A 72,089-nucleotide genomic window follows, 5' to 3' on the forward strand; every position below is an offset into this window, starting at 1 on the left:
GTGTCATCACTGTAACCGACAATCTTTGTGCCTACGTCACCATATGCTCCATTCTCCTTAGGATACATGTCTATGCTGCTGTGTTATGCATGTGCTACCCATGATGGGATGATGTCTGGAGTCTCTCACATATATGTGCATGGGGAACTGTTGCTGTAATTGTACATCCACAATAGGGGTCCATTTCTTGTGGTGCCACAAACAGGAGTGTTTCACCATCATATGTCGTCTGACACATACCTCCATGCCTCATAGCATGTCATTCGTCATGTAAAACTGCAGTGGCAATGAGGGACATGACAGGTAGGACCAGAGTGTGGATCCACTTTATGTTCGTATGTACCTTTGATGTGGCTTCATGTTGAAAAGTGCACTGCAACCGTGTAATGATTGAAGATTGTACCCTGACTGTTGGAATGCATCATGGAGTGACTTTCAGTGATGTTTGCATCACATGTTTTTGGGGACAGGGATTCATCCACAGACAGATGGTATGCTTGTCATGTCTGAGATATGGGTAGTGATGTAGCTTTTTATTGGACAACACTTTGGGGTCTATTTATTGGTGATTGCAAGTTCTGTGACCCTTCGACCTGCACGGTACAGTTGTTCACTACAAACACACTCAGATGCTAACATTGTAGGAGGTGTCAGACATTGGTGGTGACTATCCTGGGCATTACAGAATCATTGTTGTGTGTATTCTGGCGACATCTCTCAATAAGATTTTGAACATGACTTAATTGTTTTTCCTTAAAATGCCACAGCTGAGGCATGTATGAGTGACATTGCTATTACCCCCTTGTCTCATTTTGTACAGGTGTCACTTGTGGAGCTGTACATTGGTGTGATGTGTCATGGGACTTTAAATTTCACCTACTCCAGGTTTTTACAGATTTGTACCTGTGTCAGCTGCATTTCCTTTGCTACCTCTGATATTGTTGGTATATCACGTCAGTGCAGAATAGATGTGTGCATGAGCTTGTGTCTATGTATTTGGTAGAGTACCTTTCAATGGCATCCAATTGTTGGCTACTAGTTTACTGGGGTCTGCTGCATGTGGCACAGGTTTGAGGATGGAGTGGTAACTTGGTAACTTAGTTGTTGTATGGCTGGTAACTTAGTTGTGGTATGGCTAGTGTGGTTGCTAGACATCCATGCAATTGTAGTTATCTAAGATCCTGAGTTTCTCATGTTTCACTTTTGTAATTCCAGATGGCATGCATGGTTATGTAATGACACATGGCTGTGCTACTAAGGTGGCACTTTTTCTGTGGGGCAACTTCACACAATGGAATGGTTTGTCGCTCAGAGTTCTAATTGAAGCATTTTCATGTCCATATTGTGACCCTATTTCTATTTCTTTTGACAGCATCAGCACAGGCGAAGGAGAAGAGGCATAGCCAAGTGAGGAAGGAAAGGCCATGGGACCTTGATCAAGATATAGCTGACACAGAGGGACCCAGTGGCCTGGGGGCGAGGGGAGTGCTACGGGGGATACTGGATCAGCCTCTAGATCCTTGGATTCCTCCTCCAGGCACCTCTCCCTAGTGGTGGTGGACCCATCAGGGAACCCCCCCCCAGCACCATCCATGTTCTATCACTGCCATTTCTGTTGCTCCCCACTCAGTTGGCCGTGCTCTCACATCCAAGATGATGGGTGTTGCCTTTGCCACAGGCACCTCCGCTTCAGCCCCTTTAAACCTTGCTGCACTCAATGAGGAGGCTATTGACCTCCTGAGAATCATCTCTTTGTGTCAGTCCTCTATCATGAATGACATCCATCGACTGGCGACCCAACTCCAGCAGACAAACACATTCCTGCAGGGCATTCACTGTGCAATGGCTGGTCTACAGGGATCTTTTCAGGCTTTGGCCTCCACACTTTCAGCAGCAAGTCACCCCTTGTCTTCTGTCCCCCCTCTGCCTCCTTCTTCCCAGCCCAAATCCCCCCTACCCTGACCTATCCAAAGCACACAGATTCCCATGAATTCTCCTCAACAGACACATGGAGCACTAACAAACAGAAGCATCACAAGACACACCAGCATGCACACAAACAACATTTCCTTTGTGACCTAGACCTATCCCCTGTTCGCCCCTCTCCATACCACACCCAAAAGGGCCTATCTCCTGGCCAAGGCCATCCCTTCCACCTCCAAGGCCTTCCCTGCCCCACTGCAAGCACCCATACCCCTCCGCCACCAAGAAGAAGCCCGCCCCTCTCCAAAAGGAGCCCCCCGCCCAAGCCCAAACCCAAACTCCCCCTCCAAAACCCAATCCTCCCCACTCCCCAACCCCCAGATAATCCCTGAGGTGCCTGCCTGCCTCCTTGATGTCCCTTACTGTGGAGTTCACATGGCAGTTAGGAGTCAAGATTGGGCACAACACAGTGCCATTATTTGGACAACATATAGATTAGACTATGGCCTTGGACTTACAGCCTTTTGTTTAATAAACCCAACCAGTTGTTGGTTTATTGGGAACACCTTAGTCCTGCTATTCATGTCCTAGCTTTCTGTTGTTCCTGAGTGACCTTGGTTGTGTGTCTGTAGTTGTGTGTGTTTGTCCCTACTTGCTGCTCCATGTGATGTGTTTTTCAGAATGTGAGTTTGTGTGAAAAGCTGTTGTCCCCCAAGAGAAGGATATCTGTTTTGTGATGGGTATGTGTATATGCAATCTTAGTGACATGGCATTGTGTGGTGTTTGTCATGGTAAATATTTATTTTTGTGTTGTGCAATGCGGGCATGTATGGTGTTTGACTTGTCCCACTGATATGGCTTTTGTATACATATGATGTGTGTCTTCTTGGGTTTTGTTAGTGCAGACTTGGTGTGTGTTCCTTTGTGTTAGGTTGCTTTGCATTTAAGTGTGCATATACCCATTTAGGTGTGTGTTCATTACAGCTAGTTTGTGTAGAGGTATGTCCCATGGTGTAGGAGTTGTATGTGCTTTGTAGAATGCTCACACATGGTATAGCTGTGCATTGGCAATTGGCTTTTGGCATTGTTTGTACCTTGGATCCATGTAGGGACATTTCCTGTGCGCATGTTGTTTAAGGGCCCTGTTCAACATTATGGGGGTCATTCCGACTCCCGCCCGCCGCGGTCACCGCGCGGCCGGCGGAGCCGCCAGAATACCGTTCCGCGGTCGAAAGACCGCGGCGGTAATTCTGACTTTCCCGCTGGGCTGGCGGGCGGCCGCCTTCAGGCCGCCCGCCAGCCCAGCGGGAAAGAGGCTTCCACGATGAAGCCGGCTCGGAATCGAGCCGGCGGAGTGGAAGCTGTGCGACGGGTGCAGTTGCACCCGTCGCGTATTTCACTCTCTGCACAGCAGACAGTGAAATACATTTAGGGGCCCTCTTACGGGGGCCCCGCGACCCCCCCTACCGCCATCCGGTTCCCAGCGGGAGAACCGCTGGGAACTGGATGGCGGTAGGGGGGGTCGGAATCCCCTCGGCGGCACAGCTAGCTGCGCCGCCTTGGAGGATTCCAATGGGCGGCGGTACACTGGCGGGAGACCGCCAGTGTTGCCGGTCCGACCGCGGCTTTACCGCCGCGGTCAGAATGCCCATTGGAGCACCGCCGGCTTGTCGGCGGTGCTCCCGCGGTCCACCAACCCGGCGGTCATTGACCGCCGCGGTTGGAATGAGGGCCTATATGTGCCCTAGTGCAGCCTCCTTCCATATATGCTCCTGATGCTCCCATCCCAACTGTGCAGGTATTGTTGTTTGGTGCTCTTTGACTCTTTTGTATATTTGTCTCTCTGTGTTTTGTGCATGCCATTTTGCTTCTATTGTGCTGTGTGTGAATGATGTGTGTGTCCAATGCAGGGTTGTTTCATGGTGGTGTTGTATGTGCTCCATGCCACATCAATGTATATGTGTGTTTTATGTGTGACAGTTCCTGGCCAGTGTTGGGTGTGAGTGAGTAAGTTGTACTTGTAGGTGTGCAGTATTTGTGTTGTTGTTGCTGTGTGTCAGAATGTTGTGTCGTCTTCAGTGTCCCTGTACCTGAGCTGTGTGACCATGTGTATTTGTGTAGTGTTGCAGTGCAGTGTGTGTGTGTGTGCTGACCAAAGTGTGGGCATTGTGAGTGTCAGTATTGATGTATGTTTGTCGGTGTGTGTTGTGTGGCGCATGTAGCAGGTGCCCGTGGAGTCCACCCCCTATGTTGTGATTCCCAGTGCTACGTGTTGTTTTTATTGCTTAATAATACAGGGAGGTGTGTGTGTACTTAAGGTTGCTGTAGTCCACAGCGGCATTGACTTAGTTGACTTTGGATGAGCAGCGGCATGACGTTTGCGAAGGGCTCCATGGCTGCTCTGGACATGTGAGGCTGCCTGCAGGTGAGTGTCTCCCTTTATACTGTCCGTGCCTGCCAGCTTGTACATGGTGGTTGGAACGCCATGGTCAAATTGGCGGTGTGCAACCTCGTAATGAGTCTGGCAGAAACACAGACTCTGCCGGATTGTTTGTGCTTCCAGGTGACAGTGTCGGTCTGTACTGCCTGGCAGTGGTGGCGAGCCATTGGTGGTCTTATGTTTCTAAAAGCACCAATCTCATAATAAGGCAGTCCGCTCCTCCAGACCATTGACGGTTGGACAACCACTGTCAACATGGCAACCGCCAAACTCAGAATCAGCCCCTAAGTACATCTTGAAAAAACAGTCATTCACTGGTTTATTAAGTTCTCCCTTGAATAGATTAATTATAGGATTAAACAGAAAATCATTTGCACCTTCCCCAAGACTTGACATTGTACAAGACTCAATTAACTGCAGAATAAATGCAGGATACACCTTTCAGGTACTTCCACAAGCAACTGGCCCAGACATTCAAAGCTGATGTGAGATAACATAAGTTTCTGCAAACTACACTAGACCACAGTAAACACATTTTGCAAGGTAAAAGCAATGCATGCCAGGCCATTTAACCTAACTGCAAATTGCTAATAAATTAAAACATCTTCAGGACAGAACAGTGAGTGCAAAATATCGATGTTGAAAGTCCACAAAAAGAAATAAAACACAACCCAACATTTTTTAACACAGATACAACTAACAAGGGGCCATTTGTCTTGGTTAAATGTCAATTTTCCACCATGTCAAGGTTGATTCAAAACACATACTAACAGATAAACAAGATAATGTATTCTTCGGATGCCCATAATCTGTCAGACATTCCTCAAATATGTCAGAAATTCCAATCTTTGATTAGATTCAATACATAGGGACTGTGACTTCACCAATTAGTGAGGAGGAAAACTTCACCAAAGTTGCAGACGACGCTCACAGATCCAAATGAGCACGGCACCAGATTCCAGTCTGACCGAAGAGCTTCAAGCAAGGCTCCTGAAGCTGTGCAAAGCATTCCATTCTGCCTTCAAAACTGGTGCCAGGATTGTGTTCTCTCATAGACACAATCTCCTAGCTCTTGACCTTGTGCTCAAAATAGCCGACAAGCTATTCCAAAAAGACAACAAATCCTGTTGTCTAGGTATGGGCACCACCTCCGAAACTCAGACTTATTATTTATTCGTCTGTTACAACTAGTGTACCACTGAAAGATGGAACACTGAAGGTGTAAGGGCTACAAATTGTGATGTTATAAATTGTTCCTGTTTTCACCATTACTGAAAAGCTTAGCTCCTTTTTACTAACTTCTATGGTATTACCAATATTATGTGCTGTACATTCCAGCATTTTAAAATAACTATTTTAACATAAATAAGTTGAAGTACATATTCTATTTCAAGTGATCTTGAGTTTGTAAATCATTAGTGAATTATTGTTTTGATTACCACTGCTCCATATTAGTACCCCAAAAGCATTGACACCACCTCATTTATAAACTAGCTGGGGTTCTGAGGGATTACAATAACCTTTCTTTCACATTCAGTGATGGTGCACTGGACTAAGCTCACTCATGCCACCTGTGGGTGTGAAAACAAACCTTGTATAGTACAGCCAGAGAATCAGTTTACAGAACAACATTGTTTTTAGTCCAACACCAATAAGCAGGTGACGTGGCAGTGTTTGGATACTTTCTCATAGAGAGCCCTTCCTATATATTTTGCCAATGTGTTTAGTAGAGTCCTGCTGCTTAGAGAGCCCTGTAGAAATAAGCTGTACTGCGAGTAGGGAGTTGGCTATGACTCCTGTCCATTATTTGGTGGGGGAGGACACCCAAACTCCTGAAGAGTATGCTTTCACACATCTGTTTACAGGAAAAAACTGAAGTGTTGTTCAAGGACCTTTCGTCGCAGCGTTCTGTTATGCTATATTATGCACATTTTCATAGTGTGCTATCGCCCTTAAGGGTATCCTGGCACTTTTCAGATATGTGAGGCTAGTCTCAATGGGACTTATCGAAAAGCTAGGCGTTCCTTCATTATCATGTAGCTGGCAATGTCCTGAGATCTACAGGACGACTCTCAGAGACAGAAGTGCAATGCCGGGTCATCTGGAAATTTAATGCAATTAGAAATTGGAGACAATTGCAAATATAAAAGGATGAAATATTAAAGCTTCAAAGTGTTCGTGTGAAAAAATAAATTCTAGAAGACTAACATGAACGTTTGCGTATGGTCAGAGTCAGATTTAATTGTAAGGTTAGCTTCTTGTAAGTTTCAGCTTTATTGCCATGCCAGGGTGAATTGTTGGATTTATGTTTGTGTTGGGGTCAGGGCCAGGACTTGCCCAGAGATACATTTAGCGTTTGTGTTTGCTTTAGAATTGCGTGTCGGGTCAGAGTTAGAAACATAAGAGTAGTTAGTGTTAAGCGTATAACATAGGGGTCAGCGTTTGAATCAGGGTGGTTAAAACTAGGCATTTGTATTCTTCCTCAGCGAACTTGCTGTATGCCAGTGGCCACTGTGTACACAGTACCTGTGTAAATGCAGGAGGTCTCTTAAACGTGCAGATAGAGCCCTAGCTTACCGAATAAGTGCCCTTCTATCATTCTTTCTATGAAAATGTGAAATACCAGAATATAAATATTTCAACTTGCCATTCTTGCAGTATTTCTGCATCGCCCCGGGTTGTTCTGAGAGTGAATCATGAACATGTTCGGAGCTCCGAGCACCGCTTATACATGAATATTTGTTTACTACGATTTTCCACGTTATAGTTTAATCATCATTTTAAATGACATGTCAACAAGAGCTGTGCGATGATGTGGCTGTTGAAGAAACAGAATAATGTCACTGATTACCAAAGCACAACACTTTAATTTTGCAATTTAAATCTCTTTAGTATGCACAAAGCATTTTAGCTGATTGTGAACATAAGAGGGAGGGCTGATTGCCATAGGGCAACAACCACTTTCAGTTTTCAGTTTTATTTTTATTCAAGGCTTAGAAAATTAGGGGAGTTCAATCCCTCCACCTCTGCTTTTACGTTTTGATTGGCGAATAGTCCCCCCATGACGTGTATGATGTCGGTATGTAAGCAATGGCGAGTTAAAATGTATCCCTAAATTTTAATTTTAAATTACAGAGTCATAGCAGAATCGAAATATCGAAAGCTGTATTGTTATTTTACTAATATTTGCTCTGGCTAATAGTTTATCAATTTATTGTTGAATTATTATGAACCATGGACTTGAAAGACTGTCATTAAAGCCCTGCAGGCCTTTGTAGAAAACACTTAAATAGTCACACCCACTTGGTGACTGATTCATACTGCATTTTAAAGTGTTTGACTTGAAAGTGTCAGGGACAATAGGGACATTTATAACTGAGCCTAGCTAACCCTCAATTGAGTTAGACCTGTTGTACAAAGGAATAGAAATCTAGTTTGGATATGGTTACTAGCAACAGAAATGATATTTAATGATGCAGGAAAAGCAATTCAAACTAGTGTCCAGGCATCGTCCTAACGTATGTTTTGCTTCAGGTTATCTGGACACCAGGGAGGGCTAAAACCGTTTTTAATATATATATATATAATTGTATTCAAAGTGGTGCTACACCCACCCCCCTTTTGCTCTTGGACATGACCTAGAGATTAAAACATTAGGAATCACACCAAGTTATAATGATTGTTACAAGGTTATTCAAATAGTGGACAAGCATTACAAACCATTCACCATCTTAGATGTTGTTTTACAGTTCGTCAATTCAAAGCGCTTCCAACTCGAATCATCATAAACAATATTTCTAACTGCATTTATTTAGGTTCTGCTTTGAACAACTGCACCTGATGGCTAAACTTTATTATAAATCACCCTGAGTGATAAGGTATCATGCAAATGTATCCTCATAGTGGCACTGCAATACAAAACACTCAGCACCGTAGGTGACATGCTGCAATTCACCAGGTTTCGGGGGAATTCAAAGCTCCCAAAAGTCTCAGACTTACTTCAGATTGAAAAGTCGAAATTTGAGTATTGGTCACCATACCACAGAACTTGAGAGTTGCATTTTTCATCACTGGTGTCAGCTGGGTAGGAACTGTGCAGAATTGTTAGCAGATGACTGAGGCCCTCATTCTGACCTTGGCGGGCGGCGGAGGCCGCCCGCCAAAGTCCCGCCGTCAGGTTACCGTTCCGCGGTCGAAAGACCGCGGCGGTAATTCTGACTTTCCCGCTGGGCTGGCGGGCGGTCGCCTTCAGACCGCCAGCCAGCCCAGCGGGAAAGAGGCTTCCACGAGGAAGCCGGCTCGGAATCGAGCCGGCGGAGTGGAAGCTGTGCGACGGGTGCAGTTGCACCCGTCGCGTATTTCACTGTCTGCACAGCAGACAGTGAAATACATGTAGGGGCCCTCTTACGGGGGCCCCTGCAATGCCCATGCCAGTGGCATGGGCACTGCAGGGGCCCCCAGGGGCCCCGCGACCCCCCCTACCGCCATCCGGATCTCGGCGGTCCGACCGCCGGGATCTGGATGGCGGTAGGGGGGGTCGGAATCCCCGCGGCGGTGCAGCAAGCTGCGCCGCCGCGGAGGATTCAATGGGGCCGCGGTACACTGGCGGGACTCCGCCAGTGGTGCCGGTCCGACCGCGGCTTTACCGCCGCGGTCGGAATCCCCATTGGAGCACCGCCGGCCTGTCGGCGGTGCTCCCGCGGTCCTCCGCCCTGGCGGTCAAAGACCGCCAGGGTCAGAATGACCACCTGAGTCTCCTGCACTGGCAGTTTTGAATCGCGGGTGGAACATTCACCTTTGTCTTCATTTCTTCTGTTTTTCTCTGTTTGTTGCAGGACCAGGCACGCTCGGTGCTATGCACCTTGAGGGACCACAGCAGCAGTCCAATCGCACCTTTTGTGAGTGGCATCAGCATCATTGGTGGCGTTGGGATTGATTTAGTTGGTGTTGCAGGTGCCATTTTGAGTCCTTCCTCCTGCATTCCTGATTCACTGGGCCTCATCGCTTGTTGCCATTTGTTTTCTGGTGCCTTGCTAGCAGAGTGGTTTTTCTTTCTGAGGGGGAAAAGCAGCATTGGTGGGCATTACCAGTATTGGCACTGATTTCATTCGTGTTGCTGATGTCATTTTATTCCTTCCCCCTGTGTTCCTCGCTCACAAGGCCACCTATCACTTGTTGGCAGTTGTTTTCTGGTGCCTGCTAGCAGTGTGTTTTGCAGTCATTGAGAATTTATTTTGTGCTGATGTTGTTATAGGGATGTTGTCTGCAGGGATTGATCAGCAAGGCAGAAAGTGGGCTATAGGGTGCTAAGCGATCCAGGACCGAGGTGCTGTTAGAGGCAGTGGTGCTCAGAATGGATGATATGGATCAGAACATTACATTGTTAAAGTCACAGCCACCTGAGGTGCCCAGGGAGCAGGCAGAGGGGCCAAGGAGTTCAGGAGTGTCTCCAAGGAAGGCCTTTTACCCAGTCCTGAAGAGCGCTTGTGAGCAGGGGAGGCATAAGGGAAATCTGCTGGGGTCCGGCTATAAGTATTCAGGACATTCATGGGAACCAGGACCCTATCCATTTGTCAGTAGTGCTGTGGGTCTAACCTCAGCCCAGGATGCTCCAATTCAAGCAATGATGCAGCCCATTACCATGAATGCACGTCCCGTCCCTGGGGGTCGCGGTTGGAGTCTCAGCTACAGGTGGTGCTGGCCAGGTGCTGTACAGGGTACTACCGCTTGTCACTGATATGACGGAGACTGCTGGTCTTGTGCAGAATTTGGGATCAAGTATGGCTATAGGGGTTACCTCTGTAGGGGAATATATACAACAGTACTTGGTGGCTAATTTAATATCTGTGTTGCAGTGGCTCTCTGAGGTAGGCATGCTGTCTGCCCCTCTGGTGGGGGTGCCTTGGTGGGGATTGGTGAGAGTGTTGTTATGGAGGAAGCACAATGCCTGGTTTCTCACCTGGATACTGCAAAGCAAGCGGTGGTCATGGAGTACAGGGGAGCATGTTGAGAGCAGGCCCAATGGGGGTGGAGTAGAGAGAGCCACCCCCACTACCTCTTCAGCCCCAGTAGAGAGTCAGGCCTAGCAAGTGGATTGTTTCCTGCTCAGCCATTGAGTCAAGCGCTGGCTGTGTTGAGTACAGCATTGAGTAGCGCCATTTCAATGGGAGCGGCAGCTACAGTGGCGTCTGGCCCTGGCCAGAGGATGGCGAATACAGGTACTGGTCCCTCTTTATCCCCTATGGGTTTGGGTGATATTTGCTCTGAGCATGAGCTGTTGGGTTTCCATGTGTCAATGGAGTGAAAGAAAAAATATAGACAGGGGCTTACATGGACATTTTTGATCTGCTTGTTGATAAGTCTGAGAAAGAGGAATGGGCCATTGGGCTCACAAGAAAAAGGTTGATGGGACTTTGGTTAATTTGGTTAGGGGTTTCTCCATCCATCAGGCAATTTTGGCAGGGTGTTTCAATGATCTGGGGGCGCAGCTGGCTTGTTATTAGAACATAATTGTGGGGGCAAATAATGAATATGATGGTACAGGCTTGAAGGATTATGATAAGAGGGTTAGGCGGATTAAAGCCAATAGGCCGACCATTGGTTAGGACCAGATTGATATAATCACCTGGCTCTGATATTTGAATCGATCACAAGGTACTACAAGTCAGCCCTTTCGGGCAGCATCAGTGCCCACCATTGGGCTGGTAAGGAGCAAAAGAAAGGGGCTTGGTGGGATTTTAATCAGCGCACCTGCACCCAACCTCCTAGGACCTGGAGATTAAAACAGTGCTGTTTGTTCTGTGTTCATGCCTCACACCCAAATCTAAGTATTCTAAAAAATCCAAAAATAAGAGAAACAAGAAACAGGAATGACAATTCAGAATATGTCAAAGCTCCCTACATAGTTAACTTAATGGCAATGGTCCCTTGGCTCAATACTTACACTAATCAGGTGGCTGCTCAGAGATTGTATGAGGGTTTTAAGGAGGGCTTTCTGATCTTGGCAGTAAGCTATGTGGATTCTCCTTAAAGTAAGAACCAGGAGTCTCTCAGATCCAACCCGGATGTGGGAAGGCCAAAGATCCTAAAGGAGTTGAGTTTGCGCCGCATGGCAGGTCCCTTTGAACTAGTCCCTATGGATGGCTTTGTTTGTTTCCCCCTGGGAGTGGTTCCTAAGAAAAAACCAGGGCAGTTCAGATTAATCCATAACCTGTTGGCTTCTAAGTTCATTTCTGTAAATTAAGCTATTGATGTGGCGTTATTATCCATCAGGTATGCGGCCCTAGATCAAGCAATCCAGATGCTGCAGGAGCTGGGGTCAGGGTCTGTGATGGCTAAATCTGATATTGAGTCTGCTTTCCGGTTGGAAGACTTCCGTCTTCTGGGTTTCCAGTTTCGAAGGGTCCTACTACTTTGATAAATGTATGCTGGTGGGTTGTTCGGTGTCCTTTTCCTATTCTGAGAAATTTAGCACATTTCTTCAATGGGTTTTAGGCGGAAATCTGGACATCAGTGGGTGCTTCACTACCTTGATGATTTTCTGCCTCTTGGCCCACCTGACTCTGAGTGGTGCACTGAAGCTTTGGGGCTCTTTCAGAGAGTAACTGGGGAGTTTGGGAATCCCACTGGCATAGGGCAAGGCGGTAGGCCCAGCCAACATGATTGAATTGTATTCTGTGGCAGGGGTGTCCAGGCTTTTGGTAGGGAAAGTTGACACTTTCTCCCAAGCCTTGCAGGCACGCTTGAGAGCTAAGAAGGTCACACTCCATCAGCTGCAAGGGCTAGTGGGGCAATTTAATTTTCCTCTGTCGATCATTCGCTTGGGATGCCCCTTTTCCCTTTCTATTGCCTAGGTCATGTCTGAACTGAAGGTAAAACATCAACATACCAGGCTGTCCAGTGAGGCTAAGCAGGATATGAGGATTTGGGAGTTGTTTCTGCTTGACTTTAATTGAACAGTCATGTGGCCCAGTCAGCCTAGGCCCAATGGGGAGCTGGGCCTCTTTACAGATGCAGAGGGCAGTGAGGGGGTTGGAATCATCTTTGGGGCTGCATGGTGTGCGCAGCACTGGTCCAAGGATTGGGTGCAGTCTGGGCTGGTGGCCAATTTTGGCTTTCTAGAGCTGCTCCCGATCCTTGTGGCTTTGCAGGGTGGCCTAAGTAATTTCAAAACCAGGCAATGGTTTTCTGTTCGGACAACATATCAGTGGCAGAGTGTACCAACCAGCAAGCTGCAAAATTCAGAATGATTCTGAGGGTTCTGAAGGAAATTGTGCTCCTGTGTCTGTGGTTGAATGTCCTTTTTACAGCTAAACATGTACCTGGTGTTTTGAACAATGCCACTGATGCTCTGTCCGATTTTAAGATGCAGGTTTTAAGGTTCTAACATTCAGGAGTGGAAGAATTCTCAATGTCCTTCCCGGAGCATCCGTGGCTGATTGGTGCACAAGATTACCAGATCTCATGGCAGTCCGTTTAGCTCCCAGGACTAGGATGGCCTATGAAGGGGCTTTTAATGCTTATTCAGAATCCTGTGGGTGTTTGGGATAGCTGATTGGTCTGCTACACCGTCACTCATGGCATTCTTGGAGGCGCTTAGGGGTGAGAGACGGTTGGTTGCTTGTGCTAGGCGCCATGCTGCAACAATTTCCTTCTTTGTGCAACTGCTTGGACTCCCTGATGATACTAAATCTTTCCTGGTAAAGAGGGCCTTGAAGGGTTAACAGCAGCCTAAGGGGACCAGACCAAATTCTAGGCACCCCATTGATACAACCAAGCTAGCCATCATCCTGGGGTATCTTGGAGGTATATGAAGCTCCCCAGGGGAGGTCATCCTTTTCACAGAGGCATTTACCCTGGCCTTTTTTATGTGGCCCTCAGGCTGAGTGAGTTGATAGCAAGGAGCAAGAGGGATACTGAGGTGGGGGCTACAGCTGGTTGACATCTAGTGGTTGGACAGGCGTGGGGCTAGGCAATTAACATTCCTCTTTCTTAGGTTGATCAAATAGGGAGGAGTGATCATGTACTGTTGCATAGGGCCCCTGGAGTGCTGCCCTGTTCACATCTTTGAGGGCTTCATGACTCATTGGCCCCTGAGGGGCCTGTGCTATCCCACACAGACGGAACCCCACTGATAAGGTACCAAATCTCTAAAATACAGAAGCACACTCTGTCTGCAGCGGGTTTTGACTCGTCTAAGTTCGGAACTCATTCCTTCCTAATTGGGGCAGCCAGGGAAGCCTTGGCAATGGGGCTCTCAAGTGCAGCTGTGCGGAGGATTGGCAGGTTTGACTGTTATAAACGTTATGTGATACTTTACATACTTTAAGTGCTCTGCCTAATTCCTTTTTGTCTTCTCCCGCTCTTTCTTTTAGGTGTTTGGTGTGGGGAGTGGAGTGACTGGTCGGAAGTCCTGAGGGTTCTGGTGCACGCAGGAGCTGAAGGGATCACAGATGTTTGGATCATCAGGAACTCTTATGTGCGGTGAGCTGATGAGCTATGTGCAAAAAGTGTCTTTGCGAACCGCTCATTGCAGGTGGGGTACCACCTTGCCTTCTACAGTTGAGGAGGTCTCCAGCTCCCACAGTTGAGGCAGTCACTGAACACAATGCTGCCACCGACGTACATGCCTCTGCGTATCATCATTCTGCACCTAGGTGGTATTGACTTGGTTCACGTTGAGTGGAGGCAGCTGTTTGAACTGGTGGTTTCAGAAGTCAGTTGGTTGGAAAAGAGATTTCTGAATGCAGTGCTCGCTTGGTCAAGTATCATCCCCCGGTTGCAGTGGAGGGATGGCAAATCAGTCAGTGCTCTGAATAAACTGGTGAGACGGATAAATAATAAGATTGCCAAGCTATTCGGGCCACCCATGTTGGCCATTATTCCACATGGTTACATAAAAGGGGAACATTTCTTCTAGCGGAATGGGGTGCACCTGTCACAGGCTGGCAATCACACATTTTTTGAGAACTTCTTGGCTTGGTTGGTGCACCATCCACAGTAGGGGAGAAACTGTGTGGGGTGGGGGGTAGATAGTAGGTTTACTATGCTGGCCTTTCGTGGAGTGAGAACAAGATTGGTGGGGCAATTCGGCTTACCTTTCTTACTTGAGCAGGACACCAATGTCACTGGGCCCACTGAGGGGTGCTGGCAGGGAATCAAATGCAGCATCCCAGGGTGCGGGGGTTGCCAGCACTCACTAGCATGTTGTACTTGGGGCCAAACACTTGCACATGTGCAGTCGGTATGAGGCTATCTCTGGCCCTTGGGAGGAAGTCTGAGATGTTCAGGGGGTGTCTGAGGCACGTATCCTGACAGGCAGGTGGCTCCCTGCACAAAGTGTGAACCCAGAAGGGTTGCAGGGTGGGGCTTTCTCATATAGATGGACCTACCCCTGGGTCACTTATACAGAATTTAGATAGTGTTAGGAAACCAGAAATATTAGCGTCTCTTAAGGATAGACACCTACGTATGTAAATTAAGCTGTAATTTTTATGGAGTTAATGTGTATAAATGTTTTATGTGAGGATTGATTTTTAATTATTGTTTGTTTGTAAAAATAAAATATGACTGTGGGCTTATTACCCCTAACCTAAGAATTGTGTCTTAGTGACTAAAATGTGTGATGTGACCTGTAGGAGGAATACTCTGGGTTGGCGTGAGGCTTCTGTGGTACCTGGCCATATTGTTAGCAGATGCCTGGCTAATGATTGATCAAGGAGGCCATGCTGAAAGCAATTCATTTCAGTTAGTTGTTGTGGCTGATATTACTTAGAGGGAATGATAACTTGTTTTGAGTCTTACTAGTCACTGCACATTTTGGCAGAGTCGAGCTTGAAACCACAATTAGCCCTTGCACAAATGTTCAACCAAGACTCAACAATGCAGAGGCTGTGAATAGAATTGGGTCAGGGGGACATTCATCATTCTGTCATGCAGCCACCCCCCCCTTAAAAGTAACCACCTCAGCCTGCAGCTCTCCCTGAAAATGCAGAGATGCAAAACGACCATTCGGCCATGAAATGTGTCTTTAGTGCAGGACACAGCTGTCCAAATAGTGTTGATTTGTGTTTTTTTCATGTGAAAGGCGGTAAAAGGTGTATGCTTTTCATTGAGAATTCTGCACTAATAGTAGACAGCGGGTTGTAAAAATGGTAAGATCAACAATGTTTTTTTTGGTGTCTGTCACCCTATGCTGATTTTTTTTTTTCCTTTTTCTACATTATCGAGTTTGTAACATAGTACCAAACGTTAAGTACCAAAACATAAAGAATAAAGGTAGGGCTGGAAACCCTGCAAAGGAATGTGTAAAATCCAATTAGTAAGATTTTGTTTAACAATTTTGGAGACTAACAGTTTCAAATTTCTATAGCAATTTAGAAAATTACACATGAAAGATATTTGTTAAAGTAAAGAAGTTTCAGCAGGTTTATAATTGCCTTGTGATATCTCTGCATTTGTTTATTTAATTGCATTTATTGATCTTAATTGCACTATTTTTTTCTGAATAACCAACATCACGGCGATAGTAATCTATGCTTGCCATTTTATACATTCAATATTATTTAACGGAACTTTGTACTTTTTTCAATAGCAAGTCATGTTAATTTAAAGTCATTTTCTTTTAATCCATTCCCTTGCTACTTGGTGGAGTGGTTTCATTAAGTGATATTATTTTAAAAATCACTTATCTATAACGCAAATACCACAAATGGAGTTGATTTAATAATTCAGGGGACACATTACGCGCCCGTTTCACAAATAACGCTGGAGATCTCAGAAAGGAATCCTGTTTTAAATGTTCCACTGCTCTTGAAATTCATATATCACCTTTCTAGGTATAAGTTGTGAAAACAAATACCAAGCAAACAATTTTAAAAACCCAACTGGAAACTCTTTCAGAGCAAATGTCCCTAGTGTAACAGTACTTTCATTCATAGTTACACTCCACAGAGAGGATTGTTTTTCTTATTAAGTAATGTATTTTTTACATCCCCATGAGAGACAGGAGTGGCAAGGATCCTTTGCAACGCCTAATGCATACCTACATCTACTTTCTATTTGTATACAAATCGATGTCCAGTTTGTATAAGAAAGTACAGAATACCTAGAAGTGTGCACAGACTTCTGTATGTACACCATGCTGTTGCTTGCCCCGACCCTACCCATTTCCCTCCTCTTCCCCTCCCCTTCCCCACATTTACTGTAATGTAAAAACCTGCTTAATTAGATTACCTTTCTGCTTCAGTAAGTGCAATTCCACTTGAATTAATTCCATTTTAAAAGAGTAAATGCCAGTTTGTATGCTAATGGATGACCCTCAAATGCAGGGGTGGCTGGTGCCTGGGGGATGCCAGGACACAGCACCCCCATGGCACATAAAGAGAAAACTGCTCACAGTCGAGCAGCAGAAAATGTAAACACACTAACTGACAGAACTGTCAGTTTGGGTTTTTACATATGAGAGGCACGTGCTTCTGACAGCTTAAAGTACGCATGTCATAAGTACGGGAAAGATGGCATCTGCAGGATTTCATGGATTGCAGTATGAAAGGCACATTTCATTCTTAGACATCCACAATCCATACACATACTGCTTATGTCTTGGCAGTGCAGCATTTATATAGAGAGGAGCGGACATAGGTGGTGATGTAAAGTCTCTCTAAACCCTATCAGAAATAAGGATAGAATAGGAATGAAGAAGAAGGATCTCACTGCTCTATCCTGAATTCTGATTGGCTGACAGTAGATTCCTGAAGAGAATGGATTGATTCGTGGAGCCACCGCTTGCTATGCATGCAATAGGGGGTAAAATTAAACTTTGTACTTTCGTGGGGAGGGAGGTGTTGAAGCATATAGCTTGGGGAGAAGGGAGCAGAACTGCAGGAATGTTGACTCTGTTGGTGTACGGTCTCGTTCTACACAGGTCTTGGCTTGCTCAGTTTGGAAGAGGGTATGGTGTTATTTGTAGCCAGGCCCCCCAGCTTCCTCCCCGTTCTTAAGTCTTGTGAGAATACTCTTCTCTTTCCCAAAAACCATGGACTTTTATGGCTGCAAACTAAGAACTCGATGCCAATCCAGAAGATGCCAGACCTCATTTTTGTAATGGGGCAGGCAGGGCCTGCAATCTGGGTGTTGCTTTTGGCTATGGATGTGTGCAGTGAGAGATTGTTCAAAATAGCTCAATGGGTAAATGTGCTTACACTGAAGGGTTCTACCGAACCACCTGTCTTCACAAAAACAGTGCAATGAGAAATGTTTTAGGGCCATATGTATTAAAAAATGGCCTTGCGAATCGCAAATAGCGATTTTTAAGAAATCGCTATTTCCGAGTCGCAATTGGCCATGTAACAAAATTGCGATTCGGAATTAGCGATTTCTTAAAAATCGCTATTTGTGGTTTTCAAGACCCATTCACCGAATCGCAATTTGCATTTTAGCAAATTGCAAGAAGTTTCGAGAAAGCACACCTGGAGGAGCCTAATGACATCACAAGCAGGAAGTGAGTCATCCAAGGCAGTTTCAGGTTCCACACCCAAACCAGCATCCAGAGAGAGAGCAACCCAGCCACACAGAGCAGCACTCTGAAGGAGGCAGCACACCTGAGCAAGGATGGACACCTCAGCCCAAGGGCAGAAGAAGGGAGAGAGAAAGAGGAAGCTCAAATTCAGCAAGCAAGAGCCTGAGGTGCTGACAGAGGAGGTGGTCAGGAGCCATGACCACCTTTTTGGCAAAAGGTGCCTGAGAGTGAGAAAAGGAGACTATGGGCAGATATCCAATCACAAATCTGCGCAATTGGAGTGGCACAGCGCTCCGTAGAAGAAATTAAGAAGAGGTGCTATGACCTGCGGTCCCGTGCGAAGGAGAGGGTGGCAAGGAGACTGCAGGAGGCCAGGGGCACAGGAGGCGGTCCACCCACAGAGGCACCATCCACCCCATTAGAGGACCTAGTCGAGTCCACACTCCTCCCTGAAGCTGTGACAGGGGTCACAGAGATAGACACCTCTGGCACACCAAGTACCAGCCAAGATAAGTGCAATATTGATTTGTAACCCCATATGTGTATGCACAAAATCCCCTTAGGAATTAGCAAGTAATGTAAAACATTGTGAGAAGTAGTCCATTACACATCTTAGAAGCAGCACAACAATGCATTATGGGAGTGGCAGTCCACAACCCAGAGCTGAAAGTAGCACATACAATGTATTTAAGTAGAGCGACACCCAGAGGAACACAACACACACAACACAGTGTAGAGAAGTACCTGTACCTTTATTACCATTGTGTGACCGTAATTGCAACAAACATAGCTGACATGCTGCATATTGTCGTTGCAGGTGGGCCAGGCCCAGCAGCCACAGCATCAGCATGCGTAGGCAAGACAGACACCCATCCAGCCTCTGATTCCAACACCAGTGGGTCTCTCACCATTGGGCATGTCCGACGCAGGCCCAGGGCACTGCCAGAGCTCAGCCAAGACTCAGATGAGCAGCAGGAAGGGCCAATTTACCCATCACCAACAGGCAGGCGCAGCCAGATGCAGGAGGTCAGGTGTCAGCAGACCACAGCACCACGCAGGATGGCGACAAATTCCGGGGCACAGCAGTATGAGGCAGGTGAGGGTCCTTCCTTCTTTGGTGGGCTGGAAGCTGCTATGTTGCAGCAGGAGCGCCTACAAAATAAAAGGATCCTGGGATTACAAAAGAATTTGCGCCAACATAACACCAACATGGGGGGCCTGCATTGCCAGCTTGAGTCCCTCAATTCAAACATAGAACTGCTGCATGAGGGACAGGTGCAGGCATCACAGGACACCAGAGAACTCACAAGTGCTGTCCATGAACTATGCCAGGAGCTGCGCCATGAGAGGGTGAGCCACCGCAGACAGGAGCGCAGATTTATGAACATGTTTGGCGGCTTCTGTTGTTCTGTGAACAGGGTGGCAAATGCAACGTCACTGATTGCCTGTCGTGCAGTGGCTGCACAAGTGGAGGCAGCACACAGCAGCAGGGATGTTGCGAACGGACTGGTACAGATCACCAATGTGATCGACAACATAATGGGACAGAGGTCAGCCACACCTAGTGAGCTTGCACAGGGGGACACTGAGGACAGTTCCAGCCTCAGCAGTGTAGCTGTACCAGCATTGGACACCAGACGGCGCAGTGCCAGGCACAGCACTACCACTGAGGCGGACAATAGAGGTGCCAGTGAGGTAACTGGGCACCAGAGTGGTGTGCGTGGCCGCAACAAATTACTGTAGCTGCCAGTGGACTTATGTTTTCACTATGACGTAATAGTGCATTACTCAGGTCCTTCATTGTTTCTAGTTTTTCACTTGACCTTTTTTTGCAATTCGTCAAATGAACATTACCTGACTTAAGGTAATAAATTTATTTCACTACAGGTACAGTTGTCAGAGGATTTGTGTCATTCATACTTACGTCTGAAATGGTTGTGTGTGATGTCAGCACGTCCTTGCCTTCCCTCTGCTGCACTGGTCCTGTCTGCTGGCTGTAGGGGTGGTATGGGATCATCATCCTCATCAGATTCAGTATCACATATTTCTACAGGTATGCCCCTGGTGGTAGCTATATTGTCCAAGAGAGCACAAGAAGCCACTATTCTACATGTCGTCTCTGGACTGTACTGTAGTGCCCCTCCACTTTTGTAGAGGCACCGGAAGCGACTCTTCAGCAGTCCAAATGTGCGCTCCACCACATTGTGCGTTGCCCTGTGTGCTGCATTGTATCTCCGTTCAGCAGGTGTTGCAGGACTGAGGTTGGGCGTCATCATGTAGGTGCGCACTGCATAGGCACTGTCTCCTGGAAGGGACAGAGGGTATGATAAGAAGTGGGCCATCTGACATCAGCATGCCATCAATGCGCCATTGTATAGGGGGACAATACCTAGTAGATATCCTTCACCAAACTCCCCAGCTAGCAGTCTTGTGTGTATGCTGCTATGGCGAAAGATGTACGAATCATGTGTGCTCCCTGGGTACCTGGCCACGAAATCAGTTATGATGTAGGAAGCATTGCAAATCACCTGTATATTAATTGAATGTTGGTATTTCCGGTTGTGGTACCCATACTCTGTGGCTGATGGTGGACAGATTGCCACATGTGTCCCATCTATGGCACCTAGCACGTGGGGGAACTGTACTATCTGGTAAAATTCAAATTTTGTCTGCTGTATTTCCTGTTGGGTGTGGGGAAATCTGATGTACTGGTGTAGTTTGCTCAGCATGGCATTGATAAATGCATTGAAACATCTGGAGAGGGTACTCTGTGAGACCCCTCCAGCTGCTGCTATGACCCCTTGCTAGCTCCCTGAGGCAAGTAGGTGGAGGGAGCATAATACCTGCACATGGGTGGGTATGCTGTGAGCCCTTATTGTTCTGCGCTGCAGTATGGGTTGTAGCTCAGCTATCAGATCAAGTATCATGGCTGAGTTCAACCTATACCTCTCATATATTTCCTACTCTGTCAGGTTAAAAGGTGTAATTCGCACTCTGAAAATGCGCTCCTGTCTCCTTTTCCCTCTCCTCAAACCTGCCAAGATCCTCATCCTCCTCGCCATGACGTAGAGTGCAGTCATTGTGGAAAAGAGTCTGAGGTATTCTGGGCCTCTTTATATAGGTTGCACCTGGTTACCACCTGGTTTCATTTAGTGGTATTTTGCATGTGCAAAATGCCATTCTGCGAAAAATCGCAATTTGCGATTTTTTGATGCATCTCTTTGCGACTTGGATTTTGCGATTTACTACTGGAAATACCGAATCGCAAAATGCGACTCGCAAAACCAGGTCGCAATGCAAAAAATCTAAATTTGTGCGATTTCTTATTTTTGGTCTGCGAATGCCTTTCATGCATCGCAGACCACGTTTTTGCACTCGCAAACAGCCGAATTTTGCGATTCGCACCGTTTGCGAATGCAAAAAAGTTTCATACATCTGGCCCTTAATTTGGCAAGCGATGGAAAGAACTTATCGAATGATGTGTGTTGGGTTCTTACTTCGAATTGTAACCATTGTACATGGTAAGATGACATTTTGAATGTGGAATCTGAGTGATGTAAGAAGTGGAGTGTTGGTATTTGAAGCGGAGTCAGTTGCTTTGTGCCTGCTTTTCCAGCCACTACCAAGATGCTTGATTGAAAAAGACTAATTACCTTCAAACCTGCACAGTAGCATTTGTTTACTGGGGACAAGTTGACTGGCAGGGATTCCAGAGATGAGTGTGCATTGTTTTCAACGTATTCTCATTGTGGCTGGCCAGTTGGTGGAGTGTGTTTAGCTGCCCAGTAGTTTGCCCTATTGCCATGTTGCTGCCAACCTCATTAATCTTGATGATTGTGAATTGGGAAGGAAATGTAGAAACTGTTGGTTTCCTTCCATTTCTCTCCAATACAAGGGAAGGCAGTGATTTAATTTGGAGGCCTCCACCACTGGCATCATTGAGTGAAGCATGGACTATGCAATCCTTTGTGACATGCTTGATCTCCACACCATTTCAAGAAGCCTCCTTTACAGCTCCATCACATTTTGGAGCTGCTGTCCAATGTTTATATGTGTGGCAGCTATCTAAACTAGTTGGGCAGACTAGTTGGGCAGACTAGTTGGAATGGGCACATCTTCATTATGTTTTGACACTGCCCTCCTATGTTTTTACATGTGGGCAGTCATCTTAATACATTGGGCAGACTTGTTGCATCCTTCCCATCCTTCGAGACCTACATGGCAGTTACCACACACATATATGTTGGACGCAGTTTGAAATTGACAGTACATTTCTCTGGTGTTGGAGACTTACACATCTGCTCTGAAGGAGGTCAAATCTATTCTATTTCACTTTGTTGTGTTGGAATTGTAAGTTCATAGTATGTTTGATTCATGTGGTGATATGCACATGTTGGTCCTGGACCTCTCCGTAGGGTCTCACCCAAACGTTTTGCCTTCACCTCTCCTGTTTTGTTGAGGCATTTTTAGTTGGCTTTTAGGACTCTGTGCACTTTACCTCTGCTAACCAATGCTAAAGTGCTTGTGATCTCTCCTATAAACATTGTTAAATTGGGTTGCAACCAACTAGCACATCTAATTTGTTTATATGTCCTTAGTAAAGTGGTACTACATGTAGCCTCGAGCCTGTAAATTAAATACTACTAGAGGGCCTGCAACACTCATTGCACCACCCACTTTAGTGGGCTTTTTAAACATGTATTAGGTCTGCCCTTACAGCCAGTTTTAGGGTGCGCCCTAAACTGCCCATAGGAAAGGGTACATTGTATTTGAAAACTTAGACATGCACATTTTAGTTTTACATGTCCTGGTGGTCAAAAACTCATAACTGTATTTTTCACTACGGTGAGGCCTACACCTCACATAGGAAAACATTGGGTTCCCTTATCTCATTTACTAAGTAATAACTTGTGAGGGAGCATGTAGAAATGCCATGTATGGTATCTGAGGAATTGTAATTTAAAACTCTCTTTAATAGTAATATCTGATTTTAAGTCATATTTAAAATTCCACTTTAAGAAAGTTAGCATTTTCTTCTTCTAACCATTTGGTGCCTGCAGCTTGTTTTCTCTGGTGCATTACTAGGTGTAGTTGGCAGTTGGCCTTTTTGTATTCCTCCCAGACAGTATCACAATAGAGGGCCTAGATGTTGGCAGGATGGGCCATCCAAGGCGAGATCAGGGAGTGGAGTTGTCACCTGTCACACATGCACTTCAAAGTAATTGTCTCAGCTCAGACACAAATAACCTCACACTAGCCTACTGTGACTGCAGACATACTGTGACCGGGACTGGGAGGAACCAAATCCACACATCTCTTTGGGGTGGGGGCCTCCAGAAGCTTCCCCCACTTCAACAGGAGCACAGGGTGTAAGATTTGGACCCTCAGACCCACTCTTCAGTAAACTCCTGGACCTGTGAATTCCACAGAAGGACTGCCCTGATGCTTGAGGTCTGCCCTGATGTCTGAGAAATAAGACTGGACATGCTTCCTTCATCTCAGGCTACCTGAGAAACTGCAAGGGCTAGTTGGCCAGCTTCCTCTTCTGAGTTACATGGATACAACAATCTCCAGAGGTTTCTCTGCAAATGCCAAGCAGACCTGCTGCAGTGGACCCGCAACTGGACCTACCTGATGTAGGAAAGTACCATCTTGCCTGGCATGTTACCCCCATATTTCACTGTATATATGTTGTTTTATTGTATGTGTCACTGGGACCCTGCCAGCCAGGGCCCCAGTGCTCATAGGTGTGCCCTGTATGTGTTCCCTGTGTGATGACTAACTATCTCACTGAGGCTCTGCTAACCAGAACCTCAGTGGTTATGCTTTCTCTGCTTTCAAAATTGTCACTAACAGGCTAGTGACCAATTTCACCAATTCACATTGGCATACTGGAACACCCTTATAATTCCCTAGTATATGGTACTGAGGTACCCAGGGTATTGGGATTCCAGGAGATCCCTATGGGCTGCAGCATTTCTTTTGCCACCCATAGGGAGCTCTGACAATTCTTACACAGGCCTGCCACTGCAGCCTGAGTGAAATAACGTCCATGTTATTTCACAGCCATTTACCACTGCACTTAAGTAACTTATAAGTCACCTATATGTCTAACCTTCACCTGGTGAAGGTTGGGTGCAAAGTTACTTAGTGTGTGGGCACCCTGGCACTAGCCAAGGTGCCCCCACATCGTTCAGAGCAAATTCCCCGGACTTTGTGAGTGCGGGGACACCATTACACACGTGCACTATACATAGGTCGCCTACCTATGTATAGCGTCACAATGGTAACTCCGAACATGGCCATGTTACATGTCTAAGATCATGGAATTGTCACCCCAATGCCATTCTGGCATTGGGGAGACAATTCCATGATCCCTCGAGTCTCTAGCACAGACTAGGGTACTGCCAAACTGCCTTTCCCGGGGTTTCACTGCCGCTGCTGCTGCTGCCAACCCCTCAGACAGGTTTCTGCCCTCCTGGGGTCCAGCCAGGCCTGGCCCAGGAAGGCAGAACAAAGGACTTCCTCAGAGAGAGGGTGTTACACCCTCTCTATTTGGAAAAAGGTGTCAGGGCTTGGGAAGAGTAGCCTCCCCCAGCCTCTGGAAATGCTTTGATGGCCACAGATGGTGCCCATCTCTGCATCAGCCAGCCCACACCGGTTCAGGGATCCCCCAGCCCTGCTCTGGCGCGAAACTGGACAAAGGAAAGGGGAGTGACCACTCCCCTGACCTGCACCTCCCAGGGGAGGTGCCCAGAGCTCTTCCAGCGTGCCCCAGACCTCTGCCATCTTGGATTCAGAGGTGTGCTGGCACACTGGACTGCTCTGAGTGGCCAGGGCCAGCAGGTGACGTCAGAGATTCCTTCTGATAGGCTCTTACCTGTGTTACTAGCCTATCCTCCTTCCTAGGTAGCCAAACCTCCTTTTCTGGCTATTTAGGTTCTCTGCTTTGGGGAATTCTTCAGATACCGAATGCAAGAGCTCATCAGAGTTCCTCTGCATCTCCCTCTTCACCTTCTGCCAAAGGATTGACCGCTGACTGCTCAGGACGCCTGCAAAACCGCAACAAAGTAGCAAAGACGACTACTGCAACCTTGTATCGCTTCATCCTGCTGGCTTTCTCGCCTGTTTCCTGGTGGTGCATGCTCTGGGGGTAGCCTGCCTCCTTCTTGCACCAGGATATCTGAAGAAATCTCCCGTGGGTCGACGGAATCTTCCCCCTGCAACCGCAGGCAACAAAAGACTGCATCACCGGTCCTCTGGGTCCCTTCTCAGCACGACGAGCGTGGTCCCTGGAACTCAGCAACTCTGTCCAAGTGACTCCCACTGTCCAGTGACTCTTCAGTCCAAGTTTGGTGGAGGTAAGTCCTTGCCTCCCCACGCTAGACTGCATTGCTGGGTACCACGTGATTTGCAGCTGCTCCGGCTCCTGTGCACTCTTCCGGGATTTCCTTCGTGCACAGCCAAGCCTGGGTCCCCGACACTCTAACCTGCAGTGCACAACCTTCTGAGTTGTCCTCCGGCGTCGTGGGACTCCCTTTTCTGACTTCGGGTGGACTCCAGTTCACTCCTCTTCTAGGTGCCTGTTCTGGTACTTCTGCGGGTGCTGCCTGCTTCTGTGAGGGCTCCCTGACTTGCTGGGCGCCCCTTCTGTCTCCTCATCCAAGTGGCGACATCCTGGTCCCTCCTGGGCCACAGCAGCATCCAAAAACCCTAACCGTGACCCTTGCAGCTAGCAAGGCTTGTTTGCGGTCTTTATGCGTGGGAATACCTCTGCAAGCTTCTTCACGATGTGGGACATCCATCCTCCAAAGGGGAAGTTCCTAGTCCTCTTCGTTCTTGCAGAACACAAAGCTTCTTCCATCCAGTGGCAGCTTCCTTGCACCCTCAGCTGGCATTTCCTGGGCATCTGCCCACTCTCGACACTGTCGCGACTCTTGGACTTGGTCCCCTTGTCTTACAGGTACTCAGGTCTGGAAATCCACTATTGTTGCTTTGCTGGTGTTGGTTTTCCTTGCAGAATCCCCCTATCACGACTTCTGTGCTCTCTGGGGGTTATAGGTGCACTTTACACCTACTTTTCAGGGTCTTGAGGTGGGCTATTTTTCCAACCCTCACTGTTTTCTTACAGTCCCAGGTACCCTATACAAGCTCACATAGGTTTGGGGTCCATTCGTCATTCGCATTCCACTTTTGGAGTATATGGTTTGTGTTGCCCCTATACCTATGTGCTCCTATTGCAATCTATTGTAACTTTACACTGCTTGCATTACTCCCTTTTGCTATTACTGCATAATTTTGGGATTGTGTACATATATCTTGTGTATATCTGGCATCCTCATACTGAGGGTACTCACTGAGATACTTTTGGCATATTGTCATAAAAATAAAGTACCTTTATTTTTAGTATATCTGTGTATTGTGTTTTCTTATGATATTGTGCATATGACACCAGTGGTACAATAGGAGCTTTGCATGTCTCCTACTTCAGCCTAAGCTGCTCTACTATAGCTACCTTCTATCAGCCTAAGCTGCTAGAAACACCTCTTCTACACTAATAAGGGATAACTGGACCTGGTACAGAGTGCAAGTACCCCTTGGTACCCACTACAAGCCAGGCCAGCCTCCTACACCTGAGCAATGCTGGCCTCTGCTGGAGTGGGTTCCCTACTCCCAAGAGGTGCCTCCCACATCCTAGACCCTTGGTGTGGCATCAGTTGAGCTCATCCTAGAAGAAAAAGCGAAAGCCTACATTTTGGGGTCTTTGCAACTGCAAATAGGCCAGTTCAGGCCAAGATCTTTCCGCTTGTGCTGATCATCAATGCAAAGCACCAGTGAACCCAACTCTGTGGTACAGTGACTGCCAGCTTCAACTGGCAACATGAGATCTGCACTTTGTGCTGCACCATCAACAGTGCATGGTGACCACCAATAAGAAGCTCCAGAAACAACTATACATGATGATCAACAAGATCTTTAAGCTACCGTAATGAACATCTGCACTGCACAGCCTGCTCTTCCCGTGACAGCGAAGACTATCTACAAAGCTCTCTTTGCTCCTCACCACCTCCTCCACTGCGAAGAACTCTACATGCTGGACTTTGGAAAGCAACTTTTTGAGGGGACCAAACCTGGTTCTTCTATCTGGCCCCTGCTCCTTTGTGGTCGGCCAGTGACTTTCATCCAGTCTTGCATGATCAGATAACTGTGAGTGGTACTTTGTGTTTTTAGTTGCTATTCTTACCTTATATTTGTGAAATTGAATATCTACAGTTTTACTGATTTAATTTTTTTTTGTTTATGTATGAAATAATTTGTTAAATTTTGCACCATTTATCTAAATTGGTGTGGAATTATCTTTTGCTGTGTTTTCAATTTGTTACTGTTTGAGTGCTGTCTAAATTCTTTGCACATCGCCTCTAAGTTAAGCCTGACTAGTTATGTGCAAAGCAACCAATCGGTTAAGCAAAGGTTAATTTAGTGACTGTTGTGGGTCACCATGACTAGGATTGTGTCTGTTGTTTGAGAAGGGCACACAACTGCCCTCAGCCAACCACCCAATTTCTCAAGGCACTCCTTTGAAATTTTGCATATCCCCATATGTGTCACATACTCGGTCAGACTTACACCATCAAAAAGTAGAACAAATATTGCCATATTGCCATTCTGTGATATCTACATCTTGACACATATTCATATCCACACTAGTGTATCCATATACTCAATTTTAAACACCATCAAGGAGGAGCACATGCAGAAATCCTTTATTGCCAATACTTGTAAGATATATATATGTATATAGTATTATATTAAGTGTTTTCAACTGGTGTCTCAGTGCAGATTTGAAACATGCAGCAAACCATAGTACCTCCGCATCCCTTTCATCCAAGTTCCAGTCATCCTTTCATTGATTGGGGAACAATTAAACAAATGTTTTGAGGCTTATCTAAATGCTACCAATGGTGATGAATTAACTCCTTAACTGATGGGACTTTTCCCCTCCAGTGCTGAGCTCTTTTTTGGCTATTTTGGGTAGTTCATACTTAGGCCGCCACAACTTTTATCCATAAGGTATCCACACCAAATTTGCATACTTTTTTTCCCAACATCGTGGGGATTGTAAAGGTACCCAGGGGTTGTGGATTCCTGTGGACGGACCAAGAAAATAGGCAAAATATAGCAAACGTTTGAATTTTTTTTGAAAAATAGGGAAAAATTACTCCAGAGAAAGGCGCCTTTTTTATCACTAAAAACGGCTACCATAAACAGTTTGCTGTAATAAAGTCACCATCCTCCCAGCGTTCTGTAACACGGAGAGCGGAATCCAAAAAACACATTTTGCACCACTATTTGGCACTTTTCTAAGTTTGCTGTAGAAACCAAGTGAAACCCATTCTGAATTCAGCAGGGAGTCATATGTGTATAGTCTGCAAGGTTTTCCCAAGGAAAATAACTGTTGAAATAAAGAAATGTTAAAAGTGAGCAGGAATAAAAGGCATTTATGGCAACATTTTCATCTGCAATGTTTTGTCACAATAGCTGATTGGTAAAACCAATATACCATTACGCCCAACAGGCCCTTCTATTTGTGGGGATATACAGGGTTTGTAGGTTCTCCAAGAACCAAAGGTACCCAGAGCCAACCACTGAGCTACATTGTAAAATGTTTTCTCTTTGCATACAGTGTATAAACCAATTGTTATAGCGAAATAGGCAGAGTGAAAATAGATATCAAGGAAACGTATGTACTTCTGAAATGGGTGCAACGTATGGAGTTTAGGAGCAGGGGTTATTTCCACATTTCTTAATTTATGGGTACCCATATTAGTATATGATTTAGAGTGTATTTTTTTAAATGTTATTGTGGGTACCTATATTAGTGTATGATTGGGAGGGTATTTTTTAAAATGTCATCTTTTTTATACACTGGTAGTTGATGTGTGCTGGACTCTGTCTTTGCTGTTTTTGTTACTCTGGGCACTTTACCACTATTATCCAGTGCAAAAGTGCAAGTGCTCCTATGAAAAATTTATGCATATTTGATTTACTGGTAAGTCCCTAGTACAGTGCACTAGAGATGCCCAGGGCCTGTACATCAAATGCTACTAGTGGGCCTCCAGCACTGGTTGTGCCACCCACATTAGGAGCCCTGTAAAAGTGGCTCAGACCTGCCACTGAAGTGTCTGTGTGCAGTTTTAAACTGCTGATTCGACTTGGCAAGTGTACCCACTTGCCAGGCCTAAACCTTCCCTTTTCCTACATGTAAGGTAGGCCCTAGGTAGCCCCATAGACAGGGTGCAGTGTATGTTTAAGGTAAGACATATACTAATGTGTTTTATATGTCCTGACAGTGAAATACTGCCAAATTTGTTTTTCACTGTTGCAAGGCCTATCTCTCTCATAGGTTAACATGGGGGATACCTTTAAATATGATTAAAGTGTACATTCTCTTTGAGAGAAGATGGACATGTGGAATTTGGGGTCTCTGAACTCACAATTTTAAAATACATATTTTAGTAAAGTTGGTTTTGAGATTGTGTGTTTGAAAATGCCACTTTTAGAAAGTAGGCATTTTCTTACTTAAACTATTCTGTGGCTCTGCCTGTTTGTGGATTCCCTGTTTGGGTTAGTTTGACAGTTGGGCTGTTTGCACCTCTCTCTAGACAGTGACACAAAGGGAGCTGAGGTGTAGCCTGCATATCCTGATGAGCTATCTGTGCTGGAAGGGTGGGGAGGAGTGGTCACTTACACCTGAAAGGGCTATGCCTGCCCTCAACAATGAGGTCTCCAACCTACTGTTGTGTGTCTGGGGCCTGGCCTGGGCCAGGAAGGATTTCACATACAAGAGAGACTTTCCTTTGAAGTAGGCCTACCTGAAAGGCAGAACTGGGTATAAGAAGGACACCCAACCCCCTAAACAATGAGATCACATCTGGACATCAAGAGGAACCTCTGCCTGGAGAAGAACTGACAAGCTGATAAGTCCTGCCCTGCCTGTGTTTTGTGGAGCTATCCTGCAGTTGTTGCTTCTGCCTGTGCAAGGGGACAAAGACTGGACTTTGTTGTGCATTCCTGCTTGTGATAAAATCTCCAAGGGCTTGTCCTGAGGTTGCCTCCTGTTGTTAAAGTCTCAGGGCCATCAAAGACTTCCCCTGCCAGCACCAGGACTCTCTGCTGAGACTCCTTCCCTGCCCAGTGGTGCCCTATCCAGTTCCTGGGGCCTTGACAGGTGAAGCTGGCAGACCAAGACTGAAAATCCACACACAGACCGCCGTGAGGGGAACATTTTGATGCACCTTTCGAGACGTGGCTGATAAACGACATGCCGCCGGCTTCGCAGCTGATATCTATGCTCCACCTGTATTGCAGCTGGAAGATCTACACCCGGAGCTAGAGAAATGACGCTCAACACCCGCTGACAGAGGCTGATAACGTCACAACCCACATAGTGAGGTTTTTCTGATTTCATGCGGCAGGATTTTCTATGCAAACCTCACTAGGCATGGAAAAACAACACAAAGCCTGCCCGAACTCGAGGGTGCTTATCCGGATAGACGCATCGCTCTCCTGTGGAGAGAAGAAACAATGCACAGCGACCGGAGGAGGAACAACGCACGGTCTCACTTGCGGGTGAGAAATCGATGCATTGCTGCCCTTTTTCGACGCACACTCGCCCGTGCGGTGTTATTTTGATGTTACTCAGGTACTTTTGAATGCTAACAGTGTTATTACTGTTTTCTCAAGAATTTAAGACTCTTTTTGCTTTTTAATTCATAACTTGACTTATGTATGGTGGACTTTTGTTGTTTTGGTCTTGTTTTGTTTGGATAAATACTTCCTATTTTTCTAAACCTGTGTTGTATTATTTTGTAAAGTTTTCACTGAGTTGCTGTGTGTAATGGTACAAATTCTTTACACCCAGACTCTGAAGTGAAGCCTGCCTGCTCGTGCCAAGCTACCATGGGGGTGAGCGGGGGTTAGCTGAGGATGATTCTCCTTTACCCTGACTAGAGTGAGGGTCCTTGCTTGGACAGGGGGTAACCTGACTGCCAACCATAGACCCCATTGCTAACACTGGCTTACATTTGGAAGGCATAAATGCAGCAAACTCCAATAGGTAATAACACATGTTCTAGTATTCTATGCTTCCTCAAGTCTCCCAATAAAATGGTACCTCACTTGTGTGGGTAGGCCTAGTGCCTCAGACAAAAAACGGCCAAAAACACAACATGGGCGCATTACATTTTTCCACTAAAAATTGCTCATCCGGCACCTAAGGAAATCTAGTCAGCCTGTACATTTTTGAAAACTAGACACTTAAAGGGTGTTGAGTATAGGCTGACGTGCATGGCTTCCACCACATTTTGTGACCCAGAATCCCTTGCAAACCTCAAACCTTGACTAAAAATGTCATTTTCCTCACATTTCTGTGATGAGAACTTCTGGAATCTGTGAGGAGCCAGAAATGTTCTTACTCCCGGCATTCCACCAGGTCTCCTGATAAAAATAGCACCTCACTGGTGCGGGTAGACATAGTGGCTGTAACAGAAAATGGCCCAAAATACAAAATGGATGCACAGCATTTTTCCAGCTGAAGATTTTGGAACCTAGCTCAGCCTGCACCTAAGGAAATCTAGCCAATCTGTATATTTTTTAAAACTAGACACCTAGGGCTATCCAAGGTAGGCTGACTTGCATGATTCTCACCTAGGTTTTTTGACCCAGAATCCCTTGCAAACCTCAAACCTTGACTAAAATAACACATTTTCCTAACATTTCTGTGATGTAAAGATGTGGGGAGCCACAAACCTCCTTCTACCTGGCATTCCTCCAGATGCTCTGATAAAAATGGTACCTCACTTGTGTGGGTATACATAGTGGACACAACAGGAAATGGCCCAAAACGCAATGTGGAAACATCCAAATTATCTATCACAAAAGGACCTAAAATTACCTGGTTTTGTAAACGGAGCACCTGCGATTTTGATCCCAGGCTCACTTGCCACCTAGAGAGACCTACCAAACACAGACATTTCTGAAAACCGGGGGAGTCCAGGGAGGTGTGACTTGTGTGACTTCTCCACTGTCTTGTTACTCAGAATCCATTGCAAACCTCAAATGTATCTAACAAGTCACATTTTCCACACGTCTGTGTGGGAAAGTTGTGAGATCACGGGGCCAGACTAAATTTCCTACCACTCAGTGCTCCACAGGTTTGCGATAAAAATGCTACCTCACTTGTTTGGGTGGGCAAAGTGCCTGCTACAGGGAAAAAACCCAAATCTATTGTGGTGTTGATGATAACCATGGTAAGTGTATTAATTTGTCCTGGTGTATGTAGTGAAACCTGTCAAAACCAGATATGTCTGAAAAGTAGGCATCAAGGGGAGTTCACGGAGGTGTCACTTGTGTGGATCCCCCAAAATGTTCTTACACAGAATACCCTGCAAAGATGAACCATTGTCTACAAGCATCATTTCTCCTTGCATTTCTGTGTTGTAAACTACAGGAATATGCAGGGATTCACAAACTTCCTACCACCCAGCATTACCCCACTTGTCCCAAAATAAACACTACCCCACTTGTGTGCCTTCGCTTAGTGCTTGCGATAGGAATGGAACACCCAAGGGTCAACAGTAGCCTTTGTATGAAGTCCTTGCATTTTAAAGGTTATAACCTTTGTGAAGGAGTGACTGGACAAGCTCCCATTCCCATACAATCTTTCCTGTGACCCCTAGCATGGGTGGGAAACCTACAGGGTTTACAGTGGAGTCCTTCCCTGTATACACTCTCAAAACATAGCCAGTAGAGCTCTCAAACCGCATGTACAGCTTGATGCCATAGCAAGCGCCTTTGCTCTTAATGTATGGCCTGAAAAGAAGCTGCCCTTTCTATAGGATCAAAGACTCATCAACAATCTATATTCTTTCCAGGAGCATACATTTCTAAAAATGTGGCAGACAAATGTTTCATGACGGGCCACATTTTGAACAATCGGTCAATGTCTGAATTGACCGGGGGCAACGCAGCAGAATTGTTGCAATATCAGAAAATGACCTCTGCTCATGTACAGTGCAAAGATGGGGATTAACCAAACCGTGCAAGCAGACCAGTAGGACTGCAAGATTGCTTTCTGCACTAACCCCAATTTGAGCATAAGGCCCCAAAATATCTTAAACTCTTCCAGTGAAGTCAGTGTGCTCTGGAACTAGGCCATAGAGTGCTCCAATGCTCCCTCAGCAATTGTTTAGCACACACATTTGTTTGCTGCACAATTTGCTCAAGGAAGTAAACATCCAAAAAGAGATGTAGTCAATTGACAAAAAGTTGGCCATATCAGCTTCATAACCAGCATCGCCAGTGAAAGGTAGAATTTGGGGCTGACCTCAATAGGGGGCTGCTAAGAGAGCACTCCATCTGTGTTTGCTGTCACATGTGGCTAGTGTATAGTTTGGTCTAACCTCCTCCTGTTGTCCCGCTGCACAGTCTGTGCTTGTGAAGCGACAGCACAACTGTCATCATAGTGTCCCTTAGAATGGCTGGGAGATGAGTTGTTGAATGGGGTTTCCACAACTGAAAAAACAATTCTGCTCTAGTTCTCCCTGAGATGCTGTATCAGTATCTACTGTCTCTGTCTCTGATCCTGCCTCAGAGTTGTCATCCATAACCTGAGTTAGGGCTTGAGTAGCAATCATCGACCAAGACACTATCACCACTATTGGCTAAAACTGTCCTTCTAAAACACTATCTTACGCAGAAGGCAAATATGTTGTTCGGAAACTGTTGGTGGGTGTGTGCATGAGTGATGTGTGCAACAGTAAATAACACCTGACCTTGTATTCTTCCCTAAATCAGTGGGTTCTCCAGAGACACTAAAAAGATTTAAAAAAAGACACTGAATTACTTCACCTTGCCACATACCCATTGTCACAGTCGTTAGCACTGGTAGAGCCCAGTGCAACAATTGTTTTTGTTGCCCCCTCTCATCACCTCCTCCTTGGATTCCCTCGCTACCACCCAGCAAAAGAGACCATCATTTCTCCATAGCCCCTTTCTCACATACATTTCATTTGTTGCTAGTAATGGCTGGCTTTACTAATCCACTCAGATATCCACATAAAATACAGATCTTTTCTTTGCAGCAGGCACATTAACCCTCTGCACAATGTTATGGCAAAACTGCCACTAAACTAGCAGGAACATAATCACAGTTCTCTTTAAAATAACAAAGGTTACAGGGACGTTATAGTTAGGCTCAGATTGTATTCACACAGAACCATAGAAATTCACAGTTATAGTTATCTGAGCTAACTATAACTTACATCCCTGCAATGCACTGCTCACGATCTCACATATCTCACATATTACATCATTCATGACATGCTCAATCATATCACTGATGCTATCCTTATAAACTTTGGATTTTTTTCTCCATTTGTAAAGCTATTTCCTAACTAAAACATCCTGTAAGCTTTGTATCTCTGCTTCCTCCCTTTGTCTGTCTTTCTTTTCCTCCTGCTTTCTCCCTTCTCTCCTTCCTCTTCTGGAAGAAGTCCAGAGAAAGTGGTTTGGCTAGGGTGCCAGTAGCCCTAACACAATGGAAATAGGGCCCGCTGAATTCCTATTGGACATTAAAGTACGGCTAATATTGAGGTGCAATGAGCCACTCGTTTTTCACAGATGTATATGTTTACCAGTCAAATTAATTGTGAAGCTAGAGATGGTGTTGGGCATGAGAGCTTGGATGTAGAGAGCAGCATGGGCCAGTTGGTTGAGCCAGGTGCTGGCAGAAGTCAATTTGTTGTGTCTAATGGTGCAGGGAGCTGCATCCTGAATCTCAGATATCAATCCCCTGGCCAGCTGTGGTGGTACCAACTGGCCAGCTAGAGCACCTTTGAGTATCAGGCACACAGCCGTGTGAGAGATGTTGTCAAGCAAATGACCGATGGTTGCACCCTGGTTTGGAAGCAGGAGCAAAGGCTCCTAAGCGTTAAATAACACATAGTCATGCTCTGAAGCATGTTATGAACTCAATTTCAGAAACACTCTTCGTATTGTGAAGAATAAACATTAAAAATGTGTAATTAAATAGGCAATGCTACTTATACTATAGCCCTCATTATGACAATGGTGGAAAAAACCGCCAACCGCCGCAGAAACGGCCACCAAAAGACCGTCGCCGCAGCTACCATCTGTCCACCATAATATGACCCCAGCTGGATTTCCACCACAAGAAGGGCGGAAATCCGGCTGTGACCATAGTGGCGGATGGTGGTAAGGTGGCACTGCTACCACCAGCAACGCCATGCCAGTAAACTGCAGCTAGCTGTATTATGAAAAATAATACAGCCTGACGGTGTTCTGCTGGTGGGCGCTAAAGGCCGTAGCAGCACCCCTTCCTGTCCCCTGCCAGGAGACCCCCTGGATACAGGTAAGTTGGGTGTCTGACAGGGAAGGGGGGTGGAGGGTGCTGTGTGTGTGTGGGGGTGTGTGTGTATGTATGTGTGAGTGTGTGCATGAATGCGGATATGTGTTTAGTGTTGTTTGTGAGTGTGTGTATGAAGGTGTTTGCGTGCGTGTATGAAGGTGTGTGACTGCGTGTATGAATGGAAATGTGAATCCGTGTCTGCGTGTAAGTTTGGATGTGTGTGCGGATATGTGCGTGAATGAATGAATGCATACGTGTATGTATGCATCTATGTCTGTGTGGATGAGTGTGTGTCTGTGTGTGTGTGTGTATGGGGAGGGAAGTAGGAAGGGAGGGGGAGCGTGGATGAAGAGGGGTGCGGGGTGTCTGGGGAGTGTTGGGGGCCTCCTATCAGTGCCAGGGAAGGAAGTTCCTGTCACTGATAGGGCCTACTGCCACAAACAAATGCCATGAAAGCCATGTTGGTAGACAGGGTCATGATACCGCCGACAGCACAATAGTGGCCACCGGGCTGGAGATTGTTATCTCCAGCCCAACGGCTGCTACCGCCATGGCGGTCAGAGTGGTACATTGGCGGATTGGCTTCAGCCAACCCACCAATGTCATAATGTGGCGGTAATTACCACCAGCCTGTTGGCGGTACTACCACCACATTACCTCCGACCCCTTGGGTCATAATGACCCCCATAGTCTTAATTGCAAAAAAATCACTTGACCCCGACGTGATTTAAGCTCATAACCTTCTGATTTGGAATCAGACACACTACTGTTGCATAACAATGTTGTACACTGTTTTGCACTTGTGGATATCTTACAAGTGAGTTCTATTGATGGAGCAGCTAAGTTTTGTACATTTTGTGTCATGTGGTTTAATGCCTTCAGAAATCTCATTACAGGCTAATTTCCATCTCACTTCACCCGCTACATGGTTTAAGGTTACAAGGTTTTTAAACCGATGTGATGCATTCAGTGTAGCTGCTGTCAGTCGCAACTCGCGCTGTGCGGGAGGTGCAGGGTGGGGGAGTGGTGGAGTGGGGTCCAGTGAGAATAACAATTTAATAAACAAACACTTACCTCCTCTGTCGCACCGCTCCTCTCCTCCGTCGCTGCAGGCAGGCTCAGGCTCCCAGCTTGCCCTGCAGCCAATTCTGACGCAGCTCAAAGAAGTGTCAGGATTGGCTGGGAGCACCCATCCAGGGTGCTCGCAGGCAGACTGGGAGCCTGTGTAGGATTTCTATAGCCCGGCCTACTGCGTGTGTGTGTTTGGCCATCCCCAGAAGGATGGCCAAACACACATGCGCTCTGAGGGGGGAGTGCTCTGCACTCCCCCTCACTCCTCGTCACCCAAGTGGCCCGCCCCTTTATAAGGACAAACTGTTTATTATTGTTTCCTTGTAAAGGTTTGCAGCTGTTGCAGCTGGCAGGGGGCTCGACGGTCCTCCGCCCTAATGGAGGAGCCAACCCTGGCTGCTGTCTTAAATTCTGATAACCCTCACATGAAGACTGGAGCTTTCCTTGCTCCTGTTCACTTACTAATTGAATTCTGCGGGGCGTGGATCATTTGTTTTAAAGGTTGAGCCAGCTGAGTTAATGTGTCTGAACCTAAAAAAGACAAACAACTGCCATTGCCACATGACACTGCTGTGTCGTTTTGCATGTGATTTATGTTATGAGATGTAACTATCACTAAATATCACTATAAATTTCACTATGGAATTTTCAGTAAAATTATTGATGAGAAAACTGTCCCTGGCGAGGGCCCCTGGGTGCGGGGCAGGCCTGATGCCGACCCTTCCTTTCCCTTTTCCCTGGTGGGATTCCTGATCGTGAAAAGAGGCGTGCCACGATTCATTATCAGGAATCCATTTGTAACAGGCATTGCTGAAAAGAGGAGACTTTCCGCTTTCCAGCCCTCCCTCCCACAAACATGGTGGGCATATAAAACCCCTAAAAACCCCACCTGACCCAGGAGCAGATCTTAGCTGCTTCGTCCAAGCCAGTTTGGCGGGGTTTGTGATGTCAGTGCACCTCACAGCATGTTCACGTTACAGAGGGGCAGGATGAGGCCTGGGAGAAATGTGGTAGCGATTCCTCAACTCCTCTCAGGGGAGGGGGAAGAATCCTCTAGTGTTTCACACTGGAGGATTCTTTGAAGCCCTCCCTGGTGATGGTCAATGGTCATCAGATGCACTAGGGAGGGTGTGTGTTTGTGTGTGTGTGTGAGACAGTCATTGGCCATCACACGCACCCAACGGGTTAACACACAAAAATAAATATGCCTTATTAAAACACTGTTTGGGTCTAGAGTGAAGGACGATTTTGAAGCATTTACCTCATCAATCAATAGCTGGTGAAGGTGATGTAGAGTATGAGTATGCTTATGCATTGAAAATGCTGCACACAAGACATAAATCACACAAAACGTTGATTTTAGAGAGGCAGAAGTTTTATAGATGACAGGTACTCGGAGAACTGGAAAATATTGTCAGTGCATTCAGAATGTAACCTCCAATAGGGAAAATAAGGAGTTTGAGGATGAACTAATTAGAGACCAAATTGTTGAGCATGCAAATTAAAAGAAAAATCAAGAAGTGATATTATCTACTCCTAATTTAACTTTGAAAAAAAGATGTAGAATTAGCTGGACTTATTGAGAGTGCAGTTTCATACATGGCTCAAATGTCTATCACTCAAATATCACAAAATACTTCTGTTATTACAGAGGTTGTTGCTGAACTGGGATCTAAACCTGGGAACAAAAGGAAGACTAATATAAGACTAATATAAGTGTGTCTAAAGTTTTAGCATGCAATATGTGTGGAAGTACTATTCATTTTGGAAATTCAGCCTCTTCTCCTGCTTTTGACAATATATGTGCAAACAGTTCAAAAAGATCATTTTACTAATGTTTGCAAATCTAAGAACAGAAGGAAAGAAAAGGTTGTCTGTGTTATCAGGAAATAAGAATGCTATTCTAAATCTTCAGATTCCAGTGATGAGAATGTTATTTTGTATGTTGAAATATCCTCACAAAATTTAGAAGCTCATGAGAACAGTGTGATGCACACTGATGTGACCACATACATGAGATCCTACTGTCAAGTATATGTGGGAATCGTGGATGTGAGCATGATGTCAGATTCAGGGTTGCTATTTGAATTAATTCAAGTGAATGGCTGGAAGAACATCCAGAACAAAATTATCAAATGAAGAAACTCAAAAATCAAACCGTGGCTTGTGGGGATGAAGCGATTTTGGACAAAAAATTGAGTTGCAAACATAAGGAAACAGAAATATCAGAAATGAAATATTGCTATACAGAAATGTTGTAATGCAAGAATATCATTGACTAGAGTGTCATTTTTCGAGGGAAGTAATAGTGTTTCAAATAATATTGAAATTTTAATAATGTTTTCAATGATATAGTGGTTAAAATATCATTTTTTAGTTGGTTGAATTGTTTTAGTTTATATATTATTATTTTACATATACCTTTTTTTCAAATATAGCATGTAATTTTAAATGATTTAGAATGTTTACATTATTTCAATAGGAATTTAAATCTTGTAGTGGGTAGTTGGGTTTGTAGGGGGATAGGGTGGTAAGTTAATTAGGTAATAATTAATTATATACTGTTCAACAAAATGTATTTAATTATAGCACTAAGATTTATAATGTAAATTATGTAATAATGATGTAAGTTTATTATGTATTATTCGTGGAATGTTAAGTTGTAGGGCTATAGGGTTGGAAGTTAAAAAAGTAACAATTAATTGATAATGAATTGTTGATTAACTGTTGAAGTTTCATAGGGGTTTTGGGTGTAAAGTTTATTATTAAATAATTTGTTTTATTTTTTATTAATTGTTAATCCATGATTTATTTGATTTTCAATTATGTCAAATATTAAGTGCTGATTTATTTTACTTATATTTTATTGGTGGGATGCTAAGTTTGTTGGGGTATTTGGTGGAAAGTTAATTAAGTAATAATTAACTACTAAATAGCATTTGTAAAGTAAATGTTTAATTGAATTTAACATATGTAAATTATGACATAATATTTATTTTAAACATATTTTAATTGTGGGCTGCTAGGTTTGTAGGGATATAGGGTGGGAAGTTAATTAAACAATAATTGAATACCAATTTTTCTTTTTCTTTATATATATATATATATATATATTTATATATATATATATATATACGTTATATTAAGAGCTTAATTATTTTCTACATTTATGGTATTACTCATACATGTAATGTGTTTAAAGTAAAGTGCGTTCCCTTCTCTTGCTTAGGTTGTTGTGGTTATTGTACATGTAACCCCTCCAAAGTCCAACGCATTCCGTACTATTGCACAGACTGGAGTGTGAATAGTAAATTGTATCCCTCCTAAGTCCAAATCTTTCCATACTGTTGTGCTTTTTGGAGTGGGAATAGTAATTTTAACCCCTCTAAAGTCCAATACTTTCCCTTCTGCTGCACAAACTGGAGTTGGATTAATACATTTTACCCCTCCGAACTCCAACACTTTTCCTACTGTTCTACTGTTTGGGGAGGAAATAGTACATTTTACCTTTCTGATATCCAGCGCTTTCCCTACTGTTTCACTGTTTGGTGAGGGAACAGTAAATGTAATTCCTCCAAAATTCAACACTTTCCCTGCTGTTATTTAGACTGGAGTGGGAGTAGTAAATTACACCCCTTCAAAGTCCAACAATTTCCCTACTGTTGCTTTGAATGGAGTGGGTATAATAAATGTAACCTCTTTGAAGTCCATCTCTTTTGCTACTGTTGCACTGTATGGAGTGGGAATAGTAAATTGAAACCCTCAAATATCCAGTGCTTGTCTTGCTGTTGTACAGACTGGAGTGGGATTAGTAAGTTTTACCCCTCTGAAGTCCAACACTTTTGCTACTGTTTAGAGTGGGGATAAAATTACCCTTTGAAATCCAGTGCTTTCCCTACCATTGCATTGTTTGAAGTGAAAGTAGTAAATGCCACCCCTTTGAAGACTAATACTGTCCCTACTGTTGCTTAGATTGAAGTGGGAATAGTACATTTGACCCCTCTAAAGTCCAGCACTTTCCCTACTGTTGCACTGACTGGAGTAGAAATAGTAAACCTAACTCCTCGGAATTCCAACACTTTTCCTACTATTGTAGTGATTGGAGTAAGAACAGTAAATGTAACCTCTCCGAAGTGCATCACTTTCCCTACTGTTGCATAAAATCAAGTGGTAATAGAATATTTAATATTTTTATGCTCCAAAGGTTTTCATAACATTAATGAACTAGAATTTATATCATTCATTGTTTCTTTATTTGTTGTACTTTTTATTTTAAGATTTATTTTACTGTTACGACAATTTTTGGTAAGTGTGATTTTGGGGTTTTCATCTTGTTATATTTTATTTGTTGCCCAAATTAACTCATATTTTTTGTGATTGAATTGTTTATATTTCTTTTAGTTTTATTCTGTATGCTACTGGCAACATAATCAACAGTCCCAAGAGAATAAAGCGGTCACTAAGGCAAACAGTGTCTAACGGTTGATTCCTTTGTTTACCACATAACACATTTTCGAGGTCTTGCCGGTTGTTGGTGTCGTTTGATGAATCTTCACAAAATGTTCCCAAAGTGTGCCAGTAATTCTTGCTGTGCATGGAAAGTTTCGGGTTGATCTGTTAAGCGGGGGTTGGAATAAATGGGGGGCGTCCAGAAAGTGCGTTTCCCATGTTGATTCACTTAGGAGTTTTGAACCCAACTAGAGCCAGAACCACTGGAAGGAATTACACTAGATTTGGCAGAAAGCTAGTTCTTGTTCTGCAGATTTTTGGTATTTGGTTTAAATTTGTTCAGTAGTTTTTGACATGTAAAGGGAAAAGAAATATGTATATCTAGGGTTGTGGATCTTTAGTGACAAATTCACGATTGTCATAGCGAATTCACGAATACGTATGCCAATATGAATGCCATGATTGGCTGGCCACAACCTGAGCAGAAAGTTGCGGCTCCCATTAAAGGTAATGAGTCACAGTCCCTGGGGGTGAAAATTAAAGTCCTTATTGGTAAAAGGAGTCAGGCTAGAGGTACCCTGACACAATGGGTTGCATATAGGGGTCTGTCGTGCCGCGACTGCCGCGGCCCCAGCCGCAGGCTCGGGGTGCCGCGGCGCGGCATGCTTTACATGCCGCGGCGTGTGTGAGAGCCACGGAAGAAGCCGCGGCTTGCACACACGCCGCGGGGGAAGCCGCGGTTTGCGCTCAGGCCGCGGGGAAAGCTGCGGTCTGTGCTCAAACCGCGGAAACCGCCTTAGGTCGAATCAGGGGTCGCGGCACTCGCCGCGCCCCCTTCTTTCTGTTCTGCCGCAAAGGCAGACGCGGCAGGCCTTGAGACCCCGAGTGGGTTTCGGGTCTGACCGCGCTTAGCGCAATTAGTGCGCTTTTCATTTCAGCCCACATAAGATTTAATCTACTCACCACTTACCTAGGTTTAGAGGCAAAAGCCGAACATTGGCACACGTGGTGTTTTTATGCCTGCCTTTTTCCTTCCCAGCATGCTGTCCACTTCCTTTCTTCCCAGCATGCATTATTTCTATTTGTTTGAACACGTGTACTTTATTCACTACGATGTCCTTTTTCACAATCCAAGATGGTGGTGTTTCTACTTCCTGTTTCCTACTTCCTGTCTATGGGTATATAAGGGGACTTTAGCTTCTTTCTCATTGCGTTGCAACACTCCTTGGTGGTAGTCACGCTCTGATTGATTTCTTCCTGCGATTCCAGTGTTTCCTGACCTTTCTTTGTTCTCCAGTCTTCCTGATCTTCAGTCCTAACGCCTGGTGTCCTCCTTTTGTTTCAGTGAGTTCCTGTGGAGGTTTTTTACCCTACTGGGGTTTTTCCTCTGGGACTCCTTCTGGAGGGCACGGACTGTAGTGGTTTGCTCTTACCAAACAGCACCGTGGCTACCGGAAGGGGTCGCCCCTACCGCGGCCAGAGCAGAACCTGCCGGAACCGGGGCCGTTCCCCTACGCCTCTCAGCTTCGACGGTAAGCCCATTGAAAACCGTGACAGATTGCAACGCCCAAAACTCCAGTTGCAGTCCGGTATCATGGATAATCCAGTGGCAAACACGGAACCTACGAGCCAGACCCTGCTTATGACGATACAACAACAGGCTCAAGAACTCCAACAGTTACGTACTGAAAATACTGTCTATCGACAAGCCTTTGCATCCAGGACCACAGATGTCCCCGCAGTAGCTGCCACTACACCTCGTTTTTCCGGGGATCCTACCAAATTAAAAGAATTCCTGGATGCCTTGACAGTGTACTTTGCCTTTCGCCCCTCGCAATTTGTACAAGACAAGACCAAGGTGGGGTATTTGATTAGTGCCTTATCGGGGCCAGCCTTGGCTTGGGCCACACCTCTAGTAACCAGAAACAATCCCTGCCTATCTAATTATTCCACCTTTATCACTACTTTTAAACAGATGTTTGAACGCCCTGGACTCGAGGCGTCAGCTGAAGAGGCTCTTTGCGAAGTCCAACAAGGGAGTCAAGATGTATTACAATACATCACCCGTTTCAGACAATTAGCAGCAGAAACAACCTGGGTGGAACGTACCTTGGTGACACTGTTCCGTAGAGGTCTCAGAGAGGACATTAAAGATGAACTAGTGCACTCTGCTAGAATTGAAAACCTTAAAGGATTAATGGACCAGGCTCTGACGATAGAATATCGGTTGAATGAACGAAGAATGGAGAAAAAGAAGAGATGTTTGCCATCTCACTCAGTACCGTCTCGCTCCTTCTCTCATCGTACCGAGGAAGTCCGTCCTGAACTTAAAGGGAATACTGAGGAAGAGCCAATGCAGATTGACACGGCTCGAGGACCTTTATCAGCCAGTGAAAGGGAACATAGACGAAGGAAGGGGCTTTGTCTATATTGTGGTGCAGCTGGTCACCTAATTCGCGCTTGCCCCATTCATCCAACCAAGCCCTTGGGAAACGCCAACTCCCGTCCTCAGTAAGAAGGGTGAGGACGGGATATCGTGATATACCTTCTATTTGCTCTTCCAGGGAAGAAGGAACTGCTCTTTTTCTCTTACCAGTTATCCTTCATTTAACTGATGGTCGGGAAGAAAGAACCTTGGCCTTATTGGACTGCGGAGCCAGTGGCATCTATTTAGACGAAGCCTGGGCCAAGGAACGACAGATAGCACAAATACCTAGGGATGTACCAGAACAGGTACACACCGTGGATGGGTCACTCTTGGCCTCTGGACCTGTACAATATACCACCCCTACCTTATGTTTACAGTTTGGAAAACACCAAGAAAACCTTTCGTTTGATTTAATTTCATCACCACACCACGTCATGATCCTGGGAATTCCATGGCTCACACGGCTCAATCCTTACATCAACTGGGAAATGAAAACCATTTCATTGTCCTCTCACTTTTGCCAACACCACTGCTATCCCGCCGGGGATTATTGGTCCCCAAAAGGCCTCTCAACAGCGCCTTCTAAAGTGGGGGGCTCCATTAACGTTCTACAGGGAGTTCCCAGGCATTATCAGGATTATGCCGATGTATTCCAGAAGCCAGAAAAACCTGAACTGCCACCCCACAGAGAATACGACTGTGCCATTCCTTTAGAACCAGATACAGTGGTTCCTTTTGGGCGGATGTACTCCCTCACAGAACCAGAGAAACAGATTCTAAAGGAGTACCTTGATGAGAACCTACAAAGCGGGTTGATTACTCCCTCTTCTTCACCCGCCGGGGCTCCTCTTTTCTTTGTACCAAAGAAAACTAAAGACTTGCGTCCTTGTATCGATTTCAGAGGATTAAACAGGATCACTATTAAAGATCGGTATCCGTTACCCCTCATAAAGGACATCTTAGAGGCAGTCAGAGGAGCAAAGAGATTCACCAAGCTGGATCTCCGAGGAGCCTACCATCTTCTAAGAATAAGAGAAGGTGATGAGTGGAAGACCGCCTTTAGAACACCTTTTGGTCACTACGAATATAGAGTAATGCCATTCGGGCTCACTAATGCCCTGTCCATTTTTCAAAGGTTCATGGATTCTATCTTTTCCGATCTTTTGCAACAAACAGTGGTGGTGTATCTTGACGATATCCTAATCTATTCGGTTCATCCAGACGAACATTCCAAGCACGTTCGCCAAGTCTTAGAGAGACTCCGACAACATCGTTTGTTCTGCAAACCTGAAAAATGCGAGTTTGATCAGACAGAAGTAAAATACTTGGGATACTGCATAAACCAAACCGGAGTCGCCATGGATTCAGACAAGGTGCAGGCTATATTGAATTGGCCATCTCCTTCTTCCATCAAGGAGACTCAGTGTTTTTTGGGACTAGCCAACTTCTATCGACAGTTCATAGCAGACTTTGCCCAGAGAACCAGCTATATTACGCAAACCCTTAAAAAAGAACACCTAAAGAAGGGTTTTTGTTGGACACAAGACGCTGAGTTAGCCTTTCAGGAGTTAAAGAAAGCCTTTATTCAAGCCCCTATCCTACGACATCCAGACACCAGCAAGCAATTCATTGTTGTCGCAGACGCCTCAGAAAGGGCCATTGGAGTGGCCTTATTGCAAAGACAAGACGATGATGATTTAGAACACCCTGTATTTTACCTATCACACATTTTATCTGATTCCGAGCGGAATTATTCCGTGTTAGAACGTGAATTACCCGCTTTAAAAACCGCATGCACAGAATGGAGACACTTTTTGATGGGGTCAAAGGAACCTTTTGAAGCCCGGACAGATCTCAGAAATCTACAGTGCCTCAGAAACTTTCAGTGTCAAAATAGCCGGCAGGCTCGATGGGCTTTCTTTTTCAGCCAATACGACTTCTATATCACTTACATCCCTGGTTCTCAGAACATCCTGTCAGATGCCTTGTCCCGACGTTATCCTGAGTGCAGCGATTCTACTGTTCAGAACTTATTTGACAACGACAAGATCATTGGGGTAGCACAGACTTTTTTAGACCAAGTCAAGTCCGAATATGCCCGCCTAGACGAAGCAGAGCTGAGAAAGTTGCGTCCGCAACTGCATACAGATCATGGCTATTATTATCATGACAAGGCCCTGTTTTTACCCACTAAAGTAGTACAAACTGAAGCTTTACATATGTGCCATGATTCCCCTATCGCAGGTCATCGAGGAATGAAAGCTACCCAAGAACTTTTGCTGCGCTCCTTCTGGTGGCCAACTCTCAAAGCTGATACTGAGACATATGTATCTTCTTGTCCTATATGCGCTCAAGCCAAGACACCCCGTACCAGACCAGTGGGATTACTCCGTCCATTACCAGTTCCCCCCGGCCCATGGCATACCATCTCCACGGATTTTATGTGCGCATTACCTTCCTCAATGGGGAACCACGTAATAATGGTAACCGTGGACTCCTTCACCAAGATGGCTCACTTCACGGCCTTAAGAAAGTTACCAACGGCTAAGGAATTGGGTCAAATCTTTACTCAAGAAATCTTTCGGCTTCATGGGTTACCACAGGTCATTATATCGGATAGGGGTCCTCAATATATCTCCGGATTCTGGAATCAATTTTGTAAGACCTTGGGAATCAAAGTGGCCTTGTCATCCGGGTTCCACCCTCAAACCAACGGACAAACGGAACGACTCAATCAGGGTCTCGAACAGTATTTACGTAGTTTCTGCAATGCTACACAAAGTATTGGGCTACCTTTTTACCGCTTGCAGAATTCTCCTATAACAACTCCCTACACAGTGCCTCGAAGGTCTCTCCGTTCTATGGCTCCTACGGTTTCCATCCCAAGGCTTTTCCGACTCCCCTGAGAGATAACTCCAATCTTCCTGCCATCTCCTCCTATGTTCGACAGCTACGGGGTATACAACGAGTTATCCATTCCAACCTTGTGGCCACTAAGTTACGCATGAAAAAGATAGCAGATAGGAGACGTTGTGCGGCTCCTCAATATCAGGTTCATGAAAAGGTCTGGCTCTCCTCTAGATTCCTACCTCTCCGACTCACTCAGAACAAATTCAAACCTCGCTTTTATGGCCCCTTCCTAATTCTCAAAAAGATCAACCCAGTGTCTGTGCGTCTTCGCCTGCCCCGGACGTGGAAGATCCACCCTGTATTTCATGTCTCTCAGTTGAAACCTTATCGTCCCGATCCTTTTCACAGACAATTTTCTTGTCCCCCTCCTCTGTTGGTTGATAATGTGCCCGAGTACGAGGTCCAGGAAATCTGTGACTCCCGGTTTTTTCATGGGCGCCTCAATATCTTATTCATTGGAAAGGTTACCATATGAGTGAGTGCTCCTGGGAGGATGCCCCTGCAGTTCATGCTCCTATTTTGGTCCGTCGCTTTTTTCGACTCTTCCCTCACAAACCTGGGGCCTCGGGGGGGGGACATACTGTCGCGCCGTGACTGCCGCGGCCCCGGCCGCAGGCTCGGGGTGCCGCGGCGCGGCATGCTTTATATGCCGCGGCGTGTGTGAGAGCCACGGAAGAAGCCGCGGCTTGCACACACGCCGCGGGGGAAGCCGCGGTTTGCGCTCAGGCCGCGGGGAAAGCCGCGGTCTGTGCTCAAACCGCGGAAACCGCCTTAGGTCGAATCAGGGGTCGCGGCACTCGCCGCGCCCCCTTCTTTCTGTTCTGCCGCAAAGGCAGACGCGGCAGGCCTTGAGACCCCGAGTGGGTTTCGGGTCTGACCGCGCTTAGCGCATTTAGTGCACTTTTCATTTCAGCCCACATAAGATTTAATCTACTCACCACTTACCTAGGTTTAGAGGCAAAAGCCGAACATTGGCACACGTGGTGTTTTTATGCCTGCCTTTTTCCTTCCCAGCATGCTGTCCACTTCCTTTCTTCCCAGCATGCATTATTTCTATTTGTTTGAACACGTGTACTTTATTCACTACGATGTCCTTTTTCCCAATCCAAGATGGTGGTGTTTCTACTTCCTGTTTCCTACTTCCTGTCTATGGGTATATAAGGAGACTTTTGCTTCTTTCTCATTGCGTTGCAACACTCCTTGGTGGTAGTCACGCTCTGATTGATTTCTTCCTGCGATTCCAGTGTTTCCTGACCTGTCTTTGTTCTCCAGTCTTCCTAATCTTCAGTCCTAACACCTGGTGTCCTCCTTTTGTTTCAGGGAGTTCCTGTGGAGGTTTTTTACCCTACTGGGGTTTTTCCTCTGGGACTCCTTCTGGAGGGCACGGACTGTAGTGGTTTGCTCTTACCAAACAGCACCGTGGCTACCGGAAGGGGTCGCCCCTACCTCAGCCAGAGCAGAACCTGCCGGAACCGGGGCCGTTCCCCTACGCCTCTCAGCTTCGACGGTAAGCCCATTGAAAACCGTGACAGGGTCTTTGAGGGACCTCTTAGGTAGATAATATGTAGAGAAACAGATATATTTTCCCATTCATGATATTCGTGATTCGTCATGACCGTCAGCACAATGAATTCACAACTAACACCAAAAAAGTGAAAATAAAACACTCACAAACTCACTGAGACACTATTTCATTGACTCATAGATGTACTCAGAGACTCAAGCACCACTCACAAGCCGTCTCAGACCCCCATGCACCCACTCCTACACCCACTCAGAGACTCATGCACACACTCACAGACCCACTCAGACACTCATACACCCACTTACAGACCCACTTAGGCACTCATGCACCCACTAACAGACCCACTCAGACCCTCATGAACCGACTCACAGATCCACTCAGATACCCAGTCACCAACTCACAGCCCTACTCGGACCCTCACACACCCACTCATAAACCCACTCAGACATTCTCCCACTTACTCACAGACCCACTCAGACTCTCACACACCCACTCACAGATCCACTAAAACCCTCATGCAGACCCACTAAGACAATGATGCACCCACTCTCACACCCGGACAGACACTCTCACAGCCACTCTCACACCCAGGCCTACCCTCTCACACCGATTGCCACACGCAGACAGACAGGCTATGGCCAACCCCCGCCCTGCACAGCATGGGGTTGGGTGGTTAGCGCGGTTGGTTGCATAGTCTGCTGCAGGCCAGGCCTTGTGGTGAAACCCAGCCACACAAAGCAATAGGCCATGGACAGTGGTGTTTGGATTAACATATAGTAATAAAAATTACTTCATGCTAAAAAAACATAGAAATTCAGTGAAACAAACAGAGGTTATAGGGATGTTATAGTTTTAAAAGGTGAGGGGCAAAAAAGTTATGTTTCCCAGGTTAATTCTCATAGAACCTTTGAACAAGGCTACACCACTGGATGGAATTACACCAAAGTTGGAAGAAAGCTCGCTTTTGGTTAGCAGATTGTGCTTATTCTTATTTGGTGTAAATCGGATCAGTAGTTTTTGAGATAATAAAGGGAAATTTGCATTTCTGAGGTTGTGATGACTTTACAAATATTAAGAGCCATCTGGGGACCTGACTTGAGCTGAGTCCCAAAAAAAAGTGCAAAAAAAAAAAAGACAAGGGGCCAGGGCAGACTCACGCTGACCCATTAGCTCGGATTCTGGGGTTTCAGAGGGATCCCGCCAGATCAAAAAATATTTTTTTGTAATTTTCAAGGCAAAATCACGATGTTGTCACAAATTCATGGGAAAAAGTTGTAAAAAAACAGGTGTGAGCTCCTGTGCTTGTTTTTGTATATGCCTCTCGGAGGGCCAGGTCCAGGGGGCACTGTTTTTTTTTTAAATGGGGCTGCCTCCTGGCCCTGCCCTTTAGCCCCAGGGACACAACCTCCCCAGGGCTATTGTTAAAGCAAAAGCAGGGGTGTGCAGCACCACTGCAGGCATGGGGAGCACTATCTTCCCGGGCTATAATGTAATCGTATGCAGAGGGCACACGGCCCCTGTGCCATGGGGAACATTACCTCCATGGGCCAAAATGTTTCTTTGATGAGGGGGAGGTCCAACGGCCTCCCCCACAGCAATGGGGACCACCAGCTCCCAGTGGCATTCTGCAAATTGTGTGCGGTGGGCCGTAGGGTCCCCTTGCAGTCCTTGGGACCACCACCTCCCCGGGGAAAACTGTAAAAAAATAGAAAGGGGATCCATTTCAGACCCCCTGCAGCCCCCTGGACCATTACCTCACAGGGGGCTATTGTATGGTTAAAGTGGGCCATCTGCCATCTCTTGAGGAGCCTATAATGCCCTGGAGACCACCACGCCTCCGGGGCTCACTCCTGCTATGTCCCAGAGTGCCCACCCCAGGACATTGCTGTTTGCTGTGACTTGTCGGCAGCTTTGAAGCTGTGGCCAAGCCTAGCTAACACTTTGCTCCAATAAAATGATAGCTGTTAATCAGAATTCCCTTTATCAGAGCAGAGGTTTCCTCTGTCTGCCTGCCAGCAGAGATGCAGGCAGCCACCCAGAGGAAACTTTTCTCTCGGAGAGGGAGCTGCTACAGCAGGGACCGTGGGGGCCTTCAGGTTCCCCCCACGATCCCCAACATTGTGACTGGGGGCCCTGCGGTGCACCCAGGTCACATGGCCAGGTCCCAGGGAATGGGGTCCCAGGGGCCAAAATTAGCCCTGACGTGGGGAGCCACACGCCCTCCTCGCCAAAATAAAAAAATAAAAATTAGTCCAGGCTCCTGGGAATGGGCTCCCTGGCACCAAGATCAGCTGGGGGGGATGAGGATTCTGGGGTTGAAATCGACCTGGGGGGGCTGCATAGACCCCTCCTCAAAAATGTTTTTTTAAATGTTTAGGTCAGGCCCTGGGGAATGGAATCCTGGGGCCAAGATTGGCCTGGGTGGGCAATGCAGCCCTCTTCCCCCAAAAATAAAACATTTATGCTGGGCCTCAGGGGATGGGGTCCCTGGGGCTGATATCAGCCTGAGGAGGAGGGGCAGGATTGGATTGTTATAGGGGTTGGCCGCAGGGACTGGCCACAGGCCAAGCCCTGCAGAAAAGCCCCACTGCACAATGCCAAAGCTGGCTGAATTACATATAGTAATGAAAATTACTACACGTTAAAAAAACATTAAAATCACTAAAAAAAAAAGTGTCACAGCGATGTTTCAGATAGGAAATAAACTGTAAAAAACATAGATATTCACTGAAAAAAACAAAGATTATAAGGACGGTATAGCTAGGCTCACATTTTAAACATACAACACTTTAGAAATTCACCTGTTATAGTTACAGTTATCTCAAGTAACTATCAATCGTGCCTTAAAGTAACTGTAACTCTTGCACTCCCAATGAACTGCTAATTACCCACAAATTACAGCCCTCATGACATCTCTGATAACATCACTCATAATACCAATGCAATATTTGCAGTACATTTTCTTTACGAAAAAACTGTGCGTGGTGGGGGCACGAGTTATACTTACTTTATGGCACGCGTTATAGTTACTTGAGATAACTCCTACTATAACAGGTGAATTTCTGTTATTCTGTATGTTTAAAATGTAAGCCTAACTATAACATCCCTGCAACCTTTGGTGTTTTTGTGGATTTCTATCTTTTTTTTAAATTCTATTACCTAACTATAACGTAAAACTGTATTTATATTTAAAAAATATATTTTCGTATATTTTTGGATGATATAAGTGTCAATGTTATTTTTTTCAATATTTTTGTATATACCATTACAGGTATAGAATCACAATACTGCTGTACATAAAACTTTTGAAACAATATTTAGGCCAACAATACTGTTTACCACACTTCTGTGCCAGTGATCACTGTAAAACCTTAGACGCTGGAGACAATTTGCTACCAAAGTGTCTTTTAAAGGAAGTTCCTCATCTGCCAGTGTGTATGTTGCCAAATATAGATAATTACTATTAGACTAGTTAGAAAAACATAATTTAGCGATAGTTTTATAATCAATATTTTGAGATGGGTGTTTGGGCACCCTCTGAATGGGAAATGAGATTTAATTTCCTTGTCTTTATGTAAAAGCTAGGAAATATGGAGGGGTACAATAACAAAATAGGGGAGAAAAGGTTGTGCGGATAGTCAGGAGAGCTTGATTTAGTAGTTAGACCAGAACTACAAAAAGGGCTTGATAAACTTAGCAAGATATCATAGAACCATGGAAATAATGGTTGCCTGTGTTGTACTTCAGTTCAAACTGAATGACTGAGGACGTGTTTCGACCTCAGAGACCTAAATGCTTGGAATTGGATTGATAGACATCCCTTAGCCAACACTATGAAAATATTAACATTGACTAAGGGTGCAAAATATTTTCTACTCTGGATATAGCATCTGCATATCATAAGATTCTTTCACATCACAAATCGTGCCTTTTGATTTCTTTTGTTACCCCCAGTGGTTATTTATTTGGCTCTCATGTCAGCTATTTTTCAGTGCCTGATGGATATAATTTAAAGATGTATAAGTAGTTACTTTTTAATAAGACGATTGATTGATACATACAGAAAATACATCCAGTCCTGGCTAGAAGTTGTTATGTCCTTGAGGTTTTGGAAAAACAAAATGTGACTTTGAAAGCAAATAAGTGTAAATTTTGCGTGGCATTTGTGGATTACTTGGGGCATGTATTTTCTGCATGTGGTGTGGAGGCTAAATAAAACGTGGTGAGAGCTATTGTTGCTGCTCCTGTGCCAGGAGGAAAGGGTCAGCTGTGATCATTCATGGGTTTGATGGAGTTTTACTTTCAGTTTACTCCAAAGTGGGAAGAAAGGGTGCATACTTTATGTTTACAACTCAAAATAGGTGAGGGATTTGTTTAGAATAACAAGTACAACCAATAATTTTACATCAAAAGAAGTGTAGCTATTGCCATTTCATCCAAATCTTTTGATGCAAAAGATTCTAGCTTTGTAGTAGCTTATGCTGGTCAATATGGACTACGGGCAGTTTTGTTGCAAAGGAGGAATGGAAAGGATGAGGACACTGGTTTTGCCAGCCGCAGTGTCAGAGGTGCTAAACCATCCTACTCAGAAGTGGAGCCAGAAGCTTTGGTATGTTGGTGAAATTATTACTGTCAATACTTGTGCGGTTGTAATTTGTAGTGTGAGTGTAACATAAGCCTTAAATTATAAAATGAGCAGGTGAGTTTACACCAATAAGTGCAAAGTGGCAGTATAGATTGCAAGAATTTTGTTACAGTATGGAATATATTGCTGGGATTACGAACATCATTTGATTGTCTTCCGTGATTGCTGTTGGCAGTTGATCATGAAGAGGACATTATGGCCCTCATTCTGACCTTGGCGGGCGGCGGAGGCCGCCCGCCAAAGTCCCGCCGTCAGGTTACCGTTCCGCGGTCGAAAGACCGCGGCGGTAATTCTGACTTTCCCGCTGGGCTGGCGGGCGGTCTCCTTCAGACCGCCAGCCAGCCCAGCGGGAAAGAGGCTTCCACGATGAAGCCGGCTCGGAATCGAGCCGGCGGAGTGGAAGCTGTGCGACGGGTGCAGTTGCACCCGTCGCGTATTTCACTGTCTGCGCAGCAGACAGTGAAATACATGTAGGGGCCCTCTTACGGGGGCCCCTGCAATGCCCATGCCAGTGGCATGGGCACTGCAGGGGCCCCCAGGGGCCCCGCGACCCCCCCTACCGCCATCCGGATCTCGGCGGTCCGACCGCCGGGATCTGGATGGCGGTAGGGGGGGTCAGAATCCCCGCGGCGGTGCAGCAAGCTGCGCCGCCGCGGAGGATTCAATGGGGCCGCGGTACACTGGCGGGACCCCGCCAGTGGTGCAGGTCCGACCGCGGCTTTACCGCCGCGGTCGGAATCCCCATTGGAGCACCGCCGGCTTGTCGGCGGTGCTCCCGCGGTCCTCCGCCCTGGCGGTCAAAGACCGCCAGGGTCAGAATGAGGTCCTATATCTGAACAATGTGAGGAGGAAGCAGTCAGTGATTTGTCATGTGTAAATAAGGATGCCATCACAGAATCTGATTGGTTGTTGGCTTTGGACTAGAACGTTGTTCTGAGTGGTTCAATGGAATATGTAAGGAAGGGTTTGCCAAAGTCTAAAATGTCAGATGTGGTTTTCGTTGTTTACAGGCATGTAAATCCAGAGCTCTCTGTTGTCAAATGATTTATTCAAAGATTTGATGATTTAGTTGTCACTGAATCATTAAGATTAAAAATTGTGAATTTGGCACATGATGGAATGCGTTCAATGAAAAAGAGAGTGGGAGAGCTGTTTTGGTGGCCTGGTAGAGGCAGAGAGTGGAGCACTTTGTAAAGTGCATGCTTTGTGTAGGTAGGGACAAGATTCAGGTGACTTTTCCAAGTTCTGTAAGCACTGTTCCTGTACCAGACAAAGGCCCTCATTACATGTTTGGTGGTCCCAGGACTGCCATGTTGGCAGTGACGGTCTTACCACCGATGGCCCAGCGGTTAAGACCCCACATTTTGACCATGGCTGTGTTCCCAATGAAACACATCCAAACTACCGCCAGTACCGACAGTGAGGTCAGGCTGCTGTGAACGGTGGTAGATACCCTCAGACTGGTGGGGAGCATGTTTCCACCAGACATATTACAAGGCTGCACAGCTCCAGGGTTTCCACCACAGTCGCACCGCCACCAAAACCCTGGCAGAAAACAACACTATAAAAGAAAACACTTACCTTTAGGAACACAGACATGCCCAGAGCTGCCATAGAGCCTGAACTCAAAGTCCTCTGACTGCTCCTGTTTGCACAACGACTTTGGAACAACAGTGATGAAGACAACAACAGTAAGTACACACACCTAGCACAAACTGGAGAGAAAGGCATTAGTGCATACGCAACACACATCTGGAATGGCTTGTGACGGACATACACACACGTAACCACACACCCATTTGAACACACACACACCTACATGCACACACGCACACACATACTACACACACACACACAAACTACACACTCCATGACTAACACACATGTGCTATACACACACCAACCCGCACACACAGCAGCCCCACTGCCTAACACAATCATACACACCACCAACTCACACACCGACATCACAATTGCAACTATACAAACGCTTCACCAAGCACTCTGACTGCACACCTCCACATGACCACACATACGTACAAAAATACATAACAACACTACTGTACCATGCAGCAGTATCCCACTGCCATACAATGAACCATGAGACACACCAGGCACACACCACATACAACACATAGGACATAACCAACACCACACACATGGATGCAAACACAACAACCACCCAAGGGCACATAACACCATCACACATGCCAACACAAACAATACACAATTTGGCTAGACACATGCATGTACCAAACACAAATATATTCTACAGACAAAACATCACAATGAGAGCAGGACCAATGGTAGGGCCACACAAACATGCAGCCCAGTCACAAGAGGTAGCACAACCAACACACACATACATGTCTCACACACACAAGCCAAAGCCCACAAACACAAAACAGCTATGTAGAAAGAAAGACAGGACAAGTATGTTACCATCGATAACAACAGCAAGTTGGACCAGATGTATTAATATGTGAGACGAGTAAAAATTAACTATAAACATATTGAAGGCCATTAGCCAACCCATAGTCATTGGTGCCCAAGGCACAAATGGCACCTCAGTGTGCCCCAACTTGACTCTTGACTACAAAATAACCCCCACAGGGTAGGGGCATCAAGGGGGCAGGAAGGCACCTCAGAGATTAGAAGGGGATGGTGCCGGGGGGTTGGGTTTGGGCTTGTTCTTGGTAGGGGGGTTCCTTGGGTTTAGGCTTGAGAGGAGGGTCCTTGGGCCTGGGCTTGGGAGTGGCAGATGTCTTGGCGGGGGAAGGACGTGGAGGGGGAAGTGCTGGACTTGGGCAGGGACACAGAACACTTGGGGGTCTCACAAAGTGGGAGAGGGTAGGGAACAGGGAAAACTCTGAGAAGAAATGCTTTAGACACACAGCGGTCATGGCAAAGGGGTTTGGGAGTGGAGGGAGAGGGAGTGATTGTCAGATGTGTGGGTATGGATGTCTTGGGTGCAGGTGCATGCGTGAAATGCTTGTGGGTGCAGGGTGTCTATTGGGCAAACGAGTGCGGGCATTTAGGTATTTTGGGAGGAGGTGAGGAGGAGGTGCTGGGAGATTACATGGTGGAAGGGTGACTGTCTGCTGGTGTGGTGTTTGCAGATATGGTACATGTGCTGCATGTGTGGGTATCGTTGGATTTGGTGAGTGCGGATGTGATGACTGGAGTGGATGTCTGTGGGTCTGTTATTGTGCTGACTGTTGGTAAGATGGGACTCGTTCCTGGAACCGTGCATGATGGTGTGCTGGCTGCAGCTGTGTCTGGTGTAGTGTCTGTGTGGGAGGGGATACTGGGGGAGTCAGTGCAGGGAGTGTATTTTAGTGTGTCTGCAGGTGGGTGTTGCTTATGTGCATGCCAGTGGGGGGTCTTGTGGTACTTGTGTTTGTCTGAGCTACCCTAGTCTGTTGAGGTGGATGTATGTTGTGGGTAGGTGTGCATTGGATGGGTATGGGGAGAGAGGTCTGTGATTGGGAATAGGTAGTTGGAGGGGGACAGTAGACAAAGGGACACTGGCTGCCATCAGAGAGGAGGCCAGAGCCTGAAAGGATCTCTGTAGGTCAACAATGGCACCATGTGAATGCCCTCCAGAAACACAATGCTCTCTATGACCTGAGCTGCCAGTTCCTGAATGGCATTCACAATGGGCGACTGACCCACAGAGATGGACCTAGGAGGTCAATAGCCTCCTCACTGAGGGCAGCAGGGCTGATTGGGCCAGGGGCAGAGGTGCCTGTGGTAAAGGAGACACCCACCCTCCTGGGTGAGTAGGCATGGGGAACTGGGTGGGTAGCAACAGGGAGAACGGTGGTAGTAAGGAGGTGGCAGACTTAGATGGAGCTGGAGTGGTCACCGATGGGTCTGCCACCACCAGGAAGTGTCCACTGGAGGAGGATTTTGAGGATGAGGTGTTCAATCCGGTCTCCCCCGTGGCACTCCCCTCACTCTCCTTCCTACTGGGTCCCTGAGTGTCACTGGTGCCAGTTTCCTGGGTCCCATGGGCTGCTGCTTCCCCACTCACCTGTGCCCCTTCACCAGATGATGCTGATACACACAATGAGAGAGAGGGAGGGAGAGAGAGAGAGAGAGAGACGGGGGTACAGTGGTTAACATATACCTACCATCAACACAGCTACACAAGTACAACTGCCACAACAAATATCATGGCTAGGACAGCGCATTTGCCAATACACATTACCCACATCATGCAATTACATGTCACTACTATCCACACCTGTCTGCCAACCCTCACACCTACAGCTATACCTAGGTAGGAGTGCACTATTAGACTCATCCCCCTGATGCCCACCTAAGCCCTTTAACTGGCATTGCATGCCCTAGTTGTAGAAGCAATAGTATGCCAGAATACACATGTTGCTCCTTAATACCCTTTTCCCCCATTGGATTTGCAGCTGGCAAGACACAACGCATCAGGCCTGTACAGGAACAACACCTGACAAGTCCATGTCCTCTGTAACATGTCCATTACAGTGTCAACAACTCCACTCATAGATCATACAGCACCTACCTATCTTTTTACATGGCTGCCCACTCAGTATACTGTTGCCACTATGGAAGAGTACACAGACTTAGCCTATTCTAGTCAGACACCCAGACCGTTCACATCTTAAATGTACATTGTCAATCTGTGGTATAGGCATGTTAGTATTCTGACCCCATCACAGAGCCAGAGCAGGTGACACATAACACATACATCACTACCCAGCATACTGCTAAGTGCATCTACAATGGCCCACGTAGCACATGTAAAGCACCCAAACACATCCACTGAGTACACTGTCACAACAGATGTACATCAGGAACAATCATACGCTATATGGACCACTTCTACTGCCACCAAACATGTAGGTACACCAGTAGGACTATGCAACATGGTAATTCCAGCCTCACACAAAGCATTCCACAAATGGAAAAACCTGTAACTGAGGCCAGACAACACACATCTCAGGGGGTATATGTATTTGCAGGCATTAGGCACACATAGACAAACACTAATGCCAGTACACGAAATAGGCACTGCACTGCCACATAAGTAGAATGAGGTGACTGAATACAGATCTTCCTTCACATCAATATGACATATGCCATGCAGTACCCACCCCACTCCTAACCTGCTACTACCTAATAGACAAGGCAAGCTGTAATAGTCACCGGCCATCATATGTGCCCCCAACTATCCCTGTCAAATGATGTTGACAGCCAGTCAGCAATGCAACATAGGACTTGCTAGGACTATGTCCTACATGCCATGTACACACCGTGTTGACGAATAATGGATCTTCAAGGGCACTTACCACTGACTCCTAGGAATGCATAACCTGTGCTATCAGACCTCTTCAATGAAACATGTTACAGTATTGCACGTTTGCTACATACTTGTACCCTACAGTCAGCAGATCGCCTATATATTTGCCTAGTCTTCTATCAGGCCATTACTCGTGTCCTATGTAGGCCAGTCCTGTGATGCTGTAATGGCAGCCCCACAATGTGACAACACCATTACCGCTACATGATTTATATTGTCCCAGTGATACCAGGAGAGTGACTCAGTTGCTTATACAGGAGAGGTTACATAGATGGGAATGGACTGACACCTCAGAGCCACTAATGCAGCTGTCTGGAACTGCTGAAACACAATTCTTAGGGTGATACTAACACTCACATCCATTATATGGCCAGGATGGAGTCACACATGTGCCTATGACATTAATCCATTTCCATATTACAGATATGGGTAGCTATTGAAATGGGATATGTATATCCACTGACAGTAAAGCATGGAGACACATCTAAAACATATGTTTAGCCAGGGTGCCTGGTACCCATAAACAATTGTTGATACACAATTATTATTAACTTCAATGTCACTTTGCCTGCAGTGAGGTACCCAATCCCATCTAAGGCCAGCCAAGTCCCAGGATGCATTCAGTATTCAGCCCCTTGTAGCTGCTGTGATGCCCTCAAACACCCATCCACCTCAGGGTAGGCCACTGCCAAAATGTGGGCCATTAGGGGGGGGTCAGGGTCCAATGGTCACCCCTCGTTCATTGAGAGGACATTCCTAGTTGGGCCTCTGAGGTCTTCTGGGCCCAGTGTCTCAGGTCCTCCCTCCGCTTGTGACAATGGGTGCTCTACCGGGCATGGACCCCCAGGGGCCACACTTGTTTGGCGATGGCACACCAGATCCCCTTTTTCTGATGGGTGTTGACCTGCATGGGTGACACAGAGAGAACGAGCAAGTTATGTAGAGTGGCACCATGCCCACAGCAGTGAACTATAAACAGCAGACCCAGCAAAAGCCGATCCTCACAGTTTACATGGCTGACCACCATGCCCCCAGCATGCATGTACTTCCTGACTGGAACATGTACACCATTCACCCTTACGTACCCCTATCACTCATTCTTATGGCATTGGGCTCACCAGTTCCTCTGGTGCGCCATACAGCTGTGCATACAGGGGTAGGACCCCTTCCACCAACTTCTCAAGCTCTTCTTGTGTGAAGGCTGGGGCCCCATGACCTGCAGGGCGTGGCTTGATGGCTCCCAGAGACAATACACAACAGCTCAGCTTGTGGAGCTCTTGCTTGCAAGAGTTTCACGAGTCAAGTGAGCAAGGCTGCAGAAAAAGGCGGTCACAGTCACCACGTACAGGACCATCACCACTGGCGGTGATCACCATTGGCTTCAGTCCCCCATAGGTAGCAATGTTACCCAATGAGGAGTTGCACGTCAGTTGTGACCGCCCACCACCATGATGACATATGCCGGCGGACTAAGATCAATTCCGTCTGTCCAGTGCTGCAGGACAGGCGGCTGCCATTTTATGCTCATATCAAGCCTTGATGCATGAAAGTAAGGGCCAGATGTAGCAAAATGCCAATTTGCGACTTGCAAATTGCGAGTCCCTGCGACTCGCAATTTGCAACTCGCAAATTGGTATGCAAAACGGTGTCTCAGACACCGTCTGCGAGTCGCTATGGGGTCGCAATGACCCACCTCATTAATATTAATGTGGTGGGTCGCAAATTGCGGCCCCATAGCGAGTCTAGGCACTCGCAAACATGGAGGCCTGCTGTAGTCAGCAGACCTCCATGTTCGTGACTGCTTTTAAATAAAGCAGTTTTTTTTTTTGTTAAGTGTAGCCCGTTTTCCTTAACCTCTTAAGTGCGGGCGTCGGCCACTGGCCGACGCCCACACACCCTCCCTGGTGCGGGTCACGACCAGTGGCCGACACCAGGAAGGGCATTAATAAATCCTCGGGTGCGTCGCACCCGAGGATTTGTTATTTTTTTTTTTTTTCCCCCCGGGAGACACGGAAGCTACCGTGTCTCCCCCCGCCCCCCACCCGCCCCTTTGTGACATCAGCGCGCCACGAGGCGCCCTGACGTTGCAAAGGTGTTTTCCCCATGAAAGCAGGAAGCAGCCTTGCGGCCGCTTCCTGCTTTCATAGGGAAAACGGCCTTTTACACGTTCGGGAAGGCCTCGTAAGAAAGGGGAGACACTCCTCTTTCTTACGAGGCCTTCCTGAAAGTGTTTCCTGGCCCCCGGTCGCAGCTGTGCTGCGATCGGGGGCCAGGAAACACTTTCAGGTTTCCTGGCTCCCCCGATCGCAGCACAGCTGCGATCGGGGGGGGTCAGGAAACATTTTGAAAAGGCCTCGTAAGAAAGGGGAGACTCTCCCCTTTCTTACAAGGCCTTCTGAAACTGTTTCTGGCCCCCGATCGCAGCTGTGCTGCGATCGGGGGCCAGAAACAGTTTCAGAAGGCCTCGTAAGAAAGGGGAGAGTCTCCCCTTTCTTATGAGGCCTTCTGAAATGGTTTCCTGGCCCCCGATCGCAGCACAGCTGCGATCGGGGGCCAGGAAACCCCACTAGACACCAGGGATTTCACTTTTGGGGGGCGGCCCCCCCCCGGAAAACGGGCCGACCCCCCCGGCATAATTTTATTTTAAAAAAAAAAAGGTAGGTGCTGACGTTGCAAAGGTGTTTTCCCCATGAAAGCAGGAAGCAGCCTTGCGGCCGCTTCCTGCTTTCATGGGGAAAACGGCCTTTTAATCGTTCGGGAAGGCCTCGTAAGAAAGGGGAGAGTCTCCCCTTTCTTACGAGGCCTTCCTGAAAGTGTTTCCTGGCCCCCGATCGCAGCACATCTGCGATCAGGGGCCAGGAAACACTTTCAGGAAGGCCTCGTAAGAAAGGGGAGACACTCCCCTTTCTTACGAGGCCTTCCTGAAAGTGTTTCCTGGCCCCCGGTCGCAGCTGTGCTGCGATCGGGGGCCAGGAAACACTTTCAGGTTTCCTGGCTCCCCCGATCGCAGCACAGCTGCGATCGGGGGGGTCAGGAAACATTTTGAAAAGGCCTCGTAAGAAAGGGGAGACTCTCCCCTTTCTTACAAGGCCTTCTGAAACTGTTTCTGGCCCCCGATCGCAGCTGTGCTGCGATCGGGGGCCAGAAACAGTTTCAGAAGGCCTCGTAAGAAAGGGGAGAGTCTCCCCTTTCTTATGAGGCCTTCTGAAACGGTTTCCTGGCCCCCGATCGCAGCACAGCTGCGATCGGGGGCCAGGAAACCCCCTAGACACCAGGGATTTCACTTTTGGGGGGCGGCACCCCCCGGAAAACGGGCCGCCCCCCCCGGCATAATTTTCTTTAAAAAAAAAAAAGGTAGGTGCCCCCTGGGGATTTATTTTTATTTTTTAATTTTTTTTAAAAAAAAAATGAAATGACAGGGGGTCGCCCGTGGGCAGGGTGACCCCCTGTGGGGGCAATTTTTTTTTTTATGTTGTAGGGTTTCCCTGGGGGCCATTTTGGCCCCCAAGGAAACCATACAACAACTAAAAAAAAATATATGTATATATCTATATATATATATCTATGTAGATAGATATATCTAGGTACATGGATATATCTATAGATATATCTATGTAGATATATATTTATACATATATATATATATATAGGTAGATCTGTATCAAAGAGATTTATAAAGCGCGCTACTCACCTGTGAGGGTCTCAAGGCGCTGGGGGGGGGACGGGGGGAGGGAAAGGGGCTAGGAGGTTCACTGTTCAAAAAGCCAGGTTTTGAGGCCCTTCCTGAAAAGAAGTAGGTTTTGGGTCTTGCGAATGTGGGTTGTGAGTGCGTTCCATGTTTTGGGTGCAATGTAGGAGAAGGATCTGCCCCCGGTGGTGGTGTGTTTGATGCGGGGGTCAGAGGCGAGAGAGAGGTCAGCTGAACGGACGTTTCGTGTGGGGGTGTGGAAGGTGACTCTCGTTGAGGTAGGCAGGGCCTGTGTTGTGGAGTGATTTGTGTGTGAGGATGAGGATCTTGAAGGTGATCCTTTTGTCAATGGGGAGCCAGTGGAGGGATTTGAGGTGTGGAGAGATGTGTTCGTGTCGGTGGAGGTCGAGGATGAGTCGTGCTGCTGAGTTCTGGATGCGTGTAGTTTGCACTTGAGTTTTAGAGTGGTGCCGGCGTAGAGGGCGTTTCTGTAATCAAGCCTGCTACTGATGAGTGCGTGAGTGACAGTTTTTCTGGTCTCTGTGGGGATCCATTTGAATGTTTTTCAGTATACGGAGTTTGTTGAAGCATGAGGAGGTAAGAGCGTTGATTTGTTGGGTCATAGAGAGGGAGGAGTCTAGGATGATGCTGAGGTTGCGTGCGTAGTTGGTGGGGGTGGGTGCAGGGCCTAGCGTGGTGGGCCACCATGGGGGGTCCCAGGTTTTTTTGGTGAGGGCCAAAGAGGATTATTTCGGTTTTGCTTGAGTTGAGTTTCAGGTGGTTGGCTGTCATATATACATCACTTTTGTCAATATGTGTGTGGTTTCCCTGGGGGGAAAAGGGTCCGACTTGTCTAGTGGCAGTTTTAGTGCCATAAAGAAGCGCAGAAGGTTTATATGCCTACTGCAAAGAGCACATCTGTATTTTATGTAAATAGCTGAGTACATTAGTAAAGTCTATGGAGAGATGAAGGGCACTTTTGCTGGGTGGTAATGAGGGAATCCGAGGAGGAGGGAGTGGGAGCACCAATAATGATTGTTGGACTGGGCGCAGGAGGTGCTAAAGACTGTGACGAATGGTATGTGACAAGGTGTTTTTTGAGTGTCTTGAAAGTACGTGCTGATTGAGGGAAGAAGCGCAGGTAAGGTGGCCTCTACTGTTGCACGTATCTCACACACACCATCGATTTTGTGACTGTCTACGTAGGCTAGTGTTTTAGAGCAACAGTTTAGCCAATAGCAGAGATGCCATCTTGATGGATGACTGCTGCCTGCACTCGGGTTATAGAGGACCGCTCTGACATAGGATCAGAGACTGAGACATCAGATACTGAGACAGCATCTGAGGGATAGGACAATGGCGCAGACTCTGGGAGTGATTTTTCAGTCAGAGGAGTCCCATTCGAAAACTCCTCTTCCAGTACATTATGAGGGAGGTGATGAGGACAGTCCTGCTGTCCCTTCGCAAGCTGTTCGTGCAACTGGGTAATAGTGGGTTAGGCCAACCCAGAGAGCAGGTGAATGCGGCGGCAAGCAGAGAGAGAGTGCTCTCTTGGGAGCTCACCAATTTAGTTCAGCCCCAAATTCCACCACCCAAATCATATTGTGGAGACATCAAAATTGTCTATGGCAAAACAAACTGGTTTTGTAAGGCAGGCACCTGTGTTTTTGGTCCTGGATTCGGCGGCCATATAGAGAAACACACTAAACCCAAACATTTCTGGAAACTAGACATTCGGGGGAGTCCACAGAGGTGTGACTTGTGTGGATTCCCCAAAGTTTTCTTACCCAGAATACCCTGCAAAGCTGAAATGTTGAAAAAAAACTCTATTTTTCTCGCATTTCTGTCACACAAACTACAGGAATATGCTGGGATCCACAACATTCCTACCACCCAGTGACTCCTCACCTGTCCTGATAAGAACACTACCCCACTTGAGTGCCTACACCTAGTGCCTGTGTCAGGAATGGATCACCACAGGGTCAACAGCTGCCTCACGTAAGGACCAACATTGACCGTTGTGTGATCTATTCCTGTCGCAGGCACCAGGCCTAACCACACAAGTGAGGTATCATATTTATCGGGAGACTTGGGGGAACGCTGGGTGGAAGGAAATTTGTGGCTCCCCTCAGATTCCAGAACTTTCTGTCACCGAAATGTGTGGAAAACGTGGTATTTTAGCCACATTTTGAGGTTTGCAAAGGATTCTGGGTAACAGAACCTGGTCCGAGCCCCATAAGTCACCTCATCTTGGATTCCCATGGGTTTCTAGTTTTCAAAAATGGGCTGGTTTGCTAGGTTTCCCCAGGTGCCGGCTGAGCTAGAGGCCAAAATCCACAGGTAGGCACTGTTTTCTATGAAAAAATGTGATGTGTCCACGTTCTGTTTTGGGGCATTTCCTGTCGCGGGCGCTAGGCCTACCCACACAAGTGAGGTATCATTTTTATCGGGAGACTTAGGGGAACGCTGGGTGGAAGGAAATTTGTGGCTCCTCTCAGATTCCAGAACTTTCTGTCACCGAAATGTGAGGAAAACTTGTTTTTTTGGCCACTTTTTGAGGTTTGCAAAGGATTCTGGGTAACAGAACCTGGTCCGAGCCCCGCAAGTCACCCCTCCTTGGATTCCCCTAGGTCTCTAGTTTTCAGAAATGCACAGGTTTGGTAGGTTTCCCTATGTGCCGGCTGAGCTAGAGGCCAAAATCTACAGGTAGGCACGTCTCAAAAAACACCTCTGTTTTCTTCTAAAAATTTGGATGTGTCCACGTTGCGCTTTGGGGCGTTTCCTGTCGCGGGCGCTAGGCCTACCCACACAAGTGAGGTATCATTTTTATCGGGAGACTTGGGGGAACGCCGGGTGGAAGAAAATTTGTGGCTCCTCTCAGATTCCAGAACTTTCTGTCACCGAAATGTGAGGAAAACTTGTTTTTTTAGCCACTTTTTGAGGTTTGCAAAGGATTCTGGGTAACAGAACCTGGTCCGAGCCCCGCGAGTCACCCCTCCTTGGATTGCCCTAGGTCTCTAGTTTTCAGAAATGCACAGGTTTGGTAGGTTTCCCTAGGTGCCGGCTGAGCTAGAGGCCAAAATCTACAGGTAGGCACTTCTCAAAAAACACCTCTGTTTTCTTCCAAAGATTTGGATGTGTCCACGTTGCGCTTTGGGGCGTTTCCTGTCGCGGGCGCTAGGCCTACCCACACAAGTGAGGTATCATTTTTATCGGGAGACTTGGGGGAACACCGGGTGGAAGGAAATTTGTGGCTCCTCTCAGATTCCAGAACTTTCTGTCACCGAAATGTGAGGAAAACTTGTTTTTTTAGCCACTTTTTGAGGTTTGCAAAGGATTCTGGGTAACAGAACCTGGTCCGAGCCCCGCGAGTCACCCCTCCTTGGATTGCCCTAGGTCTCTAGTTTTCAGAAATGCACAGGTTTGGTAGGTTTCCCTAGGTGCCGGCACTTTGGAAAAAACAGCTGCGTTTTCTATAAAAAAAATAGGATGTGTCCATGTTGTGTTTTGGGGCATTTCCTATCGCGGGCACTAGGCCTACCCACACAAGTGAGGTATCATTTTTATCGGGAGACTTGGGGGAACACAGAATAGCAAAACAAGTGTTATTGCCCCTTATCTTTCTCTACATTTTTTCCTTCCAAATATAAGAGAGTGTGTAAAAAAGACGTCTATTTGAGAAATGCCCTGCAATTCACATGCTAGTATGGGCACCTCGGAATTCAGCGATGTGCAAATAACCACTGCTCCTCAAAACCTTATCTTGATACCATTTTGGAAATGCAAAGGTTTTCTTGATACCTCTTTTTCACTCTTCATATTTCAGCAAATGAATTGCTGTATACCCAGTATAGAATGAAAACCAACTGCAGGGTGCAGCTCATTTATTGGCTCTGGGTACCTAGGGTTCTTGATGAACCTACAAGCCCTTTATATCCCCGCAACCAGAAGAGTCCAGCAGACAAAACGGTATATTGCTTTCAGAAATCTGACATCGCAGGAAAAAGTTACAGAGTAAAACATAAAGAAAAATGGCTGTTGTTTTCAGCTCAATTTCAATATTTTTTTATTTCAGCTGTTATTTTCTGTAGGAAAACCTTGTAGGATCTACACAAATGACCCCTTGCTGAATTCAGAATTTTGTCTAGTTTTCAGAAATGTTTAGCATTCCGGGATCCAGCATTGGTTTCACACCCATTCCTGTCACTAACTGGAAGGAGGCTGAAAGCACCAAATATAGTAGAAATGGGGTATGTCCCAGTAAAATGCCAAATTTGTGTTGAAAAATTTGGTTTTCTGATTCAAGTCTGCCCGTTCCTGAAAGGTGGGAAGATAGTGATTTCAGCACCAGAAACCCTTTGTTGATGGCATTTTCAGGGAAAAAACCACAAGCCTTCTTCGGCAGCCCTTTTTTCCCATTTTTTTGGAAAAAAATAAATTTCACTGTATTTTGGCTATTTTCTTGGTCTCCTCCAGGGGAAACCACCAACTCTGGGTACCATTAGAATCCCTAGGATGTTGGAAAAAAAGGACGCAAATTTGGCGTGGTTAGCTTATGTGGACAAAAAGTTATGAAGCCCTAAGCGCGAACTACCCCAAATAGCTAAAAAAGGGCTCAGCACTGGGGGGGGGGAAAGGCCCAGCAGCTAAGGGGTTAAAGGAAAACGAGCTGCACTTAAAAAAAAAAAAACGAAACCTTTAGTTTCGGTATTTTTTCAGGGCAGGGAGTGGTCCCGCCCTGAAAAAATATTTGTGGGTCCATTCACAAAGTGGAAGGGGTCCCATGGGGACCCCTTCCAATTTGCGAGTGGGTTACCATCCACTTCAAGTGGATGGTAACTGCGACTCCATTTGCGACCGCATATGCGGTCGCAAATGGAATTGCATTCCACTCCGAATCGCAAATAGGAAGGGAACACCCCTTCCTATTTGCGATTCTGAAATGCATATTGCGAGTCGGTCCCGACTCTCAATATGCATTTCTGAATAGCAAAGAGGCTTTGCGCCTCGCAAACGACGATTTTCGCAGTTTGCGAGGCGCAAACCCTTTGCTACATCTGGCCCTCAGTGTCCTATATACTTTTTTCACATGAAGGTGGAGTAGGCCTATGTTGTGGCATCATGGTTTGGCTCATACATGTGACGTACATGACATACTGGCCTTATATTGCTGGTTGTAATATGATGTGCATGTCCAGATAAATGCCGGATCTGAGGTGGTGTGACCATGTAGGTATTTAGCATGACTACATACATGCTCAGTGCAGGACAGCTCAGTGTACCACATATGGAACCCAACACATGTGATGTTTGTCAGATACTATTTATCAGGGGCAGCAATGTGCCGCAAGGATGGAGCCCATGCCGTTAGGCATCGTCAATATTTTATGTGTCAGCAGTGTGCAGCAGGTCTACAGTTTTAGGTGTGTGCAATAATGATATGTCCTGCTAACATGTATGGAGTACATTTCACATTGTACATTCTCTCCTCTCTATCCTAGAGACCCTGTCATGAGGATGTTGAGACATGCACCATCCGCTAGTGGACCTTGTAATCCTGGAGGAGAGGCATATCATTCAGACCTCTTGTCTGAATCTTCGGACCATCATGGCTGTATATACCCAGCTGGAGCCAGATCTATTGCCTGCCATAGGTCATTCCTATGCCATCCCTCCCACAGTTCAAGTTCTGTCAGTGCTACGCTTTCTTGCCACAAGCTCCATTCATATTACAGGGGGCTTGGCAGCAGAGATGTCACAGCTCATGTTCAGTCTTGTGTTGAAGGATGTACTGTGTGCTTTATTGAAACACATGGACAGCTGCATCAGGTTCCCCCAATGAGAGGATTTGGCCTATGTGAAGGCAAACATCTATGATGTGGAACACATACCTCATGTGATAGGGGCCATAGACGACACCCACATAGCTTTGGTCCCTCTTAGTGCCAATGGAAGGTGTATAAGAACAGGAAAAACTACCACTCCATTAATGTTAAGGTGGTATGTGTGGCAGACCAATACATCACCAAAGTGACAGCAAAGTTTCCAGGATCTGTGCATGACTCCCACATTGTGAGGAACACCAATGTTCCCCACATGATGACAAGACTACAGAGAGAAAGGGCTTGGCTCATTGGTACGTATGTGTCTCTGTTATGGCACCTGTCATCACATTCTTCCCTGTGGCTGTACCTGTATTGCAACAGGCCCCCTGACTTTTTGCCCTCATATTTCACTTTTGGCTTGTGTTTTCCTGACTCTGATGGTGCCCTGGGTCCTGCTAACCAGCCCCATGTCCTGTGTTCTGTATAAAATGAGTATGCAAATTAGGCTAATTATAATTGACAAAGTCAACCTAGCATATGGTAGGGCATGTAGGTTTAGGGACCCCAGCTTAGGTGGTGCACCCTTAGGTACACTGCTGAGATGTCCAGTGTCCTTTTAAAGGCAGGCCTGCCTTGCTGGCTGCTTTTAAATTAAAGTTACATGCAAATTCAACTTTGGAATTAAAAGTAGTTCCAAAGCCTTAAACTAACCTATCTGTATATATAAGTCACCCCTAAGGTGTGCCCTATGTGCCCCTACGGTTGGGTGCCATGTAACTATAAGCAGGAACCTTATAGAAGTAGTTTTATAAGCCCTGGTGAGATAAAACAGCCACATTTGTTTTGCCCTCATTATAGTGAATGGCCTTCATAGGCTAGAATGGGGAGACTTTATTTTAATTTATAAAGTCCCCTTAAGTGGCAGATAACTTAAGTTTGGTATCAAATTAATTGTTATAACACATCCCACACCTTACAATTGTTGGATTTAATATAACTTGTTCAGGTAAAGAGTTTAAACTTTGCCTAAAAAAGTTGCCGACTTCAGCCCTGAAGCGCTCTGCTCTGAATGGCCATCCTCTGGCAGCCTGGCCATGCTGCCTTGATGAGGTGTGAAGTAGCCTGGGCTGAACAACACAAAGACATGTGCCTGTGGGGGGAGATCTTCCCTCAGCAGATGGAAAGGCAGGAAGGGGGAGGGCTGTCAAACCGGTCTTCAAAGGCAGGGTAGGAGCTTTGGAGCAACCCAGCACCTCCCTCACATCCTGCAAACCCAGACAATTAGATGCCCCCCTTGATTAGATGAGGAGAGGGCAGGAGAAGGGTGTGTTTAACATTTTAGCTCCACCAGTGGATGGGCTCAGCCAGATGTAACCTCCAAAAATTGCTTTCAGCCATGATGGATTTTTGAGGAATGTTGCTCCCTGGGATTGATATTTGCTACACGTCCCAGGAAGCGGTCATCACAGGGGGAAGGACCCTACACCTGATTGGAAAACCAGGACCCCACTGTCTTTCACCCAGGAGCAATGATAAAACTGGAAGACCTGCAGCCACACCTCAGATCCCTACTAGACTCCACCAAGGAAGAACTACAGAAGAAGAAGGATTACCCTGCTGGACCCCTGACCTGCACATGGACACTGCACTCTGGAGGGCTGCACCAGCTGCACACTTGGGCTTCAACACAAGAAAGACTTTGCTTGGCTTCAACTGGTTTCAGGAGGGACTCCCTGTTTGCTACAGGTGAAAAATTGCTAACCAGAGTCCCCTGCACCAACTCCTGAAGAACCTGACCAGGTGACCACTGTCCAGTGGCCAATTTGGAGTTTGCGCCAGGTGCATTCTGGAAGTTGTAGTCTGCACCCTCAAGGAACATCTCAGAGTTTCTGGAACCTTGGGGTGAGCTGTGGACCTAAAACAAAACCTTAAAAGAACATCTGGGAGAAGATCCAGAAGTTTAGAGAAGTTTGGAGAACTTTTGGAGAAAAGCTCCATAAAGGGACTGACCATCCACAGCAACTCTAGCCGGCTTGCCTCAACCCCGAACCGGCCTGACTTACAGGTTTGTGCCGATGAAGAAAATCTCTGAAAAAGTGACTACGTCCAAACTTAGCAAGCTGACCGGGACCTACCAGGCAGTGTATCCGATGAGGGCTCCAGGGACGGCGGATCAGGATTCAGGTTTGCCTGGATCAAAGGATTTTCATCTTGAAAAAACAACTAAGTCCAAAGGTAAAAATCTCCACTGGGGGCTCCCACAACGCATATCCGAGGAAGAGTTACAGGAGGTCGGATTGGACTGGCAACTTGGTCCCACTGAAGAAAATCTTCAAGAAAATGACTAAGTCCGAAGGTGAACTCTTGACCAGAAGTGCTCCATTGCGGTCGGCCTTAAACTTTGACTTGGCCCCAGTCGAGGTGGGACCAGATGACCAGGTTGGCGCTATTTATTTCTAAGCGCTAAAAAGCATTAATTTTTTTAATATTCATATCTCCTGTTACCCTTTTCCGATTTTAATTGTTTTGGTGTCATTTTAAAGATAAAAATATAATCTATTTTTATAAATTGGTGTTAGATTTTTATTCTGTTCTGTGTTTTACTTATTTACTGTTTTGTGATATTTAAACGCTTTACACATATGTCTCCTAAGTTAACCCTTGTCGCTCATTGCCGAGCTAGTAAGGGTTGATCTGGGTTTAATTTATTGAGTCCTAACTGGACCTATGTGGAGATTAATGACCTCTTGCTAAGTGTATGAACTTACCTGCCCTTACCAATATCCCATTTTCCAACACTATCCTAACCTTCCCTGTCTGTTAACTACTGGGAGGTACCCTGCCACTGAAGGGGAACTCCGTTTCAATGAGGCCCATGACAGGACAAGGTGTGTAATTAAAAGGACATTTGGTCTCCTGACGGCCAGATTCGGGTGCCAGCACATCTCTGGAGGTGCCCTCATCTACAGTCCCCAAAAGGTATGCTAGATCATAGTTGCCTGCCGTATGCTCCACAATCTGGCCCTGAGGAGTCAGATACCCTTACTAGCTGACGTTGAGGAGGCAGCTGTACCAGTGGCTGATGATGCAAAAGTGGAAAGTGATGAGGAGGCAAATGAGGAAAGTGCAGCTGAGTCCAGGGCAGAGCTCATCAATCAGTACTTCAAGTAACATTCAGGTATGCTGTGTGTCTATTTACATGTGTACTATATCAACATAGTTCACAGTTAATGGTCCTCCTGATTAGGATTATCAGTGGTGTTGTGAAGTATACCTATCCCTATGTGTGGTATGTGGGAGGTGACTGAATGCATGTATGGTGCTTTCTGAAAATGTATACATTTACCATGTGTACTCTCTGTAGGTTGCAAGATTCACATCTCCCATGGATAGGCCTGTATGTGCTATGTGTCCTGCATTCTCCTGTTCTCATGTCATATCTGTTGTGCCCTACTTAGATGGCTACCTAACCTAGATACAACAACTATGAACTGCATATGTTCTTTGTGTGGTACCATGCCTACAATCCTAATGGTATTCTCTGTCATGTTCTTTTTGTAGGTTGTATAATTGGATATACTCTGGTGTGTGGCTGTACTAGTGACCCCCATACATCTACCCTGGGATATATGTGTTGTGATGTGTATCCTGCAAAGGATGCTTCCCTCTGCAGTCCTTTACACTGTCTGTTGGATTACAGAGCTATACCCACATAACATTTTGTAGACCAAACACTTGTATGTGTACAAATAAAGACACAAACGCAGTAGCTGTGGTCTTTAGTGTTTATTGTGCATACAGTGGCAAACAGGTGATGAGTGTGGTCATGGTAAATGGTATCCTCAGAGTAGATGGCACAGCTGTAGGTAGCACAGGTCCAGTGTCCATGGGCCATTGGGAAATGAAGTAATGTCATAAAACACTCAACAGGGTGTTTCAGTGGCACACAAGGCAGAGTAATCAGGAGAGGGTTACTTCGTGGCAGTGAGCTTGGTCTTGGAATCTGCTCCAGGTGGATATCTGGATGGACATCCATGTTTGTGGGGGGGGGGGGTTCCTCTGCTATAGAGGGAGAGGTGTCTGAGGCATCTGGTTCCCCTGGCAGAGCCTTCATTCCACTAGCAGCTGCAGATGTAGAAGGCTCTGTGTGATGTGGCTAGTGGAAGGGGTCTGCTGGTGGGTGGAGGAAGCATGCAGGGTAGTGTTAATGTCCTTGAACACTCCTGCAATGGAGGCCAGGGTGGCATTGTGGGCCTGCCACTCCTGCATGACCTACTGATGATATTCCCTCTGCAACCTCTGGTTTTCCCCCATCTTAGTTATGATCTGGCCCATCCTGTCCTGGGATTGATAATATGCTCCCAGGGCTTGGGATATGGCTTTCTGGTTAGGTGACTGCTTTGCCTGCCCCGTCCTCTGGGCCACAGTCCCCCTCCCATGTCCCCTGCCCCCGTGTGCCTATTCCCAGTGTCAGCAGGACATTAAGGCTCCTATTTATACTTTTTTAGCGCCACATTTGCATCATTTGTTGCTGCAAATGCGATGCAAACTTGTAGCGCAAATGCGGTGCAAACAAAGGTATAAATATGGGCCTAATTGTCTTGGGTGTGACTCTGGTCCCAGTACTGTGGGGCACACAATTCATTAAACAGGGCTGTGGCACAGGTTTGGGGATGAAGGGTTGGTTGAGATGGCGGAGCCTCAGGGTGGGGTGGGGGGGGTTGATGTGGGCAGGGTGAGTCAGGGAGTGGTAGACTGACCAGAGATCCCAGATGGGCCAGGTAGGTCATCACTGTCCTGACATCCAGCGGTATTGTCCTCACTGGGGCCTTCTTCCTGAGGAGGACTGTCTGTCTCTGGAATCCTCTCTGTGGTGGCAGTGGCAGGGGTACCTGTG

Source organism: Pleurodeles waltl, chromosome 2_1 (assembly GCF_031143425.1).
Source record: "Pleurodeles waltl isolate 20211129_DDA chromosome 2_1, aPleWal1.hap1.20221129, whole genome shotgun sequence".
NCBI classification, from domain to species: Eukaryota; Metazoa; Chordata; class Amphibia; order Caudata; family Salamandridae; genus Pleurodeles; species Pleurodeles waltl.